Here is a 64,362-nt window from a genome sequence, read left to right as displayed (position 1 = left end):
CAGGTGCTTCATCTTCCCTCTACTTTTGTCCTCAATGCAAAATCAGCTGAGCTGTAACAGCAGGGGCAGGTATAGTCAACAGAATCAGAAGAGCATTCATGTTTTTGTTTACACACAGGTACATTTTTTTAATGAATGTCTAAAATATGCACTATAAATACACATCGATAGCAATATATAACAAAAAAGTCATCTCCCAGACAATTATGTGATGTTAATTAAACCAGCTCAAAAACTAGCTCATATCAAATGAATGTTATATTCAAATACCGCCCTATTTGCTTGGGATTCAGCATTACGTGGTGTGTGATTTTAATCCCGTGCAAAGCAGCAATGTCCCTAATTTATATTTGTGCCGCTCTCCCTTGGTGGTTAGAAATAGGGCCCGTTCCTTATTCACTAGGGGAAACGGGGTGGTACAAAACGAGTAAGGCATTAAAAAAATGTAAGCAACGAAAAGGAACTTATGTTTTTAAAATTGGCTCTGGTAATGGATAAACAACTTGAAAACGAGGTATTTTATATTTCATTTAAATAAAGAGCCTCACCCTAGGAACCTCCTCCTTGGATAAGTAAAGCACTGTCCCAAAACACCCTGAGCAATATACTGCTGTGGACGAGGCCGCACCAAAACATACTTAAGTCCGTTTTGCCACCTTAGATTTAATATTAGTTTTAGAGTACACTTTAATTTTATATTTTCTTCTCTATACCTTACAAACTAGCCCTGTGTAATTCAGCAGCTTCGTTGTTCAGTGGATTTAAGTGACTTTTTCTCAATGGGGTCTGGAGTTTATAATATAAAAAAACTGCATTTAAATGTAAAAATTGTCAATAAATTCGAGAGAAATACAGACATCGCTCACGCTGTGCAGATGCTCCGCATGAAAAACAGATGTATAGGGGATGGTAATTTCTACATTATAATACTAGTCCCTTGCAAGGCTATTATTAAAATTCTTCTGACCTGCACAAATAAGTACAAAAAGCATTTTTCTCTGATCCCCTCACATTGGATAAAATGGATTAAGAGGTGTAGCAGTATGGCTGTAGCTGTGAGGTGTCTTAATTAGTGCCGCAGGATCAGCATGTCTCTGATGGGGGCGCAGTCTATAAAGGTGGGTGGTTGTGCCCTGGGAGCTCTCTTGCCTCGAAGCTTCTGGGTGCTCCGCTTCCACCAGTAGCTTCACCTGATCGCCTCGCGGCTGGATCGCTCGGCTCGCCGATCCCGGGTATGTGCAGTGCTGCATGATTCTGTATACTTTTCATAAAGTTTCGCGGTCATCATCAACATTGGCTCTTGTCTCTCATGCAGTGCCTGGACTCGGGTTTTCCTCTCCCTTGTCAGCGTTAATCGCCGGGCGGCGAGTGTCTCTCCCCGGCACCTCATCTCGCGTGCTGCAGCGTGGGAGAGTGATCCGCGGTCTGCCGCGTTTGTAATTATGCCGCTGTTGCGCAGAGTGCTTCTCTTCCTCACTTTTTGATGTTCATTCAACTCCTGACGGTATGTAGACATCGTGATGCCAAGTTACTGGCATAGTTAATTTATGAAATAAAAAAATATGTCTTTCAATGGCAGGGTACACGTGTGTGCGATCCCTTCCACCAACTCTGGCTCCGCCTCCCTCGCACGCCGCGTCGGCCGGCTGCTGTTTTGCGTGCCTGTTTGTGTGGCGATTGTTTATCTCCATTCATCCAACTCTACGTCTCCAACTGTGCTGCTGCTGGCTCTCATTAAAGTGATTGCTGTCCCTATCCTGGGTGCGCATATCTTAACCTTCCCCTAAGCATGGACTGAAGTTCATTAGTAATAGTTTCTTTTTCTTTACTATTGTGTTGCATGTGTACTGGGGTTTAGTTACTTTTGATAGTCGTTGCTTTGTTTTTTTTGCTTTATGTTTGGGTTGTTTTGCATGTTTGTTTTGGCTTACTTATTCTGGATTATTTTTCTTTGGTTGCCTTGCATGCTTATTTGGGTTTATTAGTTTTGGTGATTTCACGATTATTTCTGATTATCTTTATTTGTTTTGGGTTATTTGACAGTTTTCTTTTGCTTGCATGTGTTGGGTTTTGTTAATTTATGTGTGGTTCATTAATTTAACCCTGATGTAAAACCTAATTTAGTTATTTGCCTTTCTTTTTGTGTATTTTGTGGGGTTTTGTTTAGGGGTGAGTGCGTGCGTGGTGTGTGTGTATAACGATTTTAATGAACTGTGTTAAGTAAAATAATATATTGTTAAATAAAATTAACTTCATTTTTTTTTACGCTGGACCTGGCCTCAAGCTTTCATCAGTGAATGAACTTGTGTGCTTTAACTACTGTGGAAAGGGTTAGTACAATTCTCCAGGTGAAATGCCTGGGGTGGCGTTGTTGGTAACTGATAATTAATTTGTCAAATACTAATTCCTCCAATAGCGGTTTGGGTGTGGTTGGCCTGATCAAAATTCTTTTTAAGAGAATTATTAAACTTTCTCCATTATTCAACCTGTCACAGTTCCTGCCACTCTGCCAGTACTTTTCCACTCACCCTCTCTACCTGCTAGCCACGCCCACCTCCTCTGCCAGCTCGACTCCCTCACCTCTCAGCTGCAGCTCATCAGCAATCAGTTCCATATATAAGCCTCTTCAGCACACACACTCGTCGCCAGATTGTTCGACCGCATTATGCAAGACTTTCCAGCGTTCTTCTGCCTGAACTCACGAAGCCGACTCTGCCTGACCCTGACCTGTTCTTCTCGTCTGATCCCCGGTAAACCTACCTGCCTTCTGTCCCCGACCACGAGTTCTGCTTCAGCGTTTCTGGAAGTGATCTGCTCTACTGGTAACGACTCCTCTGCCTGGCCCCGACGATTCTCCTGCCTGATCCCCGTCGGTACTGCTGCATTCACGGACTGCTCAGCTGGCTACGAAATCTCCACCTGTCCCCGACCACTCTTCCGCTCTCTCCTCGACGGTACCTCGACGGCGTTTGCAGTAAGCTTCGTCTCTTCCCACCGTCCATTCCTCAGAGACTGTGTTTGGGCGCTCCGCTCGAAGAACGAACATTATTCAGTACTGCTTCACTTTGCTTCGTGCTTTGCCTGTGTTTGTTTAAATAAACGTTGTTATCAACTAATCCTGTTTGCCGGTGTACTGCATCTGGGTCCACACCACACCTGTTACGCAACCTAACACCCCCGCCCCCTATGTCGCCACATTTTGGCGTTGTCGGCAGGATCAACTGTTGGAAGGCAGAGACGTGTGGTCCAGTTTCTTTTTTTTTTTTTTCTTTTTTTTTGCGTGTTCCTCTTAATGGTTCGCCAGGGTACATACTTGATGTAGAGGTGTAGAGGTGTGTTGTGAATATTTTTCAGCAGCAAAACAGCAGCTTGGCCTTTCATGGTCTGCAGAGTCCAGTGAGAATCCAGTTTGTTTTTTTGTTTTTGTTTTTTTTGTGTGTCCTGTACCATTCATTGTCAGTCTATTGCCCTAGTTTGACTGCGGCGTTAAGCTATGGAGGGAGAGCTGCAAGAGTTGAGGGAGTTGGTGGCGCAGTTAAGGGCAGACAATGAGAGGCTGCGGCAGGAACAGGCTGCGGCCGTGCCTGGCCCTAGTACCACACCTTCCACTTCTTCTGTGCCACCTATGGCCCCCCTTACTGCTAGTAATCCCATAGCAGACCGGCTGGTTTTTGTGCCAAGGGACAGAAAGTGTCCTATGTTTAGGGGGAAATCCGGTATAGGGTTGACTGAGTGGCTTGAGGAGGTTCAAGCCTGCATGAAGGCGCGTCACTTGTCTGCATCTGATCAGGCATTTTTCTTGTTTGACCATCTTGAGGGTGAGGCTCGAGAAGAGATTAAATATCGCTCTAATGTGGAAAGGGAGGACCCAGCTAAAATCATTTCAGTGTTACAGGAACTGTATGGGTGTTCCCAGTCTTATGTAGCCTTACAGGAGGCATTCTTTTCCCGACGGCAACAAGAAGGGGAGACATTGCATGAGTTCTCCCTTGCGTTAATGGGATTGATGGCGTCGGTGAAGGAACGTGCACCTCGCGGGATGACAAATGCGGATGTTTTGCTGTGTGACCAATTTGTTGAGCATGTTTTGGATGGTGCTTTGCATCGTGAGCTGAAACAGTGGAGGCAGCCTGCTGCTACTTTGCTTGACGTTCGGGGTGAGGCGATCAGGTGGGAACGCGAGGGTTTACCCGGGGGCAGGAGGGGTCGAAGTCATTCTGTCCCTTCCGCTTTTGGTCTCCAGTACGGAGTACAGAGTGGCTCTTGGGGAGCAGCCACCCCACCTCAGGCGCCGGAACTCGCAGAGATGAGAGAGATGCTGAGACTGCAGCAAGAACAGCTGCACCAACTTACTCAGAGCATTTCTGCATTGCAGAACTCTCATCTATGCCGCCCTTCATCTCGTCGTGGTCCCATTATATGCCAGCGCTGCCAGCAGCCAGGTCACTATGCAAGTGAATGTGATGGAGTGCGGGTTCCTTCTCGCGCACAGTCTTCTCTGCCTGCTCGTCAGCATTCCAACAGGCAGTCTCACCAGGCCCAGGAGTCGGAAAACTAGCACCCGCCGGACTGCAGAGCCACAGTTCGGGGGGGGGGTAGCTACTGGCTCGGAGGAAGTTCTTGGGTTGATGTCTTGTCCCCATGTGATGGTGAGCATGGGTGGGGCTCAGGTTCCTTGCTTGGTAGACACTGGCTCCATGGTGTCTACAGTCACAGAGAGCTTTTTCCTTCAGCATTTCCAGTCTTGGGGGCATGAGAAGCTCCGATCCTGTAACTGGCTGGAGCTCAGAGCCGCCAATGGGTTGGCCATCCCCTACGTTGGCTACCTGGAGCTAGATGTTGAGCTCTGTGGTACTTCATTGCCGCAGTGTGGTGTCTTGGTGGTCAAGGATCCGCCTGGAGATGTGTCTTCTCAGGTCCCTGGCATCTTGGGGATGAATCTCATTCGCAGATGTTATCGGGTGCTCTTTGGTCAACATGGGCAGGTTTTGTGCTATATTGGAGGCACCACAGTCAGTCACAAAGGCACTGCAGAAGTGCCAGCAGGCCAGCGAGCCAACCTCTCAGTGTGCAGCAGGTCAGGTCAAGGTTCGGGGTAAGAAGACGTGCCGTATCCCTGGTGGTACGATGAAAATCATCGCAGCAACATGCTCAGAGCAGTACTCAGGTATTAGTGTGTTGTTCGAGCCCTCCGAGTCTGGCCTACCTGCTGGATTGCTCGCTTCGCCTGCTTTGGTTCGGGTGGTACGAGGCACCGCGTACGTCCCGATAGTAAATGTTGGCTCCACTAGTGTTTTGTTGTACCCTCGCACCGTTGTGGGCACCTTGGACGAGGTACGGGTTGTCAGCATGCCTGCAGGTGTCATAGGGAGGCCAACTGGTGTCGCTACTATGGCTTCCCAGGCTGCGTTTGAAGTCTTGCCAGATCAGATTGGGACTGTGGACTTGTCAGCCTTGTCGGCCAAAGACCAGAGTAAGGTGCAATCCCTTCTTACACAGTACGCCTCTGTCTTTTCTTCTCACGAGGGAGACTTGGGGTGCACCCACCTGATCAGCCATGACATTCCTCTCTTAGACGATGTGCCTGTTAGGCAATGCTATAGGCGCATCCCACCATCTGAGTATGAGCTGGTTAAGGAGCATATCAACCAACTGCTTGAAGCTCAGGTCATCAGGGAGAGTAGCAGCCCTTATGGTTCCCCGATTGTGCTCGTGAAAAAGAAGGACGGCAGTCTACGCATGTGCGTGGACTACCGGCAGCTTAACAGTAAAACTAGGAAGGATGCCTTTCCCCTTCCACGCATCAAGGAATCTTTGGACGCCCTGACAGGGGCCCGCTGGTTTTCTACCCTTGACTTGGCCAGTGGGTACAACCAAGTCCCGGTCACAGAAGCCGACAGGCCCAAAACCGCCTTTTGCACTCCGTTCGGCCTCTTTGAATGGAACCGTATGCCCTTCGGGCTTTGCAACGCCCCTAGCACTTTTCAGAGGCTGATGCAGCGACGGTGACCAACAATGTCAGTCCTTGCTCCTTTACCTGGATGACATCGTGGTCTTCTCCTCCACCGTGGAACAACACCTGGAGAGGTTAGAGGTCGTGCTCGGGCGGTTGAAGGAGCAAGGCCTTAAGGCCAAGCTCAGCAAATGTGCATTTTTCCAGCGGGAGGTGCGGTACTTGGGCCATGTTGTGTCTGACCAGGGGGTCTCCACGGATCCAAGCAAGGTAGAGGTGGTTGCCAACTGGCAGCCCCCCACCACCATTTCTGAACTGTGCTCCTTTCTTGGGTTCGCCAGCTATTACCGCCGCTTTGTGGAGGGTTTTGCCAAGTTGGCAGCCCCTCTACACCAGCTGGTGGCAGAACTGGCCAATCGGAAGTCTAAAGGGGCAGAGCGAGCAGTAACAGAGAATTGGTCAGAAGAGTGTCACCATAATTTCGAAGCCTTGAAGGCCAAACTCACTACTGCTCCTGTGCTCGCCTACGCCGACTTCTCCTTACCATTCATCTTGGAGATTGATGCCAGCCATGGTGGCCTTGGGGCTGTACTCTCGCAGGAACAGAATGGGAAGGTCAGGCCCATAGCTTATGCTAGCAGAGGGTTGAGGCCCTCAGAGCGTAACATGTCAAACTACAGCTCCATGAAACTGGAGTTCTTGGCTCTCAAGTGGGCTATGTCAGAGAAGTTTCGGGAGTACTTGCTGGGTCACAAATGCATCGTCTACACCAACAATAACCCGCTCAGTCACTTGTCTTCTGCGAAGCTTGGCGCCATCGAGCAGCATTGGGCAGCCCAACTGGCAGCATTTGAATTTGAGGGGAGGGAAATGTAAGATTAACATTAACATGGGTATTGTTGCGTGTTGCTAACTTTATCCAGTATCCTAAATTAGCATATTAGCCTATTAGCCTCTCTGTTAACGTACCGTGAATCTACTAATTAAGCGGGGAATAATCCGGTAACATGCTTTAATACACCTTCTAATTGCATACATATACGATTATAATATAAATCGGATTTATTTATGTCTTACCCTTTAAAAGGTGGATCCCAATCGGCTCTACAGCATCAACTCTGTTGTGCAGCAAGTGCCTGATGGCTACTTCTGGGAACTATTGAGGGCTTCCATGATCCACCATTGTTGTAAAAAAACACAGTCCATTGGAGCAAACGGAGATGATGATTCAAAGCCCATTCTATTCTGTTTGTTACATGTTGGTACAACTGTTGCTCAGCAAAGATGGGAAATACAATCAAAATGTTTCATTCAAACTCTTTTTTTGCATCTCTGTGGTTTACTCTGCTGTTATTACTCATTTTTTTGTGCTCATGGTTTCAGTAAAATTAACTAAATGATTGAATTCTAGAGTATCTTACTCAAGTTAACCATGTGTGTTGCATGTCCATACTGACAAAAGGTTTAACAATGATGTTTGTATGAGTTATCTAAGCAGTTAAATAACCATATTTCTAGCAGGTAGCTAACTTCTATAAAAATTAGCTCTATGATAACCAGGCCTCTAGTTGAGACAGGCCTTTATTTGTGTGTTTATTTGTGTAGCCACACCAGGCTAGCAAAAGAAACTGGGTGTGTCAATGGTACCAGGCTTAAATATGAATTTTTATGGTAGTATGCAATTGTCCAGGCAGCCATCTCATGGAAATGTTCACTCTGCTGGCTCTTATTGCTGCAGGGACCAAGGAATTTTACTTAAATAAATATGATTTAAAACATGCTGAAACTGTAATCCCAACAGACCAAAGAGCAGTTTCATTTAGAGGATGGTGATGTGAAACACCAATGATGAATTCTTTAATCCCCAATATTGAGCAATAAAGCCTGTTATGTGCTTCTTGTACCATTGTTTTTTTTGTCCAGCCATTGTATTCCAGTATTACTGCCTGCATTCTTTCAGCCACTCGCCCACCATTAACCAGTAAATTATTTGTTGAAAGGCTCACATGCTGCATGAACCACTCAGATGAATAAAACAGAACAGAAATTGTAATTTGGTTTCAGCCTTTATTCTGACAGAAGATCACCCCATGGGGATTTACATTAATCGATTACAAAGTAGGACCTTGCCAAGTGGCAAGAGAGAACAGCCTTCACGAAAGTTCAGTATACAAACAACACTGTTAATGAAAATCAACATGCATAAGTATAAAACCAAATACATATCAGGGGAAACAATAGAGAACCTCACTACCTATTAATATTATAAAACTAACAACTGTCCAGTACTTTCATAGATAATACATGAAAACCCCACATGGAAAATAAAATATTTTACTTTCAAAAGTGATGAAATGCACAGATGATAATATGCATGTATATGCTCCATTATTAAGGCGTCGCCATGCTTCACTATATTGTGGACGGCTTGCTGAAGTTTTCAGGCAGGAGTGTTAATTTTAAATGGCTATGACTTTAACTCAGCAGTATGCAACATGTTTTTCCTGTGATTCAGAGTCACTGTTGACACACATGAACTGCCGCCCAGTGATTTAGCTATGTGTGAAGGTGAAATTTAATGTTCTGCAAAATTGAAGGTGATTTTATTTCACTTGAAACGTTGCTAAGAAAAAGACTTTCGTTTTTTCTTCAAGAGCTCACAACGCATAGTGATTTAGCTTTGATAAAAAATAAAAAGTGTAAATATACAAATCATAATTAGACTGTACAGTATACAAGAGAATAACACAGTTAGAAATCACAATCACCATAAAAAGATGCTTTTTGTCCTGAATGCGTTTTGTTTGGAGAACAGTTTGTTCTGTGCAATCACTCTTTGGAAAGTGACATTCGTACAGTATGCTTTGGATAGAAGCCAGAATCTTGGGTAAAGTTTCGTATACTCAAAGCCAACATTACCACTCCATGAGGTATTCGAACAGTGACGAGAGTATACACCCCTTTTATGTTGACCAGCACATCACCGCTGGCAGCCGAGTGAAACCAGCTTCCAGTGATAGTGACAGCAACAATATGGTAGAGGAAGGCTTTCTAAACTGTCACTCAGTAGCAGGAATCTCTTTGCACATCAGACTACTATGTAGGCTCAGTAAAACAAAACATACATTAAAAAACACAAGGGTCATTGAACAGTCTGCTCTCTAGCAATCATTCAGTGGAGCCAAATCTGTGCTGTTGTGAATCTTAAATGTATATTCTCAGGACCTTAGCTGCAAACACTTCCACCACCTCAGAGGAAAAAATGATCCCACTGTAAACTACAGCTTTGCATACAGTATATAACAAAAACTAAACGATACAGTGCAAGGTCACTGAAAGGCACGTCTCTCACATGGACGGACAGAGAAGAAAGACTTGGAGGAGGAATGGGTGAGGAGGAGGAAAATGAGGGGTAGCATATTTCTCTCCATGCAGTTGTAAAAAAAAAGTGCTACATTCACTTATTCATCATGTGAGTAAATTGCAGGTGAGGGGAATGAGCTTAAATATCTGTGGCATAATGGGAGATCAAGCTCTGCAGTTTTGTCTCTCCCTGCTGCTATTCCAGCCCATTCTCACACCAAAGTCATCAAATACTGCCACTTTTGCAGTGATTTTGGCAGAAGATCCCGACGCCAACTTTTGTGGCTGTATGAAGCTAAGAATGCAGCTGGACAGAACCATTTGCGGTGTTATTATGCACCGCCGCGCAGCCCCATGGCACCACGCCATAGCAGCATGATATGTTGAAGGGATCGTCAGTTGAAAACATGGCCAGACAGAACCTGTTGCATCCACATGATATGCTGCTGGATGTGTCAGGTCGAAATGCTGCCGGTAACAACGTAATATAAGTGTCACAAAGGTCCCTATAATACGTGCTGGGGAGGTGGGGGATGGATCCAACAAACCCTGGATTTTCATGTGGGAGTCCTGTGTTCACTTCCCGTCTGAATTTGTTGTTTTTTTTCTGCATCTTACCACATGCCCTTTTTTCCTTAAACCTAACCATCCCCACCTTTGTTGCATAATCCTATGCACATGCTTTTGTTGACATTCCGGTGTTGGCAGCAGCATCCCGTAAGGTCAACAGCAGACGCAGAAGGATACTTAGAGTGTAATATGTAGACGCGGCAGTCCACTGCAAAGCGGCATTATGTGACGACTTGAGATGAGAACGTGTTGGCTATATACCACAAGACGGCATATTAAATAGTGATTAGAACAAAACTGTTGAGCATTCAAAAAAACTTAAATAGTGTTTGCGTCAGTTCCACCCAAGTGTTTTTGTTTTCTTTTTTCGATATTGCTTGCATAACAAAGCTGTTAGCATTGCAGTGCAACCCAAGTCAGAGCAGTCGGATGGAGAGGGACACTTAAGTCATCTGTATCGGGTTGATATAAAGAAAAACTTGCTTATGTGTACGGAGTAGTATCTGAGAGATGGAGGTAAATGTTGCCATGTGAAAATTTACATGTAACCATAAATCTTCACATCTTAGATATATTAACACAACTCTGATTGTCTCTTTTTGCACACAGATTAACATTTACAAAATATCAGAATCCTTTTCAGGAGTGTGGACTGCTGCAAGACACAAGTTTCTGAGAATGCACAGCTAAGCACTTCAGATAGTCACATTGATGTCTCGGCAATAGTTGTGCGTTTAAGTGTATAAGTTTTGATGGTAAAAATTGTTGATCAAATATTGACTAGCAAGAAGGGAGTCGCAGGTGCTTCCAAGCCAATCCTAGGACAGCAAATCAACTAGGGAAAGGAAGAGATCCAATCACTTTCATATAAACTGTTCAGTAATAAAAATGTCTTTCACAAGTGTGCCGTGAAACAGTGCGCAGTGTGCATAAGTTCTTTGGATAGAATTTCTTTGTTCAGGTCTGTCATGCTTCACAGAGCACAGAGGTTACTGAGAGAGAGGCTATATGCACTTGCATCCAGTACAGCGTAGTGAGGACATGTTTTCTGGTGGCCACACCCGGAGCTGATAAATGATTGTGCAGTAAAAGGACAAAGTGGATGGCTTGCTGTATTCCTTTTTTTCTGAGAGTTCTTACGAAAAGCAAAATCTAATAAATTATTACCATTTTGATGTGAGTTGTAAACTGTTTTCTCATCATTCTTTTGGATTCATTGATCCTTTGGGATGATGTCTTGTGTGCGTGTCTTTTGTGTTGCCACAGTGCAATGGTCTTAAGGAGGTGAATTGGGTCTATTGAAAAGGCATCTCTTGGGTGGTATCTCAATTCATCAAAATGTGGTACAAATATATTTATATAAATCTGTACAAATTTACAAATTTGTTTTTGGTGAGAGTTGTCAGTTGAAGAAGAAGTATAAACCATTATAGAGAATGTTTAATTGCAGTTTCTTTTATCCAAATTTAAACTGCTTGCCAGCTGAACTTGTCTCTGGGTTCTTTGTGTGGACTGCTTCCATTTCAGTGATGTATGACCATATATATGTAATGCATGTAACTATCTCCCCTATATGCTATGCTGGCTAATGGCTGGTTTGCCAGGGAGCCTATCTGTAATGTATTCTCTTAAGAAAAGGTTGAGGCAACTGATGAAGTCGGGTGCCAGAGAGCTCAAATCGCACTCTGCTAATTAATATGTCTTTAGCACAAATACACTGTGATACTGCACAGCATCTGTACAAAATGTCCAGCCTTTGCCGCTGTTCCTGCTTAGCAGACCAACATGTCTGCCTCCACCCGGTGCCCATCTTCTCTCCCTCCTCGGCTCTCTCGCCTCTTCAGCAGCTAGTGGTGTCCAGTAGCTGCTTGGCCGCGGAGGCTTCCTCGTTACCAGAGTTGGTCCTCTTGTTGTCCATGGCTCTGGCTGTTGGTTTCTCCTTACGCTTGATCTTGAACACATCCCACCTCTCGGACAGCAGACCCTTGTTGAAAATGATGGATGTTAGCCAGGAGACGATCAGGATGGATAGGAGCGAGATCACCATAATGGCAGTGCGGAAGGGGAAGAACTGGGTGAGCTTTCCTTCGGCGTCCAGCCGGCAGCCTGGGAAGTGGATGGCGGGTGGTAGGCCGATGAGAGGCTCGCCGCTCAGGACTCGCATAATGATTCCCATTAGGAAGCCCACGATGGCTCCGTACCCGTTAGACACCTTGAAGAAGAGGACGCAAACCAGCTGAGGGAACATGATGGTGTAGGACATGTCCACACCCACAAGCCAGAAGACCAGGACGCTGCTGTCCAAGAAAGTGAGGGCAGTGCCGGCCAGACCCACCACCACCACCGAGATACGGATCACCCACTGCATCTCACGGTCTGACGCCTGAAGGAGGGAAGATAATGACAACCAATGAGTTTGACATTCCACCCTGTTATAGTAAGGATCTAAAGACCATCTCATGGGCCAAGAGATCCCCTCATGAAGACACAGTAGCCATGAGTTATAGCCCTACAAGAGCCCGACAGTTAACTGGCTTATTATATGGAGTATTCCTTGTGGGTGTAATATTAAAATAGTTCATTGTTAAAAGACAGCAATCATCATAAGGAGGCTGCAATGTGACACAGTGAGCACACTGTACAGTGTGTACTGTATGCCCACAAACTATGCCCAGTATTTACAGGACTGTACAGTCAATAGCTACTTTGTTGCTGCCTCCAGCCTATGTTGTGAGTACAGTATGGTGGCAGAGCCTCTGCGCTGTAACTGCATTTCATCAAAGGAGATTCAGTATGGCACACATTAGGGGTTGAATTTAAAAAATGAATAATGATAGGAGCAATTTGAGTTTTGATGTTGAATTTAAGAAAGTTTAACAGAGGACTATCCTGCCTACCAAAGCTAAAACGCAGTATGTGCAAATTTGGTTAAAGACTGGAATCTGACATTTTGACATATTTTTGAAATATTAACATGCCCTCCATAAAGATCTCCAACATTTTATAAATTTAATTTATAATACCTCATAAATATCTAAATATCCTAAAAAGTAAGATACCCAGATAAATTAGTCCTGCTAAAAGGTAACTAGCCTAGCTTAGCAGCAGGTTTTTCTTACATCTGTTCATATGTTTTCCCTTGTCGCCATTTCTGTTTTCCTTTTTAAGCTAATGTTTTTTTTTTCGAAGTTGAGCGTATTATTTATGTTAATGAAGTAGCAACTTTTATTATGTATCTTCTACGGGATGTTTTGCATTGTTCATTTTATCTTTTGATTTTGTGTGTGTTTTTACTTCTCACATATATTAGATAGTGATAATGGTTGGATCAGAATAAAAGGCATCAAATTAAGATTTGATTGAGTGGTTTGGCAAACAGCGCTCAAATTTAAAACCCTTTTTGGTTAAGGACACACCACTGATATCTTGGTCTAAGACTCTCACCTGCTTTCTGATTATGTTCTTGTAGATATTTGAGGAAAACAATGAGGCGGAGGACAGAAGAGCTGAGTCCATGGAGGACATGACAGCAGCAGCTACAGCTCCGATGCCAATGACAGAGATGTAGGTTGGTGTGAGGTACTGCAGTGAGATGGGAAGTATGGAGCCCGCCTGGCCACGCTCATATGGGGTGAGCGGGCCATAGCTGGTTGAGTTCCAGTCTGGGAGGAAGGACAGATGATTATTTCTAAGATGAAAGGGAATGTCTGCAAGACCGATACATGAATCAAAGGAAGAAAAAGGGGTTACTTCTGCTAACAGGACCTTAAATCAGTGAAATGATGAGAAAAGTGTATAAATTCTTATAGTTTGAAATGGAAAAGTCAAAGGCCAATGGAAGGCAAAAGGCTAATGAAAGCTTAGGTACGAATTTTCCAGAGCTTTAAGTTATGTGTACCTGTAGACGCAGCCACAGCTCCAACCAGAATGGAGGGGATACCGAGCACCAGGCAGAAGGCTGAAGAGGCGAAGCAGGTCACTTGAGCCTGGGTGTAAGATGATGCAGACAGGATTCTTTGGTAGAACGCCTGGTAGGCCAAACCTCCCAGAGCCTGGCACAAACACACAGTTCAGACATGATGACAGGAATCAGTTTGTACAGCAGCACAGGACAAGAGTGATCAATCCTCTGATGACTTTGCTGTTGTTATGTATGGCTGTTTGCTCATCTGATGAAAAAAGTCTGCTCAATTGAACTGCGGAGGTCAATTTAAAGTTTTGTATGTACTGCATAAGCTTTGTATTAGATGACATTCAGTGCTCTGTGTGTGTGTGTGTGTGTGCCATCTTTTGCTTCACTCACCAGCAGCATAAAGTCATCAAACCACTTGCCAGCCTCATCGAGCTCCACCGTGCCGACCCAGGGAGCCTGGAAGGTCTGGTTGTAGGCCGTCAGTGAGATGTCCACAGAGTGAGGGTTGGTCAACAGGAAAGGAACACACACCCACTGTATACACAAACACAAGGACACAACTAATGTAATTATGGGCCCAGTGGGGGGAGTTTTCAGTTTGTCACTGCAAAGGAATCTGAAACCAGAGCTGGGGATAAATGGTTTCTGAGTGTTGCACAGCGCTCCTCTGTCACGTCATGGTTAAGCGTACACTGAGCTCTTTGATCCAAAATAATCAGTATTTTGTTGACAAAGTAATCACACCAGGTCTACTTAGTTGCTGGTCAGGAGCTTTTTAATCTCATCACATCATCAGCTTATTTAATTAGATCAGTTTGCATGGAATTTGAGTGGAATTTAAAGTTCAGCTTTTAAGTCAACAAGGGGGATAAGATAAAATATATAAAGTGCAAAAATGGAAGTAAAAAAAGTAAAAAAATTGAACATTGAACATCCAAAATTGCGAAAACTGCTGCTAATGATGATTGTATGAAATGACCAAAAGCTTCATAACGACTTTGGGAATAAGATCCCCATGCTAAAAGTAATTTTTCGCATTTGCATGAAATGCAGCTGGGCATCATCATCTGAGAACGCTACTCAATAGCACTGTTCAAAGTGCTTTTGTACGCTGCTATATGGCCAGATGACTGGATGCAGAAGCATGAAGGCCCCTGTAGAGCATGAAGGTCGCTGTAGAGCATGAAGGTCCCTGTAGAGCATGATGGTCCCTGTATAGGGCAGGGGGATGGGAGAGGTGAAGGGTGGATCCAACAAACCCCGGACTTTCATTTGAATGTGATGGGTTTTTTTCTTCAGCTAATCATGTGCCCTTGTTGCCTCAACCTAACCATCTGTGCCAGCATGTGCTTTCGTTGATGTGCCAGTGTTGGTTGCTATGTGCCTAAACATATCATGATGTCAACAAATGCACATGGTGGGATGACGCTGCATGTTGTTAACAGCATCCTGGAACATCAACAGCAGTAGAAGGAAACCTAGAGTGTAATATGCAGACGCAGAGGTCCACTGCAAAGTGGAAATATGTGACGAATGGGATGAGAACGTGTTGGTTTAAAGGTTTGCCGAGTGGAATGAGTGGCTAAAGGGTTTTAATATTTAGTCACGCAAAAGCACTCTAAAGCATTTGTTTTAGAAGTAGGTAACGCAGTAAGGTAACACATTAGTTAGAGTAGAGTTTGTACAACCTTCATCATATGTCTCAGTTTACTCACATTCAAATAGAACACTGAACAGTGAACAAGTGAACCAGTTTCTGTTTTGGGGTTTTCATGGAGCACGGTTTAGGTAATATATCAACACCAAGTTGTACAACAAAGAGAATGATGTAGCCTCCTAATGCTACAGTCAGTTAGCATAGATGTTAGCAATCAGAAATGCATCACAAAGTCCTGGATCACTGACTAATTATCCTTACCACAACAAAACCCCAAAACATGAACAGAATGAGACTCTGATGAACGATGAAGACTTTGCATTTCTTTCTCCCTACTCTGAGATCGTGAGGCTTTTCATTTTTTGTCATGGACCTGTGACACGTAGCCCAAACACTCACTTTCGCTGATGGATCTTTGTTTTAAAACATAAATACAATTAAAGTTCAAAGTTAAAAGTTAAAATACTTATTTTTTGTCACTCTGTTGAGCTGTCAAGGTTAGCTGACATGTACAGCTAACTTCATAGCATGCTAATGTTATTTTGCTTACCTTCGTAGTTGTCAATGTAGCTTCATATATACAGTTTAAATCCTTTTTCTCTCTTGCTCCTCGGAGCAGAGCTTGAGGCTTGTACGAGCCAATGAACATCATTTACAGTGACTTTTGGCAAAGTTTGTAGGCATCTACATGCCCACATTCACAAAAGCAGAAAAAGAATCATGCCATCTTGTGTAATGAGCCAAAAAGGTTACCCACCAGACTGACAAAGATGAGGATGAGCTGGATGACGTCTGTGTAGGCCACAGAGTAAAGCCCCCCCAGCAGTGTGTAGATTATGGCCACCACTGAGGAGATGATGATGGAGTAGACGTAGGACAAGTCCAGGATCACGCTCATAGTTCCACCTGGAACAACAGGGCAGAACAATGAGCACTGGAGGACTGACAGAGACACAAATTCTTACAGCAAGTTGTCTAATGTAGTGCTGTTGGTTGCTACAGATGCATGCTTGTTGAATTAAGTGTTTGATTAGGTTCTCAGTCTCTCTTTTGCTTTAAAAGAGTTCCTTCTCACACAGACACACACTCTTCCATCCACTCTTATGTACTTATTTTCAAGATTTATTATGAAGCTAGGCATAAGCATTATCTTGGTACTGTGTCTAAATGCAAAAAAACACAAACAAATTAACTTTTTACCAACAGAATGCAAAACATTACATTTATAGTCATTTAGGTCATGACTTAAGTTACAATTAAGCGTGGGTGGCTTTGGTTTAAAGCTTTTATAAAGCATCCAAGAGCTTAGATAAAGCAACAAGCCAACATAAAAGTAATGATGATAAAATTATGTCAAACTGCACAGAAACACATAACAGAAGCAGCCTATTGATTGTGACTCCAAATTAAGCCTTTCACCCTCTTGGATGAATTATCACCCAAATACTGATAATTCTTAAACAAAATCAAGCAGAAGGTAAAAAGGAGTGTCTTCAAAAAATGAAAAAAAAGAGTAAATGTGAACAAGTGAACAATAAAGAAAAAAATACATCTTGTTACTCAAACAAGGCAAGCAAAACGTCACTACCTTCACCGTCTCTTCTCCCACATTGCCAGGGTCCCCCCAGCCGCAGCCTGTAGCCACACCACAACAATGCCCTTAAACAGAGAAGTGTCAGATCGGCACCATCGATCGCCACTCACCACCCCGCTGACCCCTCACCCCCCACTTACACCACCCCATCTTTGCACCGTCTTGGCGATGCATGCTTGAACTACTCAGTTTGTCCTTTCACCCCATGTGTTTGACAGTTTTGAAATCTGATCTGATCGGTCATCATGGACACTTTCTATCACCATATTTTTTCCAGCTGCATTATCATATTATCTGAACTACTTTGTCTCTTTACTTTACAGTACGTGATTGCAAGATGAGAAAGTAGATTGAGAATGTAAGTAGAAAAGTAGATAGAAAGGTTTTTGCCACCTGTTCACACATGCATTTTGTTTGACCCCTAGAGCCCTAAACACAGATACATTTCAAATGCACATACATGAATAAATGGTCAGGAACACACATATATGACCACAATAACAAAGTTGACTTTGCATAATGAGCCCAAAACATCAAGAAGTTACCATGAACTTTTCCTCTCTTTGAATTTAAGTAGTATTTACCAGTTTAATGTGATTTTTTTAAACGTTCAGTTTCTTTGTGCGCTTTGTGTATTGCGTCGTTTTATATGTGCACTGTAAAAAAAGAAACTGCTTGAACTTAAAAATTGTAGTGTCCATGCTGCCTTAAAATTTTGAATTTTAAGTTGACTCAATTTGAGACGACATGTTTAAGCAATTTTGTAATGATTCAAAACAAATGAACTTTACTAGTCAAATACAAGTGAGATTTTAGCACAACTGAATTATAATTCATTTAATTAATATGTGATTTGACTATAAAAGCTGATTTGTTTTTAATCATTGCAGTTTACCTCAACTTGATTTTCTTTAAAATAAGTTAACTTAAAATTTTAAGGCATCCAGGATTTTTTTTTTCTTTTTGAGTTAATACATTATTTTTTTACAGTGTGGTGTAAAAAGAAACTACTTATTCTAACTTAAAAAAAAGCCAGGGTCCAGGCTGCCTTAAAATTTTAGGTTGAGTGAATTTGAGAAGGTAAATTAAGGTTATATTGTTGTGAATCAACTCTTCCTCTTGAATTCAGTCAATGTAAAAAATTTAAGGCAGCCCAGAGACTTTTTTAAACTGAAAACAAATAGATTATTTTTACAGTGTAATAACTGAAATGTATTCGACTCCGGCCACAAATGCTCAGTCAAGATCCCTTCTGTTTGTCTGAAATCAATCTCAACTACTCTATACTTGATCTGTATTTGACTGGATACACCTCTAGATTACATAAGGCACCCAATCCCTGATCTGTTGTGTGCTGAGCTGTGCTGTTCCCCTGCAGGCCAAATTTAGGAAGAGGAAAGGCGGAATGAGATTTAGGGCCTCTGGGATGTCACAGGCAGCACCAGGGATGGACGGAGGGAAAGAGCTGCCTTAATACCGCCCCCCACCCCACCATGTTGTTTTTAGATCCATGTCCCTCTTCCAAAATTCATGCTGTACATGCATGCGCACACACACACACACCCTTTGCAGCCTCCTGTCTCTGATTCCTCCCCAGCAGAAATTTGACCGTGACTGTGAGCTGTTGATACTGCACAGCTAACTGACAGCACATGGGAGGTGTGTTATAAAAGTTAAATCCTCTCTGGCACTAAACCACCACACACACACACACACACTCAAGCAGACCATGAAGCTCAGTTTATACTACACATACACACACATAAACAGTTTCCCAGCAACAGCTCTAATGGGTCAAATGCTCAGCGCTCTCTTGTCAAGTGTCAAGTGTTTATGTGTGTGTGTGTACGTGTTATGCCAAGTGCACATTGGGGGTGAGCGCATAACGGGAAACAACGACAGGAGGTTTTACTGAGGAGTGAGGGGTCCCCTGATTCTATATTGGTTTAATGGGTTTGGACAAAAACGTCCCAGGAACATTCCTGCCTCCCTACCAGTCCTTTTGTGGAGCCTCAGCACAGTGGCAGAGCCACCTGGGTGACTCAAACACTGTCAAATGCATTTCACGGTTTCTCTTTTAGTCTTTTGGCATCTTTTAACACACAGACATGAAATAATAATTGAGTATGTAACATTTAGCCTCTGTCAGTCAGTCAGAGCCCTGGCACAAATAATGGAAAAAGGTCTCTCATGACACAACAATCTGGTTTGAATAATTGATCACCTTTCACAATCAACAGGCTGCTCGATGTTTAACCCCCTTTTCAAATAACACTGGAAAAGAAAACAATGTTAAAAACACACACAGGAAAACATTATAAACACCCACCCACCCACACACACACACACACACACACACACACACACACAAACACTTTCTCTCACGCATATTTACATGCACACTTCTATTCACTATCAAAGCGCATAAACTCACACACACTCTCGCACACATGCACACACATGCTTACATGATCTCTCACAGATTTAAAAAACAACAATTAAAACAACATGCAGTGGCTTCTATAGAAATAACAGTAACATTACATAAACAATGCTTATTTTAACTCAAGGAGCCAATTTAATCCTCAAATGAATCATCTTGTCATCTAAGCATTTTTGATCATAATCCCTATAATATGAATAATCCACTGCTGTGGGTGACGGACTCTCATAATGCTCAGATTAACAATTATGGTTTTATTTCATTTCAGCAAGACAACAACAGCATGAGTTTACAACACCTGAGTGGAAACTGAGTAACAGATATTTAATACGCCTGTGTGCTTGGTATTGTAAATTGCAATGTAGCCCTACAAATAAAGCTTTTTTTCTTGCAGCCAGGCATGGTACAGCTCAGCTTGTTAAGCGCTGTTAAGTTTTCACGTTAGCCACGCCACCTTGTGATACAGTTGCTACGCCTGTCAAGCTTTCCTCACATGGCACATGCAATTTACAGTGTTTAATCAACAGATTTGCAACTTACGATTCGTGATAATTTTTAAAACAATTTGTCCTTGATGTCAGACAGAGGCAGACAAACGCAGACTTTTTTATAGGCGGCAATTCTCTGCTTTGTCATCTAAAAATTACGAATGTCGCGTGAAGATACTAATTTTATCTTATTTTAAACTGAAAGTCTGGAGGGTCTTAATAAATCCAAAAGTACAAATAAATTCATCACTGGCTTCATATATAATATCAAGACTGTGGCTTAAGCAGCATGTTGCAAGTGAACGGTAAGACAGACAACATGGATATAAAAAAGTAGAGTTGTTCACATATTTCAGTCTAGAACTAGTGAGTCCTGATATCATGATTGTCATGATTCTAACAACAGAATATTTATAAAGATGGACGACATGACAGCTCCCCAAAAGTGAAGCCAAAACATCTTCATCACCCCCCTGGGTGCTGGTTGCAGTATAAGTCATAAATAAACCCTCCCCCCTTTATGTTAGCAGATGGGACATGGGCCAAACTAAAAAAAAATTAAACCATACATGGTTATTGCCATTTAAGATAGTTCTTATCACCCTGATGTTTGTTCAAATGTTAGTTTTTAATTTTAAGTTTTAATTTGTTATTTGATGCTATAAAAAAAGGGAATTGATGTAATGACTGACAGCTGTGTGTGCCAATAGCTGTGCTTGAAATCAGCGGTGCTGCTCGCGATTGATCAGGACCAGTGAATGGGCAGGAACACACTATCGCTACTGCAGAGTCTGGCTCCAGGTGACATCACCAGTACAAAATGGCAACATAACACAAGCCGATATTTGGGCGTCATTTTTTGTATTTTCAGTACGTTTTAACTGCGTTACAGGAAGAAAGACTTTTGGCACTAACTGGTTGGTCTACCAAATATAACTCTTTTCTGGGCTAGCATAGCTGAAGTAGATGTGGACTCCCTCTAATCTAATAAAGAGCTTCTTACATTACCATCAACTCTGGTACTGTGGGACCGACTTCCACACAGCGCCAGTTGTAAACTTGGCTTTTTCTAAGGGTAACCTCAAATTAATGTTAGTTACTGATGTGCTCTTGGCTTCAGATGTAATCAGTTGGTAGATGTGATTAGTTGCTGCAGTAATGACATAGTAATATGGTAGTTAGCTGGACATGCTAACAATAGTAGGTCATTGCACACTGTTCAATCAATTTTTTCACTCTTGTGTTTTTGTTTTTGGAAGGCAATAAAAAAGACCCTGTTAACTCTTTATGTACAGAGTACATGTCTTATGCTGCCTTCGTGTGTTCCTCGGAAATGTCATACTTCCCAGTTGTGCAGTAATTATGATTATTACTTGCATTCAAGTGCTCTGTTCAGAAAAAAGCAACATGGACACTATTGGTAAAAAGGTCGTTTTTCGTGGCTGATGTTTTACCAAAAGCAAGTAGCACAGAGCTCTGAAGAACAAAGCACATACAATGTGCATTGGTAGCCTATGTAGTTGACATTTTAATTCATTTATGAGCTTCGATAACGTTATAATTACCTAATATTTGCTTAGCTGGCTAGCTTTATGTTCCTGTTGTCTCCGTAAATAAGGGCTTAAAGTGTGGCAGAGGTGATTGCAATGAAAACTGGCTGCTCACATGCTACAGCTAATAGATGCATATACTAAAATGTGCAACTACTAAAAGTGAATGATAGCTACTAGGAATAAAATAACTAAATATATAATTTTTTACCGTCAATTGTTGATGCTGTTTCCATGCTTTCTGCTATTTCTGCTGCCCTGAAACATCACACAAACATCACAGCTTGGCAAAACGGGCATCATTGAAATTTTTCCAGTTTCCCACTCATGATTCCGACTCTTGAGGGCCATTCTTGTGCTCGTAATTCATAAACACAATATTTTGGAGGAGCATCTGAAGGCAGCATTACTACTACAAACATTGATTAGACATTTGTAGAAACCTAAAGTTTGACGGGTAAGCCGTACCTAATTAGGTTTGCTAAGCTATAATTGGACAATTGCTGTTTGCCTTCTGTAGTTATTTTCACTTATCTCATGTTGTTTTTATGTCTGTTTTTAGCATCATGCATACTTCTTATGTAACTTTATCTCCTGAACTGAAGCATCTAAATATAGCGTGGGTTCCAAATAACAGAAACACCTGACAATAAAATGTAACCCACTGAAATGGCTCAGTGATAAAAAAAAGTTTGTGAAATCGGTTTGAATGTGTACATTTAAAAAGCTATAGTTTGTGGTGGTGATTTTATAATGTTGTTTGGTTTAGTTTGCCAAGCCTAAAAAGATGTTCCTTTTGACTTTTTTTAACCTGCAGCAAGTCGCAAAAAGGCACCAAGCAGCAACACCCAGCTGTGTTTCTACTCTACTGTTGGTGCACATTGTGTACCCAAACCTGTGATGCCTGCATGATTGCATAAGTGTGTGTGCACAGATTCTAGTGCCAGACAGTTTTACAGTGTGAAGAAACTTACCCAGGCTAACGAGTGTGCGTGCAACCCACAGGACATCAGCTACCAGTGCGGGAAAGATCAGCGCACTGGCCATAATGTTCCCATACTTCTGTTGGAATGGGTCCATCATTGTCACATACTTGTTCTCTCTCATGGGCTTGGCAAAGAAAAACCCACCTGGAGCAGGAGGGAAGGGATTAGCATCAAATAATAATCTGTCTCTGGAAATGATGAAGACAAACATAGCTATATTTCTGTCATTTTAAGACCCGAATGCAAGAAAAAGGAAGAAGAGGAAGGGGGTGAGTGGGAGAGTTAAAGAACAAGTGTGTGTGAACAATAGGAGAAACAAGTGTTCCCTCCAGATAACACGATAAACACCTTGGCTTGAACCCATGGGTCCACTTGGACAACAATGGTGGATGTTATATTTCCTGATCAGGGACTTTGGAGTTTCCAGTTCCCATTACTCTCCCACTGCATCAGCCATTGTGACAATGGGGCCAGAGTGCTGATGATTTCACCTGTTGCAAATGTTTACAGAGTTTGTAACTCTGAGTGGGCAATCTTAGTCTCTGGGTGAACTCTCTCTTTGCACCTGTTGCCTCGAGTCACAATCCTGACCTGATTTGTCAGGGTCCTATTTTTAACAAGAGCGACACTTTTATTGGTTCGTGGAGTCAGATGGGAGTTGGGGGTCAGGGAGCTACATTATTGGTCAACAGCAAATCAGCTCCAGCCAGTGAAGTCTGCAAAGTTCATTTTGATATTGGATTTTATTAACCATATGTAGAAACTCTGGGAAACTTAATTCTAGAGGTTTTCTGAATTGGCCGATCGGCTATTTTGATGAATTAGGATAAAAATATTGATATGCTTGTTGCTAAAATACTAATACATCAGATTACATTGTTGCTAAGCTAGTACCAGAGTCATTATCCCATTGACTTTCCATAGGGATGCATTTAATTCTAAATGTTAACAGTGATGATTTTAACACATTCTCATCCCAACTTGTCAAATATCAAATATCACCACTTGGTCAGTGGACTTTCTCATCTACATTAATGTGCAAGCTGTCCTGTGTTTTTTGCTGATGCTCCAGGACAGTGTGTCAGTTTACATCTATTACATACATTGTGTCTTTTTAAAATACACTTTCATTTTTACAGGAATTTTACAGTTCCTGCTCATAGATTCATACTTTTTTTTTTTTAACAAAATAAACTTACACTATCAGTAAAACAGTATTTACATTTATTTCTTTGTGCAACACAAGTATGTGGTTAGAATTAGAGAAAAAATATCATGGTTTGGCTGAAGATTCATACGGGAAGCAAACAGCGGGCTCCTAGGTGATAGTCTGGGGTTTGTTGCACCCGTCCACCGCCTCACCCATCTGCGCCATAGGCACTTTCCAGCTCCATGTATTAGGTTGTCACTGGCAGTGTTTCAAACTGACACTGTCCGGTGGCGTATCATACTTCCGCCACACCTTCTGTATGGCCAAGTGGTATGTGATAAGTTCGTAATGAGAACGGGCTGATCTCCCAAACCTGACCTCACAAACATTGTAACAATGTTACTGGCTTGTGTAGCAAGTTACTGGTGCTAGCCAGTATTCACCTTTGACTGGTCATGTCCAAAGTCCGGGCCTGGGCACAAACTGTGGCCCTCAGACCAACTTTAAATGACTCTCGCTTGTCTTTCAAAATATACTAAATGATTAAAAAAATATTGGTTAATCAAGCAAGATCACTTTTCATTTCTTTTCTTTCACCTCATGATGACAGGACAATCATACAGTTTGTAGACATGCATCAAGTAGGACTTGCGTAGGCAAAACTTATGTGTTTTCATCAATCGACAGAAAAAAAAGCATTCTAATGATCATCTAACGGTAGACGTTTCCTGCTGGGTAGCAGACATGAACACTGCAAAGAAGCATGAAGTTGGCAGTGAGAAGGGATGGAAAGTTTAAATCTGTTTCACCTAAAGAGAAAACAGTTATGTTTATGCCATTTGTATGCGATTAAAAATAAATAATCAAATAAACTTGTGTTATTGCCTTTATTTCTGTTATGGTCTCTCTTTTGTATTGGACACCTCTGCCATTAAGCCTACTTCTGCTGGGCTACATTAGGTTCATGTCTACCTTCTCATTTGCTCCCATTTAAATACTCAGTCCTGCAACATGAGAATAACATGCACCACTAAATGGATGTCAGCAGCACAGTTGTGTCCAGAAGAAGAAGAGAAGCTGCAAACAGTAGTGGAGATTCAGGTCAAAGAAGTCAGGGTTTATATGTCAGGGCTGAAAGCTCTGGGGTATGTGGGGCTACTCACCCAAGAAGAAGGTCAGGACATATGGCACGGGCATGAGAGCCCACACTGCGCCAAGTGTTGGGTTATAAGTTGCCTCAGCTATACCGAGGATGAAGCCTCCTCCCACCCATGTAGCTGTAGACAGACAAACACACATGTTAAAAGGGGAAAGATGATGCAAGCACCACACAAGCTTGTGTATTCCACTGACTTGGATAATGCATGCATCATGCATAACAAAACAACCACTATATTTTGACACACCATCACGAGATCTCAGTTACAGTATTACTCGTGACTTTTTCAAAACTTATCTAATCTCATAAACACATCAGTTCGGGTTCAGTTTGTACGACTTGTCTAGAACTTAGACTGCACTGACTACTTTTTTTTTTGTAAAGCGACCTTGAGTTCAAGAAAGGGGCTATTTAAATCCAATGTATTATTATTATTATTATTATTATTATTATTATTATTATTACTTTACCAGTAAGGGTGAAGATGCCAACTAGCAAGTTGATGTTGCGTCCGGCCAGTAACGTTATCTCCATGCCATCCCCTGAACACTTCTTCTCCTCCCTCTTGGAGCGCATGGAGGCCCAGATGCCTGTGCCCAAGATCAGCAGGTAGAACGCCGCCATCACCACCAGCCCTGGAACATTGAGAGCCATCCTGATCTACTTCTGTGTGCCTTTTCTGTAAAGAGACAGAATGAAGAAACATGACAAGTTGCTAACAGCTACAAAAATAAATGCTGTTTGCAATGCTAATTTAAATCACAGACAAACAACTCAAAATGCACAAACAATACAAAACATTTTCCATTTACTGTTTACTGTAAAAAAGTATTGGAGGGTATGGGGAGCAGGGGGAGGCAAGTTTGCACAAATTGTCATCTAAAATGATTCTTTCAGACAAAAAAAGTACATTGATTGTGTGCAGAAAGCTATAAGCGCAAATGATAAACAACAATGAATAGAGGACAGGAGCTTGTATTCAAATGCAGAGTGGAGGGTGAATGAGGTGGAAGAGCAACTCTGTGTCTTCTCAAAGAAAGACAGTGAACAAAGAAAAGGCTGCAGTGGAAAGGAAAAAAGAAAGGTGCAGGAATGTCGCGAATGACCTAGCTCTGCTTGCTTGGAGGATGGGGGGGCGGGGTTGAGAGGAAGAGCTTAAGTTTGAAAAAAAAGGCAAGGGTATAAGATATAGAAGGGTGAAGAGTCTGAGAGGCGAAAGGGGTCTCACCATAACAGTTGGCTGCACTGACAAAGATGGCGGACAGATGTTGTCCCCCTTCTTCAGTGGCTGGGTGGCCCAAACATCGGGAAATGAACACAACTCAGAGCCAAGTTAGTGTGTACACATGTGTGTCTATGTGTGAGGGTACTGTAACTGTTAGACAAAGCCTTTGCATCTATAAAGAAAATCTGTCATCTTTAACTGCTATCTGGCATGCACTTCTCTGCACATTGGCATGTTGACTGTACTGTCAGTATGTTCACATGACATCAGAAAACGTCTAATTATTGTGTTGGTCTGACAAAAAACCCCCGAACTTTTAAAATGCATGTAAACATGTTAGTTTGACGAAGTTGAATTTCTTGAAGTTGGACCAGCATGCCTCGGTTTGGGGTCGATTTACTCCCGTGTAAATGCCTTAACCACTATGGAACTGGTGTAGGCGTTCTGCGCATGCTTCGTAGTCCCCCATGCTGGGCTTTGACCCGGAAGTCAAACAGCATAAATACGTAGAAAAATGGTGAGGAAAAAAAGAAGAAGGGAGAAAAACAAAATAAGGATGTAGAAGTAAAGTGTACAAAGTGTACCACTCTGAAAGATTATCCTTGTTTTCACCGACATGCAACCTGTTTGCTGCTTGCTAACTTGTTTGATGTGACATCATAGGAGGTCAACAGGGAGAAGGTCTGATGGCAATTAGCTGAAAGGGTGCATATCACCACCTGTCGAAGTCAGACATACTTCTGTCAATAAATGGATTCTCCCCTGGTGCTTGTACACTGGGATAAGGACAGTAGTCCAATTAAATGGCATGATCAAGCTAGAACTGTAGTTTCACTTAACTGTGCATGGAAACCTCCTGAGTATTAACTGTGATAATGCAGTCCAGGAACAGCGAAGGAGTCAGATTATATCTAAAATACACCACAGTAGGGCAGTTTCTTAGAAAACCCTTTCTCTTTATTATAAACAGAAAGTCACATACACAGCCATTATTTTCATGGTGAAAAACAAGACATAGACCCGCCCACTGTAGTGAAAAACATTTGCTATCCAAAAAAGGATTTGGCTGGAATCAGATCTGGAGGAGGAAAAAATGCATACTATATCCACTTGGGATAATAGGGAGAGGGAAAAAAGGAAATACTTGTGAAAGGAATGAAGCGAAAATATGGGTAGGAGGCAGACATATGTGTGTGTGTGTGCGTGTGTGTGTGTTGTATGAGGGCATGGAAGGAATGGGTGAGGAGGTGAGGGGATGGCCGGCTCTGCGCCAAAGTCAACACAAGCCTGAAAAGCGTATATTCTCGTGGCCTGTGTGTGTTTCTGTTTTGAGTATGTGTGTGTTTGTTCCCACTGTAGCAGCTTTCTAGCAGAGTTCAAACTGAGTCTTTATGTAACAAAACTGATATTTTCTGATAAAAAACATATGGTTCAAAGAATAAAACATTATACCTGCAGGAAAATGCTACAGACACTAAACATTTTCTCCGCAACATTTCAGAGTTGTTTTATGAACTTTTTACTCTGCGCCATTAATCTGACAGCTATGGCCTACTTTCCAGGACAAGGTTTGACATGCAATGAACACATCAAATATGCTCTAACGGTGCATATAATGATGCATATAACGGTTGATGTAAGAGACATGAATGTATTGCCATCACAGTGAATACTTTGAAGAACTTTTTTCTACAGCAGTATTAAAGTTATACAAATGTGATTCTGATTCAGATTCTGGACCTGGTGTAGATTACAATCAACCCTTTCAAAGTGCAAACAAACAAGAAGTCTGAGACTGCACCCATGCTTACTCCACTAAATGCTTCTACCAGACAGGCTGGGAACATCGAGCCAGCAGTTCTCAGAAAAAGACATTCACTACGCTGTGTGATACACGACTGGCAGTGCAGTTATGTGGGCGGCTTGCCAACCCTCAAATCACTAGTATAACTTTGGAGCAAAACTAATGTTTTGAAATAAGACTTGTAACATTTTTATTGGGCTTTATGCAACCGTATGGTTGGCAGAATTCCCTATGGGCTGCTACTATTATTTTGTCCTCTTGTAAAACAAAGGGAAAAGAAAGACTTGTTGAAGAATGTTGCATCTGAAGAACAGTGCCTAACTGATGAAGTAGGTTTGATCCAAAATCTAAAACAAAAAAATACAAAATAAATAAATGTTGCCAAACACAGAAGAGAAATAGCAGCTACTGTGGTCACTCTCTCCAAATGGATCTATATAGTCCTGGAGGATCCCTCCTCAGAGCATGGTTTGGAACATCTTGCAATAAATAGATCAGATCCTTTATACTGGACAATATGTTTCACAGTTAATATAACCGATGTGTTAGTGTAGTGTTTATTTATTTTTAAACACTATAATGCTTTTTGTAAAAATAATGAAAATAACTATAAAAAAAGATGAAAACATTGTAATCTGTAATCCTGCAATAAAACAACACAACTGCAGAATTGGTGAAAATGCAATAATCAAACAAACATGTCAAAACTCAAACGTGTGCAGGTGTGTTCCTGGAGCTCTACAGCAATGCCAGCATTCATTTTTTAAATGATGCCAGCATTCATTTTTGAATGATTAAGCTCAACTTGCAATTGTTCCGAAATTACTTTTGTGAATTCAATATATTACTCTTGGGACCTATTTGTGACTTGGTCCCTCCTCTGCTTCCTGTTGCTGCTGGAGATAAGGTTGATGAGATCAGCAACTCTAAACCACACATTTAACGTACTATTTGGCTAAAGCTGTGAGCTACAAAAGGCTAAACTGCTCTGCAGCTCTACAGAGGAGGGCAAGAGTTTTCATTTGATGCTATCATTTAATTAATTATGAGGTAAAAAGTAAATTTGTAAAGTGGACTTATTGACTTAAATGAGAGAATTTTATTCTGTAATTGTGCTCCTCCTTAGTATGCCTCACTGTGCGCTCAGTTATTGAGCAGGATTTTCACAGTCCAGACTATTTTAGTGAGCCCCCTCTACTCTTTGTAACAGTATGCAAGATATTTCACAGTGTGGCGAGACGCCTGGAGTTCCTCTATAAGGATGTACTGTATATGCACGCCTATTGACCTACTTTAGAGATGTTCGCAAGTGAACGTTTTAGACCAGAAATTTGTGAACAAATGTTCAACAATGTTCTTCTGAAATCTCCAGTATTAGATCATTACTCTGTGCATGAATTCAACTTGTGCAGTTGGTCACTGAATAGTCTACAGTTCATGGAAAGCTACATGTCCTTAAATGTCTTGAAAGGTTGCCTCTCACTGCCTGCGAATACACTTTGGAGTCAGAGGTTACAAGTCAGGACAACTGTGGCCAGCCACAAACTATAAATCTAGGGACATAATAATCCGTTACCAGGAAAGCAAAAGGGTCTATCACATAGACAGCAGTTGGTGGACGGGGTCTGAAGTAGTGCTTTACTTTCATGTTCCACTGTGCTCACAATCCAATGATGACTTTTTTGATATTAAAGGCAAAAATTCAAATGTTAGCCCATGAAATAACTCCCTGTCAGTGTTTGACAAAGAAGCAAGAGTTGCTCTTAATGGGAGGGTCATTTATTTATATCAGAGACATACACACATTGCCACATTGACATAGACACAACCAACACCTGCATTAATATGAATAAACTGAGAATCTTTGCTCTTGAGGTTACACACAATCATCCCCCACCCCCACCCTTCACACAAAGCACTGCTCAACTAAGTCATTCTTTCAGGAAATGTCACTTACTCAGCACCTGGCAACTTTTCATCACTCATTCTGCAGGCGTTAAGTGTGACAACAATGCAGGCACATTGATATATTGAAAACACGTACAAAGGTAGGGCCAACCTCTCTGAACATACGATACACTTTTGTATTTCATTTGCATCTTGTGCATTTTTTGTAAGACAACAGCAGCTACAATCATTTTCACAACTGATCATGAATTTTTCCGTGTACATTTATACAAGTTGCGGTGGAGAAGGTCTTTGTGGTGCAAAACCGAAAAAAAAAAAAATCCCCGTCAGAAAACCCATTCAACATGCACACCACAAAGTTAAAAAGAAAAATCCCATTCATGTGATAAGTCAACTACATTCCCCCTATGTTTTACATTTTCTTTCATGAGCTTCTTACAGGATGTACATACAATTAGAAGCCTGTATGAAGCCTGTGTGACGAAAAACAAAAGTAACTAAATGTAACTGATGCTTTCTTTGTGTGTTTTTTGTTTTCATTCTGTAAAACAGGCAGTCACATCTAGATGATGATAAACTCAAGGAAATGTATTTTAATATCTATGGGTGCTTTGAGAACTACTTGTGGGGCTAATAAAGGACTCCATCGAGCACCCCTCAAGACTGCCAATAAAAGCCAGTCACACTATCAAAAAAGTGCGTCTTGTTTTTGAGTAGTTTAGAATTCTCAACAAGCAAACCTGGGTTATAGGGTTAAAAAAATAAGTCTGTCTCTATTTTAGTGGCATATCGGGGGTTGATTATGCCTTTCCTGTGCATCTGTGACTTAAAACTTGCATTACAACTGCGGGATTTTCACCTCACTTAACCCCTTGAAACTGATTGGCTTCATCTTCTCAAAAATCATGAAAGTGAGACAATGAGCAGCTTCACAAGAAATTTCCCAGATGATCAAGAATAAGTCAAATGTTACAAGCGTCTTTGAGTATTGTGAAAAGCGCTCTATAAATAATATATATTATTAACATTATTATTGGGAAAATTACCCAGAGGGAAAAAAAACTGGTAAAAGAAAGGAAATTGCATGAAAAAAGTCACAAACATGAAAGCTGAATTAATTTAAAAATATATATTTCTAATAGAATAGTTATTTCCTAAAATATTTTTCTCTCCCTCCGTCTCTTTTCTGTCTTTTTTTTAAACTAATTTTGGCTGTGGCATAATGAAGTGCAACGCATAGTTCTGCTTAGGAATACGGAATTGTTGAGAGAATGTAATGCCAAATGAAAGGGCTGTGTGGCTGCGAGGCAAAGCGGTGAAAATACTCTCAATGCTCTTTTCAGAAGCCTTTTTAAAACATTTTCTTGTCCACCCCCCTGTACAGTAGTGTCATGTTGAACTTTGGGGTGCAAGCCCCTTCTGTTTTTGCAAACCGGGAGCGCGTCGACAGCCATCCTCTGTATATAATACACTGACTATACATGAGTATCTCATGCAGCCCCACTTAAAAAAAATCTATCTAAAAACTTTAAGCAAATCTCTTTCACCTGAGTCTAAAGTATTATTTAGAACATTTTTTCCCCACAGCACAACAGTACTGAAATGAATGTTCATAGTAGTTCTGCTGCAGGTTTGACAGCAGAGGTGATATTTGTCTGGGACTGAACATAACCTTTGTCAGAGCTCGGCTGAGTGAAAGCAGGTACAGGATTGATTTCAGTCTGATTTGAGTATCTTTAGACCTGAGTGCTCTTTCTGTCTAAATATTCCATGTGGTATTCTCTTTCACACAGGTGCAGAAGTGTGTCTTGGCACAGCTACAGCACTCTTTCTACAAATACCACCCCCACATGCACCTCCTCTTCTCCCTGCCTCTCAGTACTTTTCCGTTCCGATCGCCTCTTCTGACAACTGGGTGTTTGCCGCCTCCCTCTTCTCCTCCTCCACCCCCTGCAATTTTGCAATGTGGAGTATGTTTATAGATGTTATCATCTATTATTAGTGGGTAGCACTTAGCTGAATGGCAACTTTCACTACAACTTTACATGTGTTTGTGCACACATGCTATCAGACTCCAGGCGGATGTGAAGCACTAGTGAAACGTGACCTCACTACACTCTGGTGTTTTACAGAAAAAGGAAGAAAGTGAGAGGACCAACAGAGATCGACCTCCCTTCTTCCCTTCCTTTGTTAAAAACCCCTCCCCTTAATATGGTCATTTGACTTTCACGTCCCGTAACAGTTTAGAGATGAGTTCTCCGGGAAAACATCCAAGCTTGATTTAGAACATTTCTGGGAAATCCTCTAATAAGGCTTACCAAGCAGAGCAAGACAACTGCAAAGAAGAGATAGCGGCCACTGTAAACAGCACATTTAATGACTGCTGCTCCGAGGGGTTTGAAAGACACTCAGTAAACAAGAATATTAAATATTAGCTTTAAAAGTGAAAAAATGTCCTATAGATTCAAAGTCTCACTCACTACCTTCAGCATCTGTTCATTTATTGTATGTTGATGTCTCAGTCAGTCAACATTCTGATGATTTTTGATTGATTTTTTCTTTGGAAGTCACAAGTGGTGAAATAGTGCACCTTGAAACGAAGAAAGGCTTTCACTATTTCAGAGCCATCAGGGCGCATCAAAGGTCTGACTGGCAACAAAAGGGTCTGTCAAAAGTACATGTTGGGGGTAACCACAGTGACGGAGCAGAAGCTAGAGCTAATCTCTTAGTTTTAGTAGCTCACTTTGTTAGCTCACTGGGGGCGCTGTGACGAGTGTCAGGGTGAGGGCGGGTCAATCAACTCTCTGGGTTGATGACTTTAATTAAAAATGACAGTGGTGATCGGAGCAGAATTTCTTTTCTCGAGATTGTTTTGCATAGTCCTGCTATACTGTGTCGTGATTGGCTAGAGCTCGTCAGATGCTGTTATGGTTAGGACGATTAGATCTGGGTTAAGTTTAGTCCTGGCCAATCACAGCACAAGGCGGGACTTAGCAGAACAATCTTGGGAAAAAAATAATTGTAATAAAGGGTGGAGAGAAGGAAATTTGAGGTGACAGTGAGGTAGTCAGATGAAAAGTTTTGTTCCACATAGTGAGGACTGCCAGGAAATTAGCGATTTTTTTTTTTTTGGACAACCAGATAATTACAACTTTTCAAAAAAATAAGTCATCTACAATGACACAAAATAAATGACATCAATCACTCACTGCACTCTAAACACTCACGCTGGAACTTCATTTAGTTTAAACTCAAGTCTCAGGATGAATATTACTTTCTAACAAATTAACACATCAAAACAAGTACAATTTTATTCAATCAAAGATAATTTCATTAGTCAAAGTCAATCTGATAGTAGCTATAGTGCAGTATGCCGTATACACTCCAGCGTGAGCATTGTCACAGCCTCCGCTACTTCACAGACCAAGTGCAGTGGAAAGTTACAGCTTATCAAAAGCATTGATAGAGAGGATACAGAAAACAAAGATAGGCAGCTGAAGTCACAGCAGACAAACCACAATATCATTTTTGGCTCCTAAGCAGTGCCACTCAGTGCTATTTCGGGAACTGGCATACACCCTCACTTAGTGTGTCCTAACTTGACTGAGCTTAAAGTCTTTCTCAAAGATAAATAAACCACACACACACACACACACGCACACGAAAACAATATTGCACTTTTAAGTAAATGATGCAAAGTTAAAAAAAAAACCCATGTACATAAAATAATCTACATGAGGAGAGAAAAATTAACACAGAGGACAAAAGAGAGCATAATTCAATGATTGGATACATACCTTGGGTTAACAGTACGAGTCAGTTCTTAGTGATGATGTGAAGATTATTCTTACACGACAGAGAACAGGTCAGGTAATAACGTTGGAGAATGTTCCCCACAACACTCATCCACAGTGTTGGGGAGTGAAAGAAACTGCCAAAAGATGGACGGCAACACAAACAATTAAGAGGTGCTTTTCAGTCTCTTAAAGTCAAAAAGCCACAAAAGTCTATTTTAAAAAAAAGAGTTTGGGACAAAGTGAAGTGAAGAGGGAGAGGAGTCCAAACTCAGAGCACATGAAACAGGTTCAATGAGGAAGGATGGAACTCTCTAGAATCAGCACTCAGCCTTCCCCTGGTTTTAAACCTCACAGGGTGGGAGGGTCAGAGAGGATACAAAGCAGAGAGAAGCTGCCACTACTGCCACCTGATTGGTGACTGCATCAGTGCTCCCGTCTGCAACCAATTAGCTGAGTTGAGAATGTGGGGCAGACCCGGCCCTCATTTTAGCTTTAGGTCCACATGAGGATGACTTTGACTGCAGGGTGGCACTGGTACCTCAAGCAGCTCATGAGCAGCGTATTAACAACTCCCCCTTTCTCTGTTTGACTCTGTCTCTCTCGATCTCCAGCACCTTACATTTCTTTTCCCCTTTTGACTCTCTTTGATGTCCTCAAATTGTGTCCTTTTGTGCTGCTTCTCTCATCAAACTCTATTCTGTTTTTTCCATCTATTATCGGAAATGACCTCTTTTTCTCTCACCTAGCTGCTGTGTTTCACTGTACTTTACAGCCTGTGTGACAGATACCACCAGGTTCCTCACACACTTGCAACACACAGAGAAAAACAACTCCTTCTCCAGTCTGCCCTCGTTTTTTTTCTTCAGTTTTATTAGAGTGTAGTCTTGTGTGAGTGTGGGCGTGCCTCCTTGCCCAGGACTTACACAAAGCTTTGCTTGTTCTGTCCATATGGTTTAGTGTATCAACCATTTAGTAAATCACATGGGAAGGGGCAAGAGACAGAAAGTGTGTGGCAGCAGTAAAAGAGGAAACAGGCATGAATTTGGTCAAAAATAAAAGTGTTGTGCTCTTGTGTTCAGAGGAGCTCGCTTCTCGAGATATAATGAATTGATCAAAGTCTGCCTTGATTCACAGACTGCCGTCTTTGTTGGATCCAGTCACTCAGCTATTTGTCACACACTGTCTAAAAGCCAAACATTTTCAGACAGTTTTCACATATTCTCACAGCGGTGGGGAAAGACGCAGCCATGCCACATTCAACAAGCCTGACATAAGTGTGAATTCCTGCCTCTTTCTATAGTAACAGAGCAACACACTATGGGCATCATTCAGCTGTCAACCTTCACAATAAACACAGAAAAACGTGTAAACCACCATAACACAAAAAAATAGTTATTTATTAAATTCTACTGGTGCCAATCAAACAAAAACACATTTATACAGGCATTTTTTAAAAGCTGATTAAGAACATGAGATCAAATACCAGCATCCTGTTTTTGTACAGACAATGAAAAGAAAGGCAAAAAGAATCCTGACCAGCTCTTTCTCAATGATTCGTCCTCTCCAGTCTGCCAGCCACTCTCATCCTCCCTCAATTACACACATTTAACAGCTGATCAGCTGTGTAGAGGCGAGGCAACGCTGCCGTCGCCTGTCTTCCTGTACCAAGGAAGCTCAGGAACTCTCCAGTGTGAGACTGTGTGTGTGTTTGTGTGTGTGTGTTTGTGTGAATTCAATTGCTATATGATTAGGCCAACATTTATAATGTGCATGGTCACAGGTGTGATTGTGGATAAACTGGCGTGAAAGATCTTGGGGGGTTAAAGGATCCGGAGGATTCGTGGTGGGATGACTCGGTAGTTTTTCTCAGTGAGGCGGAGATGTGTAACAGTTGGGTGGTTCTATGAATTAGCCATTGATGGTCAGTGTCTTAATGAGAGAAAGGTGACAAATAGAGGAGGTGGGGAGTCTTTTGAAGGTGGAAAATAATTTCTGAAACCTCTTTTACACCAAAATTAAAAATTCTTTGAACGTGTTGCCGCATTTAAGCATTTTGACATCATAGACATCATGATGACTATCGCATATGCTTAAGTAAATATACTATTCCTTATGATGAATGGTGGAATGGTGGCTCCAGTCCATCTGTGTGTGCCTGCGAGCTGTTACAGTTCCAGGATGCACACGTTGTTCAATAGTGCTTTTGAGGGATGCAAAGGAGAGGAAAACTAGTTCTCTTTGGCCACAAATGTTCTGTTCTTTATTTCTTAGATCTTTCTGTAGAAAGCAAAGTGCTTCCTGGATGCTCTGGGTGTTGTGGCAACAAGTTTGACTCATCCTAACCTTCCGTGAATTGGCACCTTAAGACACTGGCTTTGGTCAGATTTGATTTGTGTCTGCTTGAAAACAGCTGCAGGTACAACTCAGCTGTGTCTTACTCAATCTAATTACAGGTAATGGAAAACAAGAGCAACAAGTGAGAATATTCAGCCCGATCTCATTCCGAACTTGTAAAATAGAGCCACTTTTTTGGTGCTTTTGACATAAGTGCACAAAGCCAAAAGGCACCTTTCACATGCACACGAAACACTGTTGGGAGACATCAACTGAGAACATGGCCGTGTTGTTATTACACGCCGGTAGAAGGCCGGGTCCATATGATGTGTGCACAGGCAGTGTCACTTGAGAACATGCCACAGAACGAGGTCAGGTTGAAACATGCTAATGATGTTATATAAGGTGTGCAAGGGCGGTGGGTGGGTCTAACAAACCACTTTCATGCAAGAGTCTGGTTTCCACTTTCTATCTGAATGTAATGGGGTTTTTTTTACACCTTACCATGTGCTTCCTTTGCCTAATCCTAACCATCAGTGCCAGTATGTTGTTGTCATGGACTTCATGGATGCTTATGTTGACATCACGGCAGTGGCATCCTGGAACCAAAAGAGCAGATGCAGAGGGAAACCTGAAATGCAATAGGTAGATGTGAAAGTCTATTGCAAAGTGGCAACATGCGACTATGGATGAGAACATGTTGGAAATGCTGTTAAATAAACTGGGGATTATTTTTATGGATTATTGTTTAATTGTTTATTTCCTGTTATTCAGAATTTAATTTACTATATAATTATATATTTGCGTAATTGTATAATTAGTGGTTCAAGTGATATTTCATTTATAAATAAACTTGATCTTTTGGTTTGTCTGGTTATGAATGTCATATAACAGACAAAAAAGGCAGTAGAAGCCTTTATTTCATGAGACTAGGTCAATTTATTAGGCTAATTGGATATCAGTCTCTGTATTTTGACCACTGGTGCCTTAATTTATGTTCAGTTTAATTCAGTTCAATTCAATTCAATTTTGTTATTTGTCCCAGAGGGCAATCTGTGATGTAGCAAGTGTAAATACATAAAAAAGTCCAAAACATATAAAGCACAAACAGTATGACACAGATGACATTAATCTACACAGGGTGACTTACACCTGTCCACATTCAAGCTCAGATTAATAAGTGTCCACCGTAACTCCACAGGGCCTATAATACCGTTACTGATAGCTGAAGTTTAATCCAATCAGTCTCTGCTGTTTTTTATATCAAGTTGTGTGATTCTGGCATATCTTTGAGTTATGAATTATAGTTAGAAATGTTCGTATTAATTAATAAACCTTCTACTGTAGCTACAGTAGACACACTGTTGCTAAACATGGAACCATCTGAAAGTAGCTCAAGCACACAGCTGGAAGATTCACTTACAGGTTTTAGCAGGGCTAAAGCAGTGGCGCACCGCTGAAAAGAGACAGGAAAACAAAACACAGCGAGAAGCTGGCCATGTTAAGTTTAGTCATGGCAACATAGGCCTGTGATTTTTTGGGGTTCAAGAGTGGAGTGAAGTAATAATTAACTGTAGTGTTGGGTGGGAATCAAGGCAAGAAAGAAAAGAGAGAGTGAAATAAGATGGTATAGCATCAGACTTTAAAGGTATTCCAGAGCTTGATTATCCCCTCAAAATTCAAGGAAAATTCAATATTTTATGTAATGATCTTGGTGGACCAGGTTTGGGCTTCGACTCACACAGGGCAGTTCATTTGGACTGTAATTTTTCACCCCATTGAGAACTCTACTGAGCATATGACTGGTTAAATAGCCTTTGATCTGGCCTTGTACTGCATGGATTCTGTGAGTGTTTGTGAACTGATGTTTTGATACAGTTCTGCTTTGCTTTTTCTTAAATTCATGTTTGCCTTTTTTTGGATTCTCTGTTCACTGCAGAGGCATACATGAAGACCAGAGTTTTCTGCATTAATTAAAGATAACGTGTTGAGTAATCAGTGTACAAATGGTCATTGTGCGGGTTAATTCTTTGAAACTTTGGTGGACATCACTTTTCTTGTGCCACATTCAGACACCTTCACAACTATTTAAATCTTGCATCTAAGCAACTTGGTTAGCTTACTTTTGAAAACAACAAAACACTGAAACAACTTTGCAAGAACTGTTCCACAAATTGCATGAAAGTAGTAGCTTTGAAAAATTACAGGGGAAAAAAATAGGGAAAAAAATGTCCAAAAATCCATATTTATATTGATGTATATGTATTTGTATTATGTATTTAAAATTATTTCTAAAAAGTTATTATTTTTAGGCACTCTTTTAGGTCATTTCCTTTTTTTCTTAGTTTTTTATTTATTTATTATTAGTATTACCCAATTATTGTATGTTTATAGTAATAATGCTGTTAAGCAGGGTAGCTTTGCCCTGATATAATCAAAAACACACAGAGCTGTAACCCATTTTGACTCAGGGGGTAAATAGAAACCTTAAATACCCTTAAAAATGCAGGAGTAGCTACTAAGCTGTAATGTTTTTTTTTGTTTCCGGAAGGAGTGGATAAGCAGTCTGAAACATCCTCTGTGGTCCAAAATCTCAGTCCAAATTTCAGCTGTAATTACTCTTCTACCACACAGACAGGCTCTCTCGTTCCAGTTCCTTCATACAGGCCCAAATTTAGCACAGATAATCGAACAAAAATGATTTCAGGGGATGCAATGTATGGACTGCTGATATAACCATATATTTGTTAGTGGATTCATTTGTGCGAAACTTAGTCTACACAAGATATGCACATATTTGATTAGATTTTGTCAAAAATCTTTGTCAAGGGGCGCCCGGTGGCTCGGGTGGTGGAGCAGGCACTCCGTGTGTTGGGGCTGTGTCCTTGCTGCAGCGGCCACGGGTTTGATTCTGGCCTTGGCCCTCTGCTGCATGCCATCCCCTCTCTCTCCCCTTTTTCATGCCTGGGCTGTCCTATCTAATAAAAGCAGAAAGCCCCAAAACTAATACTAATAAAAAAAAACCCCTCAGAAATCAGAATTTTTCTAGCAGAAAACAGCCACTAATAATAACAATCATACATTTTATTTATATAGCGCTTTTTAAAATACTCAAAGACGCTTTACAGGTACAGACAAGCAACACAGTAAAAGGAATAAAACATAAGTTAAAATCATGAATTAAAATCATACATTATAAACAGTTCTGAAGAGGTGGTTTTTGAGAAGGGATTTGACGTTTGACAAGGTAGAGCATTCCCAGATCTGTTTGGGGAGAGAGTTCCAGAGGGAAGGGGCAGCGATAGAGAAGGCTCTGTCACCCCAGGTTTGGTGCTTGGTCCTGCGTGGTGGGGAAAGAAGGTTGGCATCAGAGGAGTGGAGGCTGCGAGAAGAGGTGCGGTGGTGGAGCAGGTCAGAGAGGTAGGAGGGGGCCTGGTTATGGAGAGCTTTGTAGGTGAGCAGAGGGAGAGTTGATGGGCAGAGACGAGCAATGTTTTTGAGGTGAAAAAAAGGCTGTTCTGATGATGGGACTGACATGTTGTTCAAAGGAGAGGTTGCTGTCCAAAATAATTTCAAGGTTGTGGATGTGAGGGGAGGGTAAGGGTTGTCGATGGGAAGGCGGAAGCTGTGAGTGCTTTTAATGTGGGGTTTGGGGTTGATGATAATCGTATCTGATTTATTGCAGTTTAGCTGAAGGAATTTGGCTTGCATTCACGATTTAATTTCAGTGAGGCAGTTGGTCAGAGTAGAGTGGGTTGCAGAAGTGATGGGTTTGGTGGAGATGTAGAGCTGGACGTTGTCAGCATAGCAGTGGAAGTGGAGGCCATGACGTAACATGGCATATGATATTACCAAGGAGGAGCATGTAGAGGATGAACAGCAGGGGACCAAGCACTGAGCCCTGGGGGACGCCTTTTGACAGAAGAGCTGCCATGAGGTCGAGGAGGGGGAGAATATTGAGGTGGCCAGAGTCTGAGGAGAGGAGGAGGTCACTGGAGACTTTAAGGTGGGCCGTTTCAGTGCTGTGTTAAGAGTGGAAACCGGATTGAAACGGTTCAAACAGTTCGTTGGAGATGAGGTGGGTTTTATGTTGGGAAGCAACAACACATTTCAGAATTTTAGACAGAAAGGAGAGATCAGTGATCAGACACAATGCAATTACAAATGGCAAAGGGGGGCATTTGCATATAGACTTAAAGATGACATACAGTTGTCACAATCAGAATGATCAAGTTAGCAAATTAGAATGGGGCAGACAGAGAGGATACACATCTGGCATGTGACAAGATCAATGACCAAACCAGTAGGGGGTCTGACAGTTGCTCCCAGACTCCATTAGCAAGTCTGCCCTGGCCAAATGTGTATTCTTCATAGCAGCAAGTCATAAAAGGAAACAATGCCTTTTCTTTGCTACTTAAATTTTAGGGAAAATACCATCTTAGAATTATAAGGTTCTATCTATGCTTTAAAGTTTTGAGGTATTGAGCTTCAAAGGTTTTTTATTCGAAATTGGCAAAATTACCATAAAACTTCAACTAATAGCCTGGGCTATTATTTACGTAAATCACTGTACTCAACAGGCTTATATTTAGGACAGGAGTCTACAAGGGACGGCTTTTAATTCCTTTCCCTCAAAACTGTTGCTCAGCAAAGATGGGAAATACAATCAAATTGTTTATTTAAACCTCTATTTTTGCGTCTCTCGTTTACTCTGATGGTATTACTGTCTTCTTTGGTGCTCATGGTTTCAGTAAAATGAACTGAATGAGTCTTACCAAGCTAATCATGTGTGTTGCATGACCGTATTGCAAAGGTTTAAACATTTATATTTGTATTTCCGATCTAAGCAGGGAACTAATGCTCGGTAGCTTACAACCCGCTTTTATACATCCAGAGAATTCTATAAAATGAACTCCCTGGTAATAAGCCTCAAATTGAAACAGGTCTTTATTGTCAAAATGTGTAGCCACACCAGGCTAGTGAAAGGGCCCCGGTGTCTAATTGGGATGGGGCTTATATTTCAAATTTTACTATATATGAGCAATATAACCTTTTTGTTTTCTAAATCAAAGTCCAAAAATGCATATAAATAATTAAAAAAAAACACTTGTTACTAAGTTGTCACAAAATAAGAATATATGAATAACGGCCGGGAATAATATCTTGACAAACATGTCAGATAGAACCTTAGAGGTGACAAAAAGACGTTTGTATAAGCCTCTGCATCTTTGACCTCTTTTGTCACATTTTTAAAATTTTTTTAAATTAATCTGGATTTTATGCAGATTTTAACTGTGTAAACAAACTAAACTAACTTAAATAAACTAAACCTGAATAAACTAATCCACCCTCAAAGCACCTGAACAACTCTTCAGTGCCTCTGATCGGGGCTGTTAATATGTTCAACATATTAACTGTTCAACATATTAACTGGTAAAGAAGATACAATTTCACCTCCCTGTCCCTTGTATGGGCTGAAAGACTAAAGACATTTAACTGTATAACTCTTGACCTGAAAGACTCCCAGGTTCGTGAAAACGAAGGAAGGATTTGGTCTGAGAGAAGACCCACTGTGGTCCCCAAGAGGCAGCAAGCAACTAGGATGCACCAACAAGGCAGTTAGTTCACACACTCTCTTAGCTGAGGTCAGCACAAGCAGCAAAGCTTTGATAGACAGTGCCTTCAGAGAGGACCCCTCCAGAAGGCTGAATGGATCCTTTACCAAAGTCACGAGCGGGAATACCAGCTGTGGGGGGGTGGCACTTGTTACTGGGCCTTGTCTCCGGGGCCCCTGCAAAAATTGCTTCGCAAGAGAGTGGGTTAAGACCAGTCTATTGCCAAAATCCTCACGGAAGGAAGGATGGCTGCTGCATACATTTCAATAGTGGAATGAGACAGCCCCTCTATCCATTATACACTGCAAAAAGGAAAGAACAGACCCAACTGCACAGACAGAGGATCATTGTAACTGCATCTACTTTGCCTTGGAACAGGCAGTGAAGGATCCTGTTTTTGCCACCTGGATGGTCTGCACATTTCGGGTCCTCTCACAGAATCTGTGATGGTATGGGGGTGTGTTAGTTCCCATGGCATTATCGGTAACTTGTGACAGCACCATGAATGCTGAAAGGTACATACAGGTTTTAGAGCAACATATGCTGCCATTCAGACGACATATTTTTTAGGGACGTCCCTGCTTATTCCAGCAAGACAATGAGACACATTATGCACATGTTGCAACAGCGTGACTTTGTAGGAAAAGAGTTACCTCTTATTAATTTTTTTTTTCTGTACTATTGCTTTCTTCTTGTTGCTATAACAACTGAATTTGATCTTAGGGAATCATAAAGGGTTTATTTTATTACCTGCCTGAACGGTGATCAGCCAGTAGTCAAAAACTAATTTCTGAAATAAATACTACTGTGTAATAGAAACCCATTGTCTTATTATGCAGGCATCAACAGACGTGTTAATGAGACAGACAGTCAAATAATGAGCTAAAATGTAGAATGCAAGCATGTAGTAAAGGAGTTAATCTCTGTCTGGAAGGCCTAACTTTTGTTGACTCAGTTTTATGGCAAAACCTGCACCATGAAGACACAGCAAGTCCACAGAAAGGTCATTTGAAAGCGCAAGTCGGAATAGGGTTACAAAAACATTTTCAAATCACTTAAGGAGTTCAGAGAAAGATGGGGAGCAGTCAGTTCCAGTGAAACTCTCTGAAGCTTGTAAGCAGGGGTATGCATTTGAAGATTAGTTATGAAGGCCACCAAGAGACTCATAATATCTCTGAAGTAGTTTCAAGTTTAAGAGGCTCCGATTGGAGAGGCCATGCATGCAACAACAGTTGCTCTATCAGTTGCAACTTGATGAGAGAGTGGTAAAGAGAAAAGTGCTTTTAAAACAAACTTACAATATGTTTGCCAACCCTGTGGTCTGGTAGGACCAAAAGACCAGTAGCTTTTTGTCCATATGACTAAATGCCATGTTAATAATCAAGCAGTAAATTGGCTGCTGCTCTTGTTCCCTTTATTAGTAAATGTACATGAGCTACATGAGTTGCATGAGCTTAAACACACTGAAACAAAATGTTTTTCCATTGTATGATGCCTCACACAGTCTAATGTCACAGTAGGCAACACAGAAAATGAACCTTTTTTTCATGTATTCTGAGGTTATTTCCAGGTGCTTATCAAAAAAGAAATATCAGGAAAAGATGTAGGAAGATGTGTGTACAAAACAGATTGGCACAATGAAAATACAGTCATCCATATTACAAAGTGGTACATAGAGAGTATATAATAATAGAGTAATAATAATAGCAGTATATGGTGGTTTATTATATGAATATGTTAATATAAAAGTATATGTATGTATATGCACAAAATAGTCCAGTTTTTGTCCTTATTTATAAAAAGACAATATTCCTGCTAAGCTGTTTACATGGCTATTAAATGAATCTTCCACAAACATTCCTGTTCATAAGCAGCCATAAATACTCTGATTAACTTACCCTCACATGTTTATCATGTCAAAATTGGGAAAAGTAGAATAGCTCGTGCTACCATCATTTTGCCTTTTGCATAAGAACAGAATTTTTTTCAGTTTCCTGCCAGTGACTCTTCAAAAGGTTGGTCTTGCGACATTTTTGGTAAATGGCCTAATACTGAATAATAACATCAAATACAGAATATTGTCATCTTGAGAATAATAAGGGGATATTAGTGTGCATGTAAATGTAACCAATGAGCCCAAACATAAAGCCCTCTATTATGGTCAATGATCCACAGAGATCCAAAATCTAGGTCCCAGGTTTTTTTGCTAATTAGGAACTATGTGGTGCAGCTGTGATGTTCTCCTCACCTGCTGGTGATCCGCCTGGCTGGAAGGTTATAGGGAGGTTGACTTTTCTTTCCTCAGTTGGTTGTGTGTCTCCAGAGAGTCAACACATTCAGTTGGCTGTCTGTGTTTTTTTTTGTTTATGAGTGGAAAAATCTGAGTTGAGTGTGTTGAAGTGTGGTTCTTCTTTTGGCTATTCATTTTGTTTCCCTCTATTCAGCCACTCCCACCATACTTTCATTTTGGGACCAATTTGTTTTGCTTGTTTATAATTTTGATAGAATCAGTAGGTGGCTGTGGAGACTTTCCTTCCCATGCCACCTTTTAGAAACCAAAGATTTTTCTTTCACTCATGTACATGTGGAGTGTTTTGTTTCTCAAACTGCGACTGATGCAATAGTATTTAGCTTTGGGGTGCTAATTATGTTACCCTAACCTCGAATGAAACGGTTAAATACAGTATAGGTATACTTTAACATGGCCATCTCTGTGTTTTCCAATAACATGGCACTAGCACTGTACTTGGCAATACTAAGAAATCATCAGACATTTAATCTCCATGGCAGTAAAACCTAAAACCACAACAAAAACACAATGAGTGCTCTTCTCAATGCCAGTTGCCAGAGATGTTTGCTACTTCCATTACAGCTGGCATCATATGACGAGCGATACTAGCACTGGGGGCATCTTTGTGATGGCAGTTACAGGGGAAAACTAAGCTCAGAGCTATTATGTTTTTGGGAATAGTCAAGTCAAGTGCAACTCACTGTGATCATCTGAGTGTGCTTGTTGTGTGACTATGTAAAGTGTCCACATTCTCCTCCTGCAGTGATAGAGTCACTTTGTGTCTGACGTACATTAACTATCAGCATTGTCTTTGACCTTGGGAGATTCACACTGACACGACTAAACAACTGGCCGCAGTATCCAGCATCTGTATGAAAATCACTGCAGGAGAGTAAACATATCAGCAATCCACTAAATGTCATCCCTAACATAGTGCTATCTGGGTCGCTCAGCTCTTGTTGATCCGTGAAGGCACACATCTCCACCACATTTCCATGAGTAAGTCACAGTCGTGTCAGCAAGTTAGAAATTAATGAGGCCAAGACATTGACTATCCGCACTAAACAAGATCTGAAAACAGAGCCAGTTTCACTTTATGGCCAACATGTTGAGACTGTGTCAAACTTTAAATATCTTGGTACAGTTCTGGACTCTCAGGTCAATTTCTGTGGAGCATATTTTCAAGAGACGCTCACAGCGACTCCATCAGGAAACCTGAAAATTAGTAGCCTGGGTGTTTGTCTGCAGGTTTTTAGAATTTGTATATAAAAACAATGATTAAGAGTGTTTTAACCTTTCATCTTCCTGCCTGGTATGGTCACTGAAACTGCACAGGTAAGAATAAACTTTCTAGAATTACACTGATGGCAAGTAAAAAAAAAAAAAAAAAAACAGCAAACCACAAAAGTCCCCTAGCCACCTTTTTGCAGAGAGAACGAGGGAAAAAGCGAGGAGTATCTTAGCAGATAGCTTCCAACATCTCTTCAGCCAGTTTGAGCTCCTGAGTTCTGGATTTCAGTTTTGCTAAATATGGCCTTTTCAAATTGCCTGAAATTCCACCTCATATGAGTGAAAAAATGTTTTTGTGATACATTTTTCTTCAAAATTGTTATTCGCAGTTTCAGGGTTAATGGAAACCCACACAGTGACATGAACTGGTTTAATTTGTTAAGTGTTCCAAATGACCTGTTTATGTTTTAATAACTGTCAGTCAGTCAGTCATTTTCTGTAACTGCTTGTCCTCGTAAGGGTCGCGGGGGAGGCTGGAGCCAATCCCAGCTGTCATCGGGCGGAAGGGGGGGTACACCCCGGATAGGTTGCCAGACTATCGCAGAGCCGACACATATAGACAGACAACCATACACGCTCACAGTCACACCTAAGGACAATTTAGAGTCACCAGTCAACCTGACCTGCGTGTCTTTGGACTGTGGGAGGAAGCCGGAGACCCCGGAGAGAACCCACGCAGACACGGGGAGAACATGCAAACTCCGCACAGAAGGGCCCCCACCCAACTCCTTGTGTGCTATTTATTGTGCTGTTATCTGTGTTTGGTGGGGCAAAGACAAACTTCCACCTTAGATCTATTCTATGCTTACCAATGTTCTTGTTTTTACTGTAGACAGCTGAAGCAATCTCTATTATTTCTGGCCTGCTGTCAGGAGAGGGTCAAAGGGCACAGATGACCCCAGCCCAAGGTCCCAGGGGTGTCCCATGCAAAGGTCTGTGCACCACTGGTGGAGCTTGAGTGGGTGTAGATGAGGGACCCAATATGGAAAATGTTTTTCCCCTTGTCTATAACTCCTAATGGCTGGCCTGGATTATCTCATGTGCTGCAGTACAAAGTCCTAGTCAGCCGAATAGCTATAGGGAGTAATTTGCTTATTTCATCTCGTCTCCTGGGGACCTCACAACTGTTCTGTCTTCTCTAAAACCTGTAAACTGTACTTCACAAGTCCAAACAACTTTCCAGTACACACACACACACACACACACACACAGAGGATATTATGGAGTGCCTCTCATTTTACAACATGTGGTCAGAGTAGAAGCGAGCCTACTATAGCTGGCTCGCAGCTCGCTTTCACCCCTGCAGCCGCCAGCTCTGGCTCTGTGTGGGATTCTGGGACTCAGTCATTGGGAGCTGGCATGTAGAGCTTTGGCACTATGTGCACTAAGTTGAACAACAGATCACCACACAGTGCTAGCATTTAAAAATTCTGCTGCCAATGCCAGTGCTCTGAGAGCTGACTAGAACTTTTCCTGAGATTTAAACAAAAAGGAACAACCAGTACCAACAGCACAGCTGACCACTGCCAGGCAGTGTAATTATATGTCATTTGCGACATGAGGCTGGCATAGCAGCTTATGGTAGCCAGACAACAAGGCTAAGTAGGCCAAACAACAAGAGCATAGATTATGAGAGTCTGAACAAAAAGCTCATGTCGCATAATAACAAACAGGAATGTACGGATGATGACTTCAGTCTCACTTCATTTTTAGGCTTTTTAGTGTCCAGATAATCTGTGCTCCTGATGACTTTAATGTGTTTGCATGAAACACCAGTATAATCAGCAGCATATTAACTCAATGCTGATACGTCATCATGTATATGCAGTGGTGGAGGACAAATGCGGTTCCTTTACTTAAGCACAAGCACATAGACACCACTCAAAACTCTGTTACAAGTAAAAGTCCTGCATTGAAAATGTTACTTCAGTAACAGTAAGTATAATCAGTAAAAAAAAATAAATGTACTTAAAGTATTAAATGTAAAAGTACCCAATGCAAATCTAAAAAAACAACTTTTTTTTTTCTTCTAAAACTCACAATTATTGAAAAAATAGACTTAAGTTTTTATCAAAACAGTTGACGGTTAATCTTCTTTTAATCGGCCAATTGATTAATCAACTAATCAGTGGCTGGTCTATTTTAATGGACCATATAAACCAGAAGCACACAATGTTAGTCCATTAACAATGCAGAAAAATCTATAAATAAATAAATAAATTTAAAAAAACACACTCACAAAAATCTTAATTATTAAAAAAATAGAAAAAGACTTCAGTTTTTATCAACATAGTTTAATATTTTGTCAATTGGCTTAATCAACTAATCATTTTCACTGTACGTATATAAACTGTTTGGTCATTTAATTTATAATAAAACAAATGCTATATAAAATCTCATGTTTGTTTTTTTTTTCAAAAATCTTAATTTGTAATGCAATACTAACTAGAGCTCTCTCAGATAAATATAATGAGGTAAAAAAATAAATAAAGTGGCATGATAAGAAAATACTCTCATAAAGTACAAATACCTCAAATTTGTACCTGAGTACAGTACTTGAGTAAATGTACTTAGTTACAGTCCACCATTGCATATATATATAACTTAAAACAGATTAGTGCAGGCAAAAAGCCAAAACACACTTATTCTTGACTCTCTTATAATCTACTTTTCTCAGAGATGCTTTCAGTGTTGCAGCTTCCAGTTCAGCTGTGGTCTGATTGGACAAGCTTTGAAATGGTCTGTAGCAACAAACTTAAAGTTCAAGTTTAAATCTGGATGCAGAACGTTGCAGCAAGGTGTGCAATCTAAGCTGTGGGTAACACGCAAGAAAGCTCGGCAGCACAGATCAGCAGCATGTCTTTCACCGTTGACAATGTCAATGTCTCAACCAGGTACAGAGCAAACCTGCTGCTGCTGGTGTGTTGACAGGTTGGCTGGGAATGTTTTGATTTGATATCGCTGGAATCTCTTTCCAGTTAGACACTAATGCATGAAAGTGACATAATCAAATGACAGCATCTCTTAGTTTTTAAAATCTTCCTAAAAATTGCTTGTAGTTTGATTGCTGTGTATTGCAACATTACATGTGTTGTAGCCCACAGAACATGTTACAATAGTGTGTTAGCACATGTTTGTTATGTAAGCATGAGCATTTTCCTTTCAAAAGGCAAGCTTAAAGAGTTTATGTCACCAGGAAGATACAGGTTACAGATAGAACCTTGCACTGTTGAGGCTGTTTTAAGGGACCACATGAACCAGAAGCACACAATAGGCGGGTTTCCATTACAGATTTGCACAAAACTAAAGCGATATTTTCGAAATGTCGATAAAACACAATTGCGAGATGACTGTGTTTCTATTGAGTGATGTTCTGTGTCTTCTCCTCTTGCGATAACATTCCAAGGAGCATGGTGATGGATGTTCAAAACATTAGCAGTTTTATTTGTATTGCCTTATATGTAGGAGTAGACATGTATGAGGGATTTCTGGGAGGTGATAGTCCACGATTTCACAGAGGAATTGTGGATTCAAAACTTCTGAATGATACAACAACATTAATAACAACAACAACAATATAATAATAACAATAACAATAACAATAACAATAATAATAATAGAAAAAATAATAATACCAATATTAGTGATAATAACAACAATAGTACCCATCATCATCATCAACATCATCAGCGTCATCATCATCATCATTACAAACATTGTTCTAATCCTCATAAACTTTATTCATCTTGTTTTAGGGTTTGGATAGTGATTAACAATATTGTTCTCAACAGTCATAGTACATTTGATGCTATTATAATGAATCAAGTCAAGTCAATTTTATTTATAAAGCCCATTATCACAAAACACGGTTTGCCTCAGAGGGCTTTACAGCATACGACATCCCTCTGACCTAAGACCCTCACATCGCCTAAGGAAAAACTCAGATACAGCCACCCTCCACTGCAGCCCATAGTACATGGTCATGTAGTCAGAGGAATGTGGGTCAACAAGCAAGCTTAGATCAGCCAGATTGTTTATATTCAGTACTCTCACGGAACAGCTGATGAAGTCGATATGCAGTGTATTAACCACTGATGCATCTCATTTCCCATAATTCCGGTGTTCTTTGAAGAGCCAGTGCCATTCTTTTTTCTTTTTTCTTTTTTTTTAATGCCTTTCAGAGATTTCTTTGGGGAATTGGTCTTAAGGCCAATATTATACCCACTGGCTCCCTCATTTTGCTTTGGACCAGGACTTCCTGCTGGTTCCAATTCATCAATAAATGGCCTCGGCTTCTTGTTGCTTTTGCTGCCCAGGTGACGGATGCGATGGAACGTGATGTTTTCAGCCAATTCAGATGGAAGTAGGACACACGCATTTAACCACACCCATGGCAATATCTTGTAAACCACTCAAGCAAAAATAAATTTACTTTTGTCCAGCCTTCCCAACAACAAAGTTAGACAAAGATTGGCCACCACACCTAACGTGAATGATAATCTGAAAAGACACACATGCCAGGGCAGGTTTTTCAAAAATAAAATTGTCCCAGCGCATTATTAAATATACTGTGGATCTGACACCTCATGTAGTTCATAGTTATGAATCCATATCAAATATGATGTACTTAACAGCGCTGCAGCAGTAACAGGTCCTCACTCAGCCACAGTTCTCAGCAAATATTTGTATCATTTGCACAAATTTAAATGCTGGACCATTTGTGTTTATCTGCCCAAATCAGCTGATGTACCACCTCGGAAAAACGTTAGCTGCTAGCTAGCCAAAGACGCATCAACTGAGTTTGTGCTAATGTGTCTGTGTTTTTTTTGGTGATACTTTTGTTTGTTATTTACGTCCACTATCTCTTCTTTTTCCTCTCATCTCTTCATATTTCCAAAGCAGATTAGTAAAGCAACTGGATACACACAAAGTTTTGAGCTCATGTCAAATTTTTTTAAAACTCGCTTGGTGCATTTTTGCATCAATTTACGCTTCCCCAGGCAAATTTGCATTTAAATTAAGAGTGGTCAAAATTTGGCACTATGTCAATATATATACATACAACTGTTATTGTTATCTACAAGCAATTGACAATATGATTAGAGTATGGAGGTATTTGGTCAGAAATATTGGGATATTTTCTCTGCATATCACCCAGTACTACTAAAATTTTCTTTCCATTGACTGTGAATGCAATAGCACTGTTTAGTAAGTGTGCTATGCATTCTGTGTAAATATACTGTAAGAAGACAAGTAAAAAGAACATGAGGAAAAATGGAAGAAACCTAATGTCGAAAAAAAACCCCAAAAGAATCCTCTCTCTTTAAAGCAAAAGATGACTCACCGGTTCGTGGTTGTATGCCTCTGAGAACCAGTGAACTTCCATGTCTGTCCAGACTCACATGTGGCCATGACGGTTTAACATGCTTCAAATATGGATGCTGCTGCAAAGAAGCTACACATTCTAAAACATGAAAGCTTTACATGCAAAAGATCTCTACAATCGGCACAGTTTTAAGATTAGTGTCACTAATTCAAATTCTGACCAAATGTCTCCCCTTCTGTTCCTGAGATATGACGCTGAGTTATGGCCAGAAAAGAGTTTTTGCCGAATATTATGATGTCACAGTGAAGTGGACATTTGACTTTTTTGATATAAAATCTCATCACTTAATCATTATATCATTTTAGACATTTGTGTGAAGCATATAAATTCTGGGGTTATGGCCCAAAACATTTTTTTTTTTTTGAGGTCACAGTAACCTTCGATCTTTCACCACGAAATTCTAATCCATTCTAGTGTCCAAGAGGATGTTTGTTCTAAATTTGAGGGAAATTCCCTCAAGGCGTTCACCAGCACGAAGGCATGAAAGAGAAATTTATTCAGTTTTCACATGAGAAGAATGGATCAACAACAAGTTACACAAAATCATGTTTTTATCTGCAACACAGTTTTCTCCTAAAAAAATGTGTACAGTTCAAAAATGAACATGTGATCAGCGCCCTGCTGTTTGTTTAACCCTTAGGGACCCTTTGTGCATTTTACGTGCTTCTCATTTTTCATTTTTTGATCATTTTGGCTATGTTCATGCATATGGCATACATTTTGGCAAGATTATGTATTTTTGTTTAATCTGAATTTCCAGCTCAGCTGCTACAATAAGTCTAAAACATACAGTGGAAACTAAACTGTTACATTCAAACTGTTAAAGTCAAAAAAATGCCCCACGGAAACCCATTCAAACTGACATTTTTGATCCCACAGCCATCAAAGCATAAAAATATGCATTGTATTATTTCTGGGTGTCATTCTGGGCTTTTGACTTCGAATTTGTCATCTTTACTATTTTCCACCAGATGAAGTCATTTTTACCAAATTTGTCATATGGAGAAAATACATGCTATTTTCATTAGGTGCACTGTCACAATCAGTGTTGGTGGAAATCATTGACATATCTCAGACTGTGACAAAATAAATAAATAAATAAAATAAAAAAATCGAATTATTATGTTCTATCTCTCTTCAAGTGTAAAAATTCTGAAGAAACCAAAAAAATAATAGTATTGCAAAATAGAATTTTTAAAGCTTTATACTGAAAAGCGCATTTTGTGCGCAAAGCAATATGATTGTACCCTGAGGGTTAAAAAGGTGGGGTGGGTCTATCTGGGTTTCATTTCAGTAAGACAAACACATACATCGCTGACACTGTTTTCCAATTCAAATGATAATTGTGACCTAATATGACACACACACACACACACACACACACACACACACACACACACACACACACATATAACATCTCTCTTACATTCTCATTTTAAGTCTTTTCTTAACTGTCACTCTGTGTTTTCTGGCTGACAAAAGCTGTTTGTTTCTCTCAGGCTGGTGGACATCTGACATTTGAAGCTTTAGGACACAGTGTGCTCGAACAGCTAATTGGTTTCAAAACCATCATCAAAACCTGAGCTGTTTTAATGACAGGGAGGAGGCTCCTGATTCCAGTAAAACGTGTTGCGACAGGGTTGGCAGGGTGGTACTGATGCTCATGTGGACAGGAACTAGACTGTGACCAGATAAGATAGAGCAGCTATTATCTATGTAAACACGCATTCCTTTTGTGCCCACACTGCACAAAGGAAAAGCAGGCACGCATATTTGCTCTTGAGCTGAATACACTAACACCTTTTTTTTGATAAACTGCTAATGAGCAGTTCATGAAAGAGTCGATGACTTACGGTGAAAAAAATGTTTCAGTCTGTGCTGCTTGCCAAGTTATGGCTCATCAGAGGCAGTGAGCCAAATAGGTGAAGCAATGCTTACATCACCAGCTTTAAGGTAAGCCGGGTAATGGTAACAATGAGACTTTTGATCGTATTTCCATTTAAACTTATGACACAAGGGATAACATAACTTCATATAGTCAGCAGCAGCGGCATCTCTGTCAGTAGTGAACACACATGGAACCAGCTGGCTCACTCTGCCATATCTAGAGAGAGAGAGAGAGAGAGGGAGAGGGAGAGAGAGAGAAAGAGAGAGGGAGAGAGAGAGAGAGTGCTCGGTGTGCAGTGTATTTCCATGACGTCTCTGGTGTGTGAGTGTGCAGTGTTTCCTCTGCTACATAGGAGAACTGCTGATCAGAAATGGTTGGCTTTTTGCATTATGAAAGCCTATATAGCCTATATTTTCTTTTTTGTTTTTATTTGTTTCAGTGTAATCATACAGACATATCTATATTTCGACAACCTCAAGAGGCCTGTGACAAAAGCATTTTTTTTATAATAGCTAAAATAGACACTTAACATTTCCTTTTTTCTTTTTTTTTAAAATACACTGCAGAGAGTTAAACATGAACCAAGATAAGGTAAAATAAAAATGAAATAAAATAAAATAAAATAAAATGCTTGTAGCAGTCTAATAGAGTCAATAAACAAAAAGTTAAAGAATGTTTCCTCAAGTTACCATTTCAACACAATCAGGTCTCAGAGGCCTGACATATCAAACCCACTTCTCCCATAGCCGTAGAAAGCAAAAATACACTTACCTCATTAGCGTGGGGGATGGCAGCATGTATGTCCTCATGCTTATCACAGTGACCAGCCTGATGTTATTTTTTCTTAATCTTCAGAAAATTATGTAATTATCTCACAAAATAACATTTTCCCAAGATGACAAGATAAATGAATCCATTATCACGAGAAAACCAGCTTTGTTTTCCCGAGATCATGAGAAAAATAAGTCATTATCACAAGGAAACAGGCGTCATAATCTCCAGATAAATCCATAACTAAATTGTGATCTCGATAACACAACCAGAAATATGTAGAAGAGAAAATAAAATGTATAGAAAGATGTATTTTAGGGCCTCCATACTAATTTAAGTGAAATCATTATAAATGACCAATTAGTTAGAGAGTGAGTGTCATACACTTTTGCCTAGTAATCAGTAATTCAGAGCCAGCTTATCCGGAATATATGTGTAATGTGAAGATACATGTATTTGTTTAAACATGTATATGTACTTGTACATTCAAGTGTGAACGCACAACCTCCCAGTTTTGCCACATTATTTTGGACAAACCACAAATTTAAGAGATTTCCTCTGTGTCATCAAACTCCAAGGGGATGCAAGCAATAGTCTACTTTGCAACTTACACGGGAGCGATAATGTCAAATCATCTGTGTGCCGTGACAGTGTGGCCATAAAATTAAGCAATAATATGAAATCTTCCTCTACACGTAAAGAGTGCCGATAAAGAGGAAGCACTTCACTTAAATGCCATTGTGGTGACAAACTGCGATTTGTTTAAACACGCTATGTGGCATGATTTTCACACGCAATGCCCTGTGAGAATGTTTTCACGGACATAGTAGCAGAATTTTAAAGATAAAAATCAACGAACATCGAACACCTTATAAGAAACCATTTCTAAAACTGCAACCAAATGGGGCTCAAGTGTCCATGACACCTGGTTTAAACAAAAAAAAACAAAACAAACTTCCTCTGCACAGTCATCACCAAAAATACCCCAGCATTTGATCTAATCTGCTCTTGATCTCTTTTCTGAATAAGAGACAAAGGAAGTGCATAATTTGGTTGAATGAGTAAATAACCTCTTTCAGCAACACATAGCAGTTATGACTATTTTGTAAATATCATCCCTTTTATTCACCTATTGTCTCATTTCTTTGAAGCACTAGCACAGATTTCAGTTCCAGAGCCCTTTAAAACCCGCAGTGACATCATTTCTTGTGCTGCTTTCAGTAAAAAAGTACTTAAACCTTTGAAGCCAAAGCAAATTGCTGCAATTACTTTCAAAGCATAGATGATAAGGCACTGAGAAACTTGTGAAAAAATGTTTCACAAATCGCAAGAAAAAGGTGGATTAAAAAATGTATTTTCAAAAAGCCACGGAAAAATAAAATATCAAGGAAAAAAAAGTATTGTGATATTTTTCCAATTACATCTGTGCTGAACTGTTTTAATGACTGTAAATATTAATTAAAAAAGTAAATATTAACCATTTGAAAATCTTAGAAAATTGGCTTGATTTCTCTCAAAAACGTGGATACATAGCAATGAGCAACAAAAGAAGAAATGTCCCCAAAATTAGCAAGAAATTAGTAAAAAGTACAAGAAATTTTCCTGAAAATAAAAAGAACTAAAAAAACAAAGAAAAGACCTAATTATGATCACTATGAATATGATTCGTCCTTCAATTTGCGATTTGTGAAACATTTCTTACCATGTTGCTTATTTCCTTTTTACCATGTTTTTTAATTCAAAGGTTTAAAAACCTGTGAAAGGCATCTGAGAGCAGCACAAGAGAAGTGAAGTTGCTCCAGGCTTTAAAGGGTTAAACAATATGTTCATTCAAAATCCTCTTTAGTAAAAGTAAGAAGTATTATCAGTATACCTTAGTTAAAGTATCATGAGTAAATTAACTTTGTTTTGCAGTAAAATGCCCCATGTGACTACTATAATATTAATTCATTTTTCAGATTTTTGAGTCATGTCTTCTTTCATTGCAATTTTAAAAGACAGAAAGGCTGTTTGCTCTGCTTTCAAAGGGTTAAAGGAAAAACTTTAATCATGTAAGTTCATGTTACTAAAGGAGGCAGTTTCTAGAAGACAGAAGCAGCTCATACTACACCAAATCTGTAATGACACACTTAACGCCAATTAAATAATTCAAGGTGGGATATAGATTACTGCAACTCATTAAACTTGTCACGAACCAGGTAGCTTGAAGCGAAAGTTTGGCTCAAACGCTGGCGCACGGTACACAGCAGATAGAGTTAAAAGAGAGTTTACAAGGACGCAGTCTTTCAGCAGCTGTCAGCACACAGGCAGGTTGGATCAGGCAAACATACACAGTAGATGTGGAAGACAGGCAGAATGTTGGCAACAGGGGGGCCTTCCAGAGCCAGGGCTCAGGCCGAGAATAAAGACAGACTGACTGGAGCAGAGAGAGGGGTGGGTATGATAGATGCTGAGTGGGGCTCATCAAGGCTTCAGGAAAAAAAAACAACATAGATGACAGGAACATGTTCGAACAGTGAAACAGGGAAGCGGTTTGTTACAGAGAGACACGCTCGGACTCTAACACATTTAGAGGACAGGAAAGATTAAGGAAAAAAACTTTAGGAACAGGAAGACAGAGAAATAGCCTCTGGTGGGGAAACAGGAACTGGGTCAGCCAAAGACACGGACAAACATGTGGCGAGAAGCAGAAACAGAGACAAGGAGAAAAGTTTCAACTCAAAGAACATAAGGCTTAAAGATCGGATGTGACAGATGAAGGAATCTTGCCTGTTGGGTAACTCAGGAATGTATAACAGAGATAGAGGAAAACAAACTCACTAAGAGAGAGGGAGAGAGCTAAGCAGCTGAAAATACAGTAAAGGGAGGGGCTGGGCTGACCAACAGTATGGGAGGCAACAAACAAACAAGAGAGGAAACAGGACTCTTTGCTGATACACTGAAACATAATAAACAGATCAAATTTTCAATGCAATCAGTTTTGGCTGCCTGGGGAGCAGACCTGCTTAAATAATATTCATTGTATAATATTCATATCAACCACAGCCCACAACCAATATCATACTGGTCTTAACTAAAAAACTACAGCATATCAACAGAGAATATAAATTGTGATGCAACCATAGACTGTATATAAAGATGGACGACACGAAAGCTCCCCCAAAGTGTGGCTTTTCAATCTGGATTGTCCCCTGGTGTCTGGCTGCAGTATGGGTTATAAAGCCCAGTCACCATTCAAGCCAAGTGAATGGACATAGGCCAAACTAAAAACTCAAAGTACATGCCAAATACAAGTTTCTGTCACTGAAGATAGTTCTTATCACCCTGATGTTTGTTCAAGTGACTCTTTTTATGATAAGTTTGGTTTTAATGAGTTATTAAATTATACAAAAGGAAGAGTTTCCACCATGATCAACAGCTATGACAGCCAATGCGCTCGCATTCACTGCAGCTGCTTGCGATTGATTGGCTGGTGGTTTTGGTGGGAACTCCCCCACCAGGGGTATCACTACAGTGCAGGATCTCTCAATCTCATTATGTGATGTGTTGTGAACATTGTGGGATGATGCTGCACATGATTACGTTTAGGGAACACAAGCACATGGCAACCAACCAGGGCGTCAACAAACGTGCGTGCTGGCATGGATGGTTGGGATTATGGGAAGGAGGCAAATGGTTAGGTGTAGAAAAAAACATCACAATTGGACAGGAAGTCAATAACGTAATCCTGCATGAAATCCAGGGTTCATTGGACCCATCAACTACTCACCCACGAATGCCCTATAGGCACCCTCGCACTCCTTATGTTAAGTTGTTACTGGCACCATCAACCTAACGCTGCTCTAAAACTATGACCAAAAAAGGCAATGAGAAACTTGGCAATAAATGTTTCACAGATTAGTAGATATAGAAAATGATTTTGAAAAATGTCTAGAAAAAAAAAAGCAAAAAAGCTAGGGAACAACTATATTTATAATTATCATAATTACATATTTAAAATTATGTTACAAAATTATTAGGATTTTAAGCACAAGGTTATTTCCTTGATTTCTTTTTTTTAAGGCAATTTCAAATTTTTGGTTCATGTCTTCTTGTTGCTCATTGCCTTCTTTCCATGTTTTCTGGAGGGAATCAAGCCAATCTGACTGGGTTTTAAAGGGTTAAGACATTAGAAAGTAGACCATTTTGAAATGCTATGCGATAAACATAGTGACTTAAGACATGACATAAGACAAACTGACTTGAAGGATGAAGGTGTATCTAATGTTGTATATCTCAAATGAATAGCAGCTGTTTTAAACAGGTCAATCTGCACTTTGTGTTAGATCCATTTCTGTTGCGTAAGAGCCCCCGTAACGTCGCAACACCATTCTCATCACAAAGAACTATGTATGTTTGGTATTCTCGTCAAAATTCATGACGCAGACCTATAAACTTCCTGTTCTAAAATAGATCGACCCATTTCTTAACTCAGCAGCCTTTTTAGGCCCTTTACAACCCATCCATCTGTGTCAGAGCCATATGGTGACAACCTCCTGCTGACAAAAGGTCAACTCTTGACATGTCATTGAATCAGCAACTGTCTCTTCGCAGCTTAGATCACATATTCAGCATATTCAGCTAAGCCAAAGGACCTCAAGTCATTAGTACTGCAGTTGCATAGTTATAATCTACATACTGAGTTGTTTTGCAAAACGAATCTGCTCTGTTAAAAATCACAGAGCCAACTGGAGCACAAGACCAGCCGTTGAAGATGATCTACCCTCCAAAGATTGTGTTACAGTAATGTAGGAGCAAATTTAGCTCACTGGCATGATTTGTTGGGGGCTAAGAAAATTATTACATAATTTTAAGCAGAGCATAGGGTAAATGCCTTTCTTATTATTATGACTCTATAGTAATAATAATAATCAAAGTAGACAGTTTGTGCTTAAAAAATGTGTTAATACAAACACACACACACACACACACACACACACACACAAAAATCACCTCAATTTTATGCACATTTGTTACTAACAGAAATACAATGACTGAACACCAGGCAGGTTTCCATTTACCTTTAAAATGCACAACTTGAAATTGTGAACATAAAATACATCCAATGGAAACACATCAATTTAGTAAAACTCCCATTAATAGCAAAAAAGTTTTTACGCTCATGAGATTGTTTTTCAGGTAATTCAAAACACCATATTTTTCAAAACTGCAATGGAAACACTTTTTTTTTTTTGTTTTACACATGGTGCTATGGCTATGTGCTTGTCAGTAGGAACTGGCTCCCTCAGCAGGAGGTGTTATTGCATCACATAACTCTTCAAAAGTTGATCGGATCATCTGCAAGTTTTGAAATCTTGGACTATCACCTCTCAGAAATCCCTCATACATGGCCGCTGCTATGTATAAGGGGCTTGCCTTTGCATTTCGGCTCCATAACACGCCTATGTGGCCTTGGATTGGAAATAAAGATGGCTAGTGTGGTGGCTGCAATAGAAATAAAACCGCTAATGTATTGAACATCCATCACCATGATTCTTAGAATGTTATTGTGAGAGGAGAAGTCGCAGTACATCACTCAGTGGAAACACAGTCATCTCAGGATTGTTTTTTAGCTACATTTTGAGAATAATGCTTAAGTTTTGTGCAAATGGAAACCCGCCTACTAAGACAATAAGAAAGGCAGGAGATAACACATGGAAATTGTGTGAACAAAGAGACAGTCGAACTGATTATCAAAGCATGAATATGGACACAAACACCTTATTGCAGTGATCATCCAATGTCAAATAGCTTGATAAAACTCGGAACTTCAACAGAGTAGATTTATTCAAGAAATATCCCAGAATCCCCTCTATATATAGAGTGTGTGTACACATACAGGTAATTTAACTTCCTTTGCATTGCTTTCAATGTACTTGCAAATAAAATCTTGAAATAATAGCTGGGAACAAGGACAACAAAGATGGACGAATAAAGGCGTATCACAGACAGGACTATTATGTACACAAGTGTGTGAATTAATTGGTATTTATTTAAATATTATACTGTATGAATAAAAAGCACCAATGACCAGAAATAAAAAATAAAAATGAAATGTTTATATGCTGTTCAAGTGTTCTGTAAGTTGTAGCCTATAAAATTTCCACAAAGAAATAAAGGCTGAATAGGTAAACATGGACTAGATTAATATGTATAGTATCTGCATATGTGTATATGCTATGTATGCGGTATTCAGGAGTTATACTGAAGTGACAAATGATATGTGCAGTACAGAAGAAATATCTTAAAGCACCATGGTCGTAAGCTCCACGGAGTGCCGGCCAATACTTGCTTATTTCAATAAAGATGCATTGAGTTGGTTGGATGGAAAATCCTGTGGTGCTCCATGTCAACTGGAACTCAACAAACTGCTCGACTGATCATGTTATAGTGTCCAAAAACTTGTCAGGCTGCATCCAATAATTTTTGAAACTCACAATCATCAAGCACTGCTGCTCATGCAGTGATAGGCTAAGTGTACAAGGGTGAGGCCCGATTCACGTTGCATATCGAAGCAGTGCGTGAGCGTCGCCGTACTTGTTGATTCTTTTTTCAGTGTCCATGTAAACAAGTTAGAGAAGCCACACTGCCAGCATATAGTGTATACCTCATACACTTGCTACTGCATAACGTGCACTACTTTTATTGCAATTGTAATGATAACAGCTCTTTATTTATTGCAGCTTTTTTTATTGCATCTTTTAAATTTTTATTTCTTGTCTTTTAGGTCATTGTTGTTATGTATATTTTTTTACCTTACTGCTTGCATGTCAAATCGGGGTCTTTGAATGACTTTCAGTAAGAGGCACTGGTTCTACAATTGAATTTTCCAAAATTTCTAATGCTTTGAAGAGCACAAATAAAATGATTTTAATCTCCATCTTATTTGGATACAGGTCACTTATTAACTGTTGAAAATATGAAACCTTTATTTATTTTTGAGTTATCAACAGTTTTTTCAAATGATCTCTCTTTCATGTAATTGGGTTCTGGAACATTATGATGGAACAAATAAATGTTTTTTATTATTAGAAGCTTAAATTAAAGGCAATTTTAACTTACAGTTTCTGTAAATAAACATACTTATCAAGATTATTTTAAAATTCATGCCACTGTTTTTTTTTTTAAAGGACTGGTTATGATCCAGTCTGCAGCACTGGCTGTAAGGCAACTCCATAATTGTTCTCGTCATACTCAGCATCACTCCCTGCTTCTTCATTGAGATTCTGCGTAACAGGATCCACAGGTGACACAGTAACATTACGCTTTACTTTGAATATGTCCCACCTCTCAGGCAACAGGTCATGATTGAATATGAACAAAGCCAGCCAGGACAAAACTAAGATGGTGACCAAAGTGCAGAGCATGGAGACTGTCCTGATAGGGGACTTTTGGACGTAGACACCATCTTCCAATGTGCAACCAGGAAGATGAAGAACAACAGGTAGACCTAAAATGTTCTCTCCCAACAAAACCCTCACAGTCAGCCCTACGATGTAACCTACCATGGCACCATAACCATTTGTCACTTCAAAGAAGAGCACGGCGACCAGATGGGGGAACATAAGGGTGTAGGAGGCGTCTGCTCCGAGAATCCAGAGCACCAGGGGGCTGTTGGTGTAGAATGATATGGATGTCCCAACCACACCCACCACCACCACTGTGATTCGAATCACCCATTGAATTTCATTGTCTGATGCCTGGGGGACATGGAATCATACAAGAGGATGCTTCATTATTAATTCAAATATCTTTCCAGATTTGACAGAATTGATTCAATTTGTATTACAGTTTAAATTTGCAACAATTGTTCCTCCTAACCCTTTAGAGAAACATTGTGCCACTGGGCCACCACTATCAACATTTTGCACTCCTTACCTGTTCACGCAGGATGTTCTTGTAGATGTTTGAGGTGAAAACAGAAGTTGCGGACAGCAGGCCAGAGTCTGCGGATGACATGACAGCAGCGGCCACAGCTCCGATTGCAACGATTGAGATGTAAGACGGAGTGAGGTTTTGTAGGGTCAGGGGAAGGACCAAACTATATTCACCACGCATATATGGAGATGGAGAGCCATACAGCGTCAGGTTCCAGTCTGGATGTGAAAAATAAGAAAAATAAATACTATATTATAATACTATAATAATAATTTCCCAAACAGAATACTGGACCCATGCAGGTTGGATACAGAAACTTTGACTCTATTGTGCATTTAAAAGGCTGGAAAATGAAACCAAGTTCTAAAAGCTGCGGTTCCTCAAATGACGACTTGAAACTTGTTCCATAAAGGATTAATCTCTGCAGACCACCATGTTTGCATCCTGGTTATTCAACATTCATGACAACTATACAGGTGGTTAATTTTTATATAACTAATCCATTAAAATACTTTTACAAGTTATGCATATTTAATGGCATGGCCACTTTGAGTGAATTGCTACCTGCAAGGTGTCACCACAGTCTATGACTTAAATAAACTCCACATAACCCCCCAGCTCCAACGTCTTGTCTAAATATGGTCACTTCAGGTCACCCACAGCTCAAAAGATCCGAGAGAGACCAACGGGTGATGTCACGATGGCTATATCCATTATTTTTATACAGTCTATGGCTTTGTCACATTATCTCTTCATAATGTACAGAGGCCATATGTAGGCTTAAGTAAGCAACCAGCCAAGAAGCACTGATCTCTCTGTCACATTACAAAATAACTTAAAATTAATAATTTGGCCAACATGTACACCACTCCTATCTACAATGTAAGAATATGTATTAAATGTCTGTCATCTCAAACCTAAATCCCACCTGTGGAGGCGGCGACAGCCCCAATTAGGGTAGGGGGGATTCCAAGTATGATGATGACAAGAGCAGCAGCATAGCAGGTTATCTGGGCTGTTCGTGATGAGTTGGCAGACAGCGTCCTCTGGTGGAAGCTCTGAAATGAAACACTACCAAGACCCTGAAAATAAAGAGCACACGGAAGACAGAAAGATGCATGTTGAGGGCAAGAAAAGATGAGGAGGATAAGCAAAAAATTTAATATTTTGATACACAAGTACAATCCTTTTGTACTGTCCAAAAGCCAGGGCAACACCCCCTGTTCCATCACAGGAAGGGACGGACTGAGAATGAAAAACAGGCCAGGACTTGTTTGGCTCAGACTGGCCCAGCAGTCCCAGTAATGAGTATAAATATGATAAATTAGTATATTATGACATAAAATACAATGTATAATATAGTTGTTATTCATTATACTGTAACGTGAGCAGTTAATTAGATAGTACAAGCACATTGGTGGGTGTCCTATACCGCATGCGAGAAAGTTCCATAGCTGTCATGAGATGCTGAGCAAATGTTTTACCAGGTTAACACAAAAAATGAAGATCAAGATTATTTGAATTCCAATTGTAGGAGAATGGTAAATTTCCTTATTTGCCTCATTTGAGCCCTTCACAAGTTGGAATAAGCACAGTGCACCTGACATATGTGAAGAAGAAGACCGTAGAGGACCCAACAGCACTTCTACGCCATTGTCTTAGACAAACAGGATTTCTCATTCACATGGCACAGAAAAATGCAGGGAACTGGAGTGTATGTAAAGGCTTTTATGGTGCTTTGGCTGTCCCACATGTAGCTGTGCTCTAAGCTTAAGGATAATAGCAGGAAATTAGGATACTGATTAAATTTGATCTTACAATCATTAAGAAGTCATCAATCCACTTCCCGATTTTGTCCTGCTCCAAAGTACCGACCCAAGGTTTTTGGAAAGAATGGTTGAAAGCTGTCTGAGCAATGTTTGTAGATATGGGGTTGAGCAGCAGGAAGGGGATACAGAACCACTGGAAATAGATATTGAGATCATCAGACTGAAGACCATTGCACAACAAATACATTATTTTTTCTTATGCTATCAAGATGAACGTTATATACATATTGGGTGTTGAAGCGTTATACTTGATGGCACAAACCAGCTGAAACTGTATCTTTAAAATGAATATGTGCTACTGTGTAAAGCACTGTAACTCACCAAACAGATGAAAACTAGACAGAGCTGGATTACATCAGTGTATGCCACTGAATAAAGGCCTCCTAACAATGTGTAGATAATGGCCACAGCTGATGAGATCCACACAGAATAGGCATAGGGTAGGTCCAGAATCACACTCATAGTTGCTCCTGTTAGACAAACCCCAAAAAACAGATTAAGTGTCTCCACTAACTGAACATTTCTGCTATTATTTGTTTGGTATATCTGTTTACCTAAGCCAAGCAGAGTGCATGCCACCCACAGCAAATCCATCAGCAGAGAAGGCAGCACCAGAGCTCCACTCAGTACTTTGCCATATTTTATCTGGAATGGGTCCATCATGGTGACATACTTCTTATTCCTCATTGGCTTGGCAAAGAAAAGCCCACCTTTTGCAGTGGATGAGATATTAAGCATTATATTATATTTACTATCTGAATATTTCATTCAAACCTCTTCTTTGTGTGATTATTGGATGCTAAGGGCACTGTGTAATAGAAGCTGAGAAGCTGCGGGTATCAGTACATCAGTCCCTGAAACAAATTCCTAAATGGCTACATGTTGTGCATTTACTGTGGCTGTTTAATAAAATGTCCATGAAACAGATGAAATGAGCCAGACAAACAATAAGTTTATGTACAATATTTTCAAGATCAGTACAGCCTTCTGCCTCTATGGTGTTTGATTTGTCTTACCTATTAAAAAGGAAACTGCGTAATGTATAGGCATTAGAGCCCATATTAAGCCCATTTTAGGAGAGTACACCGCCTCAGCAATACCCAGGATAAAACCACCTCCGACCCACGTAGCTGCAGAGGAATGACACATACACACTTTAAATAGAATATTTTGTAATAATATACTGTATGTGCACAGTTGCAAGTGTGAGTATATGGCAGCAAGACTAGAGGAGAGAAAAGAAACTGAAAGCGCAGGTCGAATTGGGGGAGGAGAGCTGACCCGACTTGGACTGCAGGAATTGTCTGATGCCATCTGCAGCAACATGCCCAAGCAACCAGATAGAAAATTCATAATAATAATTAGAATAATACATTGGAATTATATAGCGCCTTTCACAAATTCAAGGTCACTTTACACACAAAAAGGGGGGTTTGGCTAGGAATAGGCAGAAAAGAGATGGGTTTTGAGGCGGGACTGAAA

At 40.4% G+C, this 64,362-nt stretch overlaps 2 protein-coding genes and 1 long non-coding RNA gene across 3 annotated transcripts in view; all 3 read right to left on the bottom strand.

Moving 5' to 3' along the window:
• Nucleotides 1-8,006: 8,006 nt before the first annotated feature.
• On the bottom strand, nucleotides 8,007-33,884 carry LOC121941953 (high affinity choline transporter 1-like). Its single transcript, XM_042484990.1, has 9 exons — nucleotides 33,561-33,884; nucleotides 25,297-25,505; nucleotides 24,831-24,944; nucleotides 22,506-22,661; nucleotides 16,214-16,362; nucleotides 14,190-14,333; nucleotides 13,785-13,938; nucleotides 13,331-13,548; nucleotides 8,007-12,269 (listed from the first exon to the last, which is right to left on the bottom strand). The coding sequence occupies exons 2-9, from the start codon at nucleotides 25,478-25,480 to the stop codon at nucleotides 11,727-11,729; spliced, it is 1,662 nt and encodes a 553-aa protein (XP_042340924.1). The 5' UTR covers nucleotides 25,481-25,505; nucleotides 33,561-33,884; the 3' UTR covers nucleotides 8,007-11,726.
• Nucleotides 16,369-22,499, bottom strand: LOC121941954. The gene is made up of 3 exons (XR_006105786.1): nucleotides 21,743-22,499; nucleotides 19,275-19,324; nucleotides 16,369-17,115 (listed from the first exon to the last, which is right to left on the bottom strand). It is a non-coding gene; the product is annotated as an uncharacterized LOC121941954 (long non-coding RNA).
• Nucleotides 33,885-59,018: 25,134 nt separating the features above from the next.
• LOC121941952 (high-affinity choline transporter 1-like) overlaps nucleotides 59,019-64,362 on the bottom strand; it is a 6,477-nt gene continuing 1,133 nt past the window's right edge. Inside the window, exons 2-8 of the mRNA XM_042484989.1 lie at nucleotides 63,897-64,010; nucleotides 63,435-63,590; nucleotides 63,202-63,350; nucleotides 62,870-63,013; nucleotides 61,980-62,133; nucleotides 61,052-61,269; nucleotides 59,019-60,873 (exon numbers count right to left, since the gene is read on the bottom strand). Coding sequence (XP_042340923.1) covers nucleotides 60,310-60,873; nucleotides 61,052-61,269; nucleotides 61,980-62,133; nucleotides 62,870-63,013; nucleotides 63,202-63,350; nucleotides 63,435-63,590; nucleotides 63,897-64,010 — 1,499 coding nt within the window. The 3' untranslated portion in view covers nucleotides 59,019-60,309. The remainder of the gene's footprint in view (nucleotides 60,874-61,051; nucleotides 61,270-61,979; nucleotides 62,134-62,869; nucleotides 63,014-63,201; nucleotides 63,351-63,434; nucleotides 63,591-63,896; nucleotides 64,011-64,362) is intronic.

This window comes from Plectropomus leopardus, chromosome 4 (genome assembly GCF_008729295.1).
Source record: "Plectropomus leopardus isolate mb chromosome 4, YSFRI_Pleo_2.0, whole genome shotgun sequence".
Taxonomy (NCBI): Eukaryota; Metazoa; Chordata; class Actinopteri; order Perciformes; family Serranidae; genus Plectropomus; species Plectropomus leopardus.
Note: the sequence above shows the minus strand (reverse complement) of the source record. Positions and strands in the feature narration are given on the sequence as shown.

What these genes read in the sequence shown, in the direction of transcription:
- LOC121941953 (XM_042484990.1), bottom strand. Translation starts at nt 25,480, where the DNA reads ATGGCTCTCAATGTTCCAGGGCTGGTGGTGATGGCGGCGTTCTACCTG. An exon ending in ACGCACACTCGTTAGCCTGG is followed by an intron (nt 16,363 to 22,505) that starts GTAAGTTTCTTC and finishes CTGTTGTTCCAG; the next exon opens with GTGGAACTATGAGCGTGATC. An exon ending in TTGATGACTTTATGCTGCTG is followed by an intron (nt 13,939 to 14,189) that starts GTGAGTGAAGCA and finishes TGTTTGTGCCAG; the next exon opens with GCTCTGGGAGGTTTGGCCTA.